The sequence below is a fragment of the Phoenix dactylifera genome, chromosome 3 (assembly GCF_051530095.1).
Source record: "Phoenix dactylifera cultivar Ajwa chromosome 3, Ajwa_hap1_PhDact_Kaust_v1.1, whole genome shotgun sequence".
In the NCBI taxonomy this organism is placed as follows: Eukaryota; Viridiplantae; Streptophyta; class Magnoliopsida; order Arecales; family Arecaceae; genus Phoenix; species Phoenix dactylifera.
The window spans coordinates 35,926,316-35,997,560 of NC_143192.1; the positions used below are offsets into that span (position 1 = coordinate 35,926,316).

At 41.5% G+C, this 71,245-nt stretch overlaps 2 protein-coding genes and 3 pseudogenes across 8 annotated transcripts; 2 read left to right on the forward strand and 3 right to left on the reverse strand.

The window, feature by feature from the left end:
- Window positions 1-4,328: 4,328 nt before the first annotated feature.
- On the reverse strand, window positions 4,329-5,611 carry LOC103719441 (ethylene-response factor C3 pseudogene; annotated as a pseudogene).
- Window positions 5,612-16,474: 10,863 nt separating this feature from the next.
- Window positions 16,475-17,730, reverse strand: LOC103719442 (ethylene-responsive transcription factor ERF095 pseudogene; annotated as a pseudogene).
- A 3,432-nt stretch (window positions 17,731-21,162) lies between these two features.
- Window positions 21,163-27,519, reverse strand: LOC103719445 (zinc finger (MYND type) family protein / programmed cell death 2 C-terminal domain-containing protein). Of its 4 annotated transcripts, none has more exons than XR_015976268.2 (12): window positions 27,049-27,336; window positions 26,859-26,942; window positions 26,640-26,770; window positions 26,418-26,515; window positions 24,751-24,839; window positions 24,553-24,667; window positions 24,325-24,482; window positions 24,176-24,246; window positions 24,032-24,077; window positions 23,684-23,798; window positions 23,018-23,226; window positions 21,283-21,555 (listed from the first exon to the last, which is right to left on the reverse strand). XR_015976268.2 is itself a non-coding variant. In XM_039123621.3 (11 exons), the coding sequence occupies exons 1-10, from the start codon at window positions 27,256-27,258 to the stop codon at window positions 23,062-23,064; spliced, it is 1,236 nt and encodes a 411-aa protein (XP_038979549.2). In that variant the 5' UTR covers window positions 27,259-27,519; the 3' UTR covers window positions 21,163-21,555; window positions 23,018-23,061. The 4 variants fall into 4 exon arrangements, 2 of the variants coding, with proteins under 2 accessions (XP_038979549.2, XP_038979550.2); XR_015976269.2 differs by having other exon boundaries at window positions 24,032-24,102; XM_039123621.3 differs by lacking the exon at window positions 24,032-24,077 and having other exon boundaries at window positions 21,163-21,555; window positions 27,049-27,519.
- A 19-nt stretch (window positions 27,520-27,538) lies between these two features.
- POLA3 (DNA primase POLA3) lies at window positions 27,539-36,396 on the forward strand. The gene is made up of 17 exons (XM_039123620.3): window positions 27,539-27,678; window positions 28,023-28,162; window positions 28,854-28,904; window positions 29,006-29,181; window positions 29,288-29,365; window positions 29,468-29,579; window positions 29,720-29,804; window positions 29,896-29,947; window positions 30,034-30,095; window positions 30,194-30,309; window positions 30,419-30,540; window positions 31,736-31,804; window positions 31,901-31,958; window positions 32,125-32,198; window positions 34,874-34,922; window positions 35,183-35,262; window positions 35,905-36,396. The coding sequence occupies exons 2-17, from the start codon at window positions 28,039-28,041 to the stop codon at window positions 35,965-35,967; spliced, it is 1,371 nt and encodes a 456-aa protein (XP_038979548.3). The 5' UTR covers window positions 27,539-27,678; window positions 28,023-28,038; the 3' UTR covers window positions 35,968-36,396.
- Window positions 36,397-55,594: 19,198 nt separating this feature from the next.
- On the forward strand, window positions 55,595-60,785 carry LOC103719452 (RING-H2 finger protein ATL16 pseudogene; annotated as a pseudogene). Of its 3 annotated transcripts, none has more exons than XR_015976271.2 (4): window positions 55,595-57,708; window positions 57,839-57,970; window positions 58,395-60,239; window positions 60,337-60,785. The product of XR_015976271.2 is annotated as an RING-H2 finger protein ATL16 pseudogene, transcript variant X1 (transcript). The 3 variants fall into 3 exon arrangements; XR_015976272.2 differs by having other exon boundaries at window positions 57,846-57,970; XR_015976273.2 differs by lacking the exon at window positions 57,839-57,970.
- Window positions 60,786-71,245: the final 10,460 nt, after the last annotated feature.

Consider the following 71,245-nt stretch of genomic DNA (forward strand, 5'->3'; position numbering starts at 1 on the left):
ATAGAAAAAGGGAGAAGAAAGGCCCCTAGAAATTATTGACTTGGACCTGGTCTTCCTGACCCAACCCCTCTTCCCTACAAGATTAGAGGCAATTGGGACCATAGCTCCCACAGCCCGGGCAAGTTCATCCCACCCAAGAATGACAACCCACGCAATAAATACCATAACTTCGGATAAATGAGATGATATCTAGATGAGTTCAAACTTAGGGAAAAAAGTTTTGGGTGATATCTGAAACATTTAGCACTTGATTTTAATGGCTGTGGATGAGAACTCCACTGTTGATTTTGGGATAGGCCCACAAGTGATCACGCAATGTTTGTATGTTTGCAAGCACATCCTGAGAAGAATAGATGGAGGGAGGGAAGCTAATGAATGCAAACAACGCCTGCAATTGTAGACCGAGCTATACGATGTGCTGTGAGAAGCTCCAAATGTAGCCCCACATGAAGCATTTGATGATTATCTAAATGACTGGGATAAGATTATGACATTGGTGACATAGGCTTTGAATAAGATTTTCTAAACTTTTGTGGTCTTTCTAGAGAAAATGCTAAATTGTTTCAAATTGATTTTGGCTAACATTGATTCAATAAAGGGAGGAAAACCCACCCCATATTAGTAAGAGAACAACTGTATTATGGCTAGGTTTTAGCGACGGAGACACACCCGAACCCGATATCAAAATTTATTTTTATATCAAAAAATTATCCTTCACTCTTATTGTAGTTAGCTAGCAAACTATCTCCTCAAAGAACATCATGATTGATATATCTTTGCTAGTGAATTTTTGCCAAGTAGTTGGCTAGCCAATTATATATCACTACACGTGAAGCGGTCAAGTTTAGCCACAATGCTAAGAAGAATTAAAGGAGTTCTCCATGAGTTAGATTTTCAGAAAGCTTTTGACACGTTGGTTCAGGAGTTTCTTCTTTAGGTCTTAAATAAAAGAGAATTCGGAAACTTGGGGATCTTACAGATCTCTTCTATTGTCCTCTACTAAACAGTATTGTTGAATGACGCTATTGGAAGATGGATTACTCATAAAAGAGGTCTAAGATAGGATGACCCAGTGTGTCACTCTCTTTATCTACCTCTAATATTGTCAACTGTTTCCTTCTAACCAATTCTAGAGGACTGTAACCACTATGAGGACCTGTGCAAACATAAAATTAATCCCACATTAATTATATGCTAGGTAGATATGTATAGGATATTTATACAAGGCCAATGAATCTTAGTAATATCTTCTGGCTGGCTTTTATGGGCGAGTCTTGGGTTGTTGCAACTGGTCTTGGACCTAATCAAAAAATAGATGAAATTAAATTCTGTAAATATTCTACCATCCTTCAGTTCAGAAAACCAAGCTCTCAAATATATCCTCTTGGATATCCAACTGGCTTTAGGGTTAATAGTTAATATCAGCAAAAGCTTTATGGTTTTGTTGGGAGAATAGTGTCAACATTCCCACCTCCTAGCGTCGATTTTGAATTGCCAAATAGCCTCTTTCCCAATCACTTTTGCAGGCCCTCCCACTCTCCTCTTTCCCTCAAAGTCCTAGCAACCAATCCTCGACCACTTTGATTCAAAATTGACCGGTTGGAGAAGTCTTCTGGTCCCTATAATTTCTTTCTATCTTCTTTTTCCCTAACTGCTTACTTGTGGAGACTGATAAAATGAGAAGAAAATTCTTCTGGAAAGGATCTCATGTTAAGTGGAATATAGTTTGTAAATTCAAGGCACAAAGAGGACTAGGAGTTCTGAACATCAAAAATTTTTATAGGGCCTTACTTTCTAAAGGGCTATAGACTACTGACTGATAAGGAAACACATTGAGCCTCGCAAATCAATGTAGCATAATGCTCAAGATCGGGTTCTGCAAAAAAAATAAAAAAATAAAAATAGAAATAAATTACCTTCAATGCCTCACCTATCTGAGAGAGATTCCTAAGCTTTTGGACGCCTTCTGCTTTCCATCTGGGAAACAAACACTACATTAGTAGGTTTGGAGACTTGTAGTTGAAATTAGGATGCTAACTTAAGTTGTATTGCAACTTAAGCTATAATAGTTTACTTAAAAGGGAGTTTGCTTCTCATGTTTGGATGAAAGTTTGATGAAAATAGAGATGACTGTGGCAGATGATCTATCGAATATCTTGCAAGTGGACATCAGGTTGAAGCACTAAACATGCATGGAGATAAGGATATTCTGGATGAAGAGGTCATTATCGAATTTTTTGGTTGCAAGGGCCTGCGAATAGAATTGAGATCCCATAGGAAGGAGTTGGTGTCAGGGCAAGCCTTGAGGAGGGTAGAAAAGATGAAGGAGAGAGATAGGGCTGGGGGGCTAGAGGCGGCGCATGGAGGCATAGAGATGGAGGGGGTGGTTGGTGGTAGCGGAGGGAGAGATGGAGTGGAGGAGAGAAGAAGGGATGAGAGAAATCCTTTTTCTCAGTTAAGATATCTACTCAAAAGGGCTTACGATCTATTGGTACCTTCACCAAGTGATGATGTGGTAATTAGCGGTTGTATAAATGAGAAACTGATATATAAGTATTATTATGAATTTGGCGATGTCCAATTGGTCATACCCCTCATCGGTGTAGAAAATTCAAAGTTCTGACTTACGAGTGGTGCCTCACTAAGTAGTTGGATTTGGATAAGTTAATTGGGTTAGTGTCGTTCCCTCCCTCTCATAAAAGGAGAAAAGGTACAAATTCCTTAAGGTAGGTATGTTTTTGATAGGTCATTATATGACAATTACTCATGCTGATATGGAGAAAGCTTGTAATAAGATCAATGCTCCAATATTTCCTGGAAACATGATAGATAGCGACGGCAACATCCTTAGCAACGTTATTTTCTATAGCCTAGAAATATGTCAATTGGTGATTAGTTTAGGATGCAGTCATCAACTTCTAGAACTCGTTTGGTTCGCGGAAAAAGAAAAGGAGAAAGTATAGTCAACAGAAAAAAAAAAAAAAAAAACCCTCTTGTTTGGTTGAAGTTTTCAAAGAAGAGAAAGTAACATGGAAGATATCATCGTGGAAAGTAACATTTTCGAGGAAATAAGATTCTCATGTTTTATAGGAAAAAACCCATAGAAGATATGGAAAAGCTATCCACCGATTGGAAATTGAAGTCTTTTTTTCTTTCCAAAAGTACTCTTAAGCCATCAAAATCTATGAATAAGGTATTTCCTTTGTTAAAGATATAATAGATATTTCATACAATTTTTTCAGAAAAATAGATACTCAACCAAACATAAGCCACTCTAGAATGTGCTACTTTTTTTATGATCAACCCAAATATGCCAAAACTATTTTTTTTAGGCATCATATTTTTATAAATTATCTTTCCGAAAAAAATATTCTAGTCTGGATTTTTTTTTTTTTTTGCATACCAAACGAGTCCCTGATAAATTTAATCCACCTATGGAATTCATACACATGCATTTCATGGAAGTTGGACAATTGATAGATGGATCCGTACAGCTAGCATTTGCCTTGTAAGCTGATGCTAGGAAATATTGGATGCAAGATAGGCCTTGCATGCCCCTCCCTGGCCCTGCAAATATGCACCCACAGATAATTCAATGCATGGCTATGTTAAATAATGGTCCTACTAGATTAAGATAACCAAACCATTTTAACTATTTTTTCTAGACTATTTTCTTCTTGAATTTTCATCTCGAGTTCCATCACACAATTTTGCTGGGTGTATAATTGGCCTATGTGTCTCAAAGTTGATTCAGATTAACTTTATAGGTGGGGATATCTGCAAATAATCTACTTGATCATCTTAATATATAATAACATCAATTTGGATTATGTTAGTGCATAATTCAATCTTGCGTCATTAGGGAAAAGTAAAGATACCCAAAAAAGGGCAGTAGTTGGGGATGTCAATCGACTGGGTCTGGACAAAGCATATATTCAAGATTTTAAGTTAGCTTGATTTGATGTTCCGAATTTGAAGCACCATAAAAGATCATGTCATGGTCTGCCCCTAAACATCCCTCTGTAACTAATCAATCTAGGATGATGCAAAAAGATTCAGGGGCAGGTATGTTCCGGATATAGAAGTCTTATCCATCGTGGCAAGGTCGAGGATGAGAACAACCTATGAAGCCGGCTGAATCCAACTTTTCCATGCAATTTCCATATATTGCTTACCAGAAAAAACTTTGGTCATTTGGAGTAGATTCTCCGGCCGAATCCAACTTTTTGTTGACGACTTCTACCACCAGCGTGCATTAATCTCCCCCAAAGAGGTGGGATGTAGCTAACCTCAAATTATAATGCGTACTATGATGGAGACCCACCAAGTAATCCAAAATATGTCAGCAGAAATTCTTTACATTAAAAACAGCCAATTGATTGCATCAAGAAGAAGTAAGATCCCAAAACTTCCTACTATTACATCCTTGGTTGTTCCTAGATTGCACAACTGAAGGAAGGAAACAAGAAGCGAAGTTTTCTCCTTCCCTTAACCCTTCAAAGAAAAAAGAAGGAAACAAGGAAGGAATTGGAAACAAAGAGAAGATACTGGGAAAGAACAAAGTCATGAGAACTGGAAGTGGTTCAGCTTCACCAAGGGCCGGCAACATCTGACTGCATCAAAAGCTCCTCCAAGTACTCTGCACCCAGGTCCTCCAACTCCACCACACTCTCTGTGCTCGCCTCCCGCCCCTTCACCTTCTTCCCCCTTGGTTTCCTCCTCATGGAGTGCTTCCTCTTCAGCGCCAACACCGGCGACACTCCGTCCTCCGCTCCATACTTCATCCCCCTCAGCGACTCCCGAACTCGCTCCACCGGAAAATTCAGCACCGCCATCGACCCCCGCATGGAGAACGCAGCCTGGTCGTAGGCCAGCGCTGCAGCTTCTGCGCTGTCGAAGGTTCCCAGCCACACCCTTATGCCGTGCCGCGTGGAGTCTCGGATCTCCGCAGCGAATTTCCCCCATGGCCGCTTCCTCACCCCTCGGTAGCTCCGCTCTTTGGCGCCGTGTCCTGCCTGGCTCCTGGAGTCCACCTCCTCTTCTTTGGGCTGGCTCGAAATCGAGTCGCTAGCATCCGACGACGACGAGGCCTTGGCAGAGGCCTTCGCGAGCATGTCGAGCAGGAGCATCTCCTCGGAGTCATTCACATCGAAGGGGAGGGGCTCTTGCTCGGGGCAGAAGAGCCCGAAACCCCACGGGAAGGTCTCCGGCGAGCCGGTGGAGGATTCCGGTGAGTGCTGATAGCTTTGGGAGTAAAAGGAGGGATCCATTGGGAGGAGAGGAAAAGAGAAGGGGTCTTTTCTTATTCTTCCACGACGAAGTTCGAAGCCACTTTGGAACGCTCTCTTGCCTAGTAGAAACGCTGGAGGCCCGCCCCGTTTTATACTCGAATGAGTGGAGGGATTTGGAGGAGGATGAAGACAAAGGAGTGCATGGAATTTGGGTGCGATAAGGTCTTGGCGTGGGGCTCAGGTGGGCTGGGTGTAGGGCCCCCGTGGTGGCCGAAAGAGCACGTGGGTCAATCAAGCCCGGCGGCCAGGTCAGACAGGCATCTGGAGAGTAGCCGTTTGCTCATGGTGACATTAATGGCGGCAAAAGCTTCTGTGGGCTGCCACATCGAGTACAGAGAGGGCAACCGGTGCCGCTGTGGCATTTGGTTGTGTGGGAGCTTCCAGAACCAAGCTCACTCACTCTCTCTGTATGTATATATATATATATATATATATATGTATGTATGTGTGTGTGTTATGTATGTTAAGAAGATGATATTTCAAGAAGATGATATGACCTCAGGGCTTCAAACATGTTGGGTTGGATGAGACCTTAGTTCAAGTGCACAGTAGATTTTCATCAAAAAAAACAAAAAAAAGTGGTCCAGAGTGGATGTCATGGTACAGCAAGGAGCAAGAAGGGGATTCCCCACTCTGTGGTTTTCTGGAAGGTAGGTATATATATAAATTAATGAAGGCACATACTAAGAGTAATAACTTCTTGCAAATGGAGATGTTTGGTTGCTAACGTTAAGCGTTGTTGTTTGAATTTTCGAAAGCTGGAGCCAGCTTAAACTGCTAGAAAATGAGTTGATATTGTTCCTTTGTTGCAGAACTTGAAGTTTGTTGTTTTCAGTTTCAGGAGGACACTTGACAAGTAAATGCAGATTTCTAGTTGTTCATTTTGCTTGCGAAGCATCTATGTGTTGTGAGGGAAGGAAAGATGTTCCCATGAATGGTACAATTAATAACCTGTATTTAATACCTGGAATCTTCCCAAGTCTTAAACCCAGAACCTCCTTCATCCTTCATTCTAAGCCTATTTAGTTCACCAGACAAGCACATATTATGAAAAAATTGTTTGCAGATTATGTTTTAGAATAACTTTTCCATATTTCGATGGAGACCGCACCATTGATAATGTGAAACCAAGCAACCTGCTTGTGTCCTATGTCAAAAGTAGAGAAGCTACATCCTGTTCACCTAAATTCGTAGCTTGGAGTGACAGAAACTGCTCTTGATGCCAGTTGACCAGTAATGCTTTGGGCCTAATTGGAAGGTGACACCTTCGATATCCAAATTAAAGGTAGATGTTTCCAGAGGAAAAATGACAAGATTCAAATTCCTGCAGAACACCAACACACGCACATAGTAGATATATATATATTTCAAGCTCATTTGGCTGCACATTAACTTGTTCCCTCATTAATTCCTGCAAGGAACCTGTGCGTTTCGTAGTTGAGAAGCTTAGATCTGCATGCAAATTCCAATATACGAGACTTTGTACTGGAGCAACATGCCAAGATGAGAGGCATCTTTTGATAGATTGGATTGCAGCAAAATCAAGATGCCATGACTTTTTAACAAAAGGATGAGCAAAACAAAATCACGAATATCTGAAATCCATCAACATTACGAACACTGGCAGAATTAGTCCACATGCAGATCCCCTTGAAACTAGAATAAAGGAAAGGTGGAATTGGAAGTCCTTCCACAACATGAGTCCTGTGACACTCTGAACCTTCTTTGGTGTTTGAGAAGCTGATTAAGGCGGGATCTCCACGGATTCCTTGGAATTTCTTCATGACTTTGAGAACGACTTGAGCTCATTTTAATCTCCATTTTTCCTTTTTTTCCCCTTCATGCTGACAATAAAGTTATCATTCAGTTAAAATAGTCTACGTACCTTTCTCACCTTAGGATTTAGAGGAGGGTATCAAGCAAAATAGCCCACGCGTATGACTAGTCTTCTAATTGCTATTGAGCTTACACTGAACAATGCCTGCGACCGTAGAGTGGTCCGGATAGTCATGTCAAGATGTCCTCCAATAGAAATATATTCTATAAAATTATTGAATGTAAAATTCATAATGGAAAATCCTAGCTTGGGATTTGACACGGATGATACTGGGGAATGGAAATTCTCTTTAGTTACTATATTTATTAGAGAAGTTGATTGATTTGAGATGAAAGTTGGACCCGGAACCGGCCTGTGATTTACTTCGCACACGCGTTGATCGAAAAGACTAGCACTAGAGATTAAAAAAAGGTTCACGCCCCCTGAACCTAGGCCTTTTGTCACAAGCTTCTGGCTACGTAACTTAAATATTTGACGATGATATTTGCAACTTTAGACGGTCATACGTTCGAGCTTGACGATTATGAAAGAACAAGAAAGAGCTCTCTGTCACGGTTCAAAAAACGTTTCTGCAAATGGTAAAATTATTCCCTACCACCTTTCAGGTAAAGCTCGACGCACCTCTTGTGAGGGACAATCTCCATCAATGCACGAGAGAGCTTAAGGGGTGCGGATTGGTTGAATTCTAGATTCAACAATTCTAATGAACTAGAAACTAGCTATAACTAATTTAGGCAGGCAGCACCGCCCTCAAATGTTGCCGGAGTCGGGTCAGGACCATTTCTGATTCTACTTAGATTATATCTTACTTCATCATTCATAACTCTGAATCCGGACCCAATCTAGCATTATCAGAATTAGAATCATTTAGCTAGGGCTTACATGTTTTGCCCTTCAAAAAGAGCCAAAGTAGACTTGGATCGGAAAGTCGACCTAAAGGTCGGGGCCATGTAGCCTAAAGTTGCCAATTTAAGTAGGCACAAACGTACGTTATAGCCAACAAAGGGCACATATATGAGGTGGTCCCTTAGATCCAAAATCTTTAGCATGTCAATATTTTGAGCAGGGGATTCTTTGAACACGTTGGTGAAGTTGTTAGGCAGCAAGCCTACCTTCCCTTTGATGTGCCCCAGATTCAGAGAACAAGGCCACCTTCTCATGCCCTTGGTTTAAGCTCCGTCTCACATCATGGGCCCCATAGGGTTTGTATACCATCGATCTAAGGTGTAGGTAGGTGAGGTGGCCCTTTGGACCATCCGGAAGCGTAGGAAACTTCCCCACTGAAACTGGTGTACCATATTATCCGAAGGAGCTTCCAAACGTAGGCTCGCACGTGCGGGAAGGGTCCCACCATCCAAGTTTCGTGGAGCTCGATGGTGAGTTTGCCTCATTAAAGTGTTCTTTTAAGGGATGCATATATCGATGGTGGGGGAGAGGACCATTTTTTCCTCTCATTTTCATAAGGACATTCATAAGAACAGAATGAGGAATTGGATTGGATGGTAAACTTTTTTTTTATCAACGAGAATTGTGCTGACTATGAGCGTAGAGTTGGCCAGTCCATAGATCAAATTATATGATTGCAGTGCATATATTGGATTAGACACAGCTTTTTATATAGGCTATGTTTGAAAGTAAAAAGAAGAAAATAGATATTTATATTATGTGTCGTGGATGTATGCACTAGCAAAATTCCAATAATTTTCGAGAATTACTTAGGAGTTTTCTAACCATGAAGGGTTTTTTTTTTTTTTTGTTGACCGTGTTAATGGTTGAACGAACGGGCCTTATAAAGATCATTCACTAGTTCTACAAAATGATTTCTAAAAAGATTAGTCAAGAATTTTTTACTAGATACTGGTAGATTTTTTTAAAAAAAATAAAAATGGTTTTAGTTTAGGTAAGGGATCTATCTAATTTGTTGAGTGTAAATAAAATTAAGAAATGGTTGTTTAGGGCCCTATTTCTTGATGAGTGCACAACTAGAGTTACCATGGAGATCTTGCTGAAGGGATAGCCGTATTGAGTGCTACCGCATTTAAGGTATCATTTTTCTTCCCAAAGAGCTTAAAGACGTCCAATAAAAAAAAAAGAGTAAAAGAAAGAGCTCACATTAAAAAATAGGAGCATAATGGAGAGTTGTCACCGCCCATGGATTGAAAAGATTATTAGATTTGTTTAATTCGGTCGTCGGCCCTTATTTAGATACTTCTAGTCTTCTATAGTCCTCTTAAGAGTATATATATATATATATATATAAGAACACTCATCAGCTTGCCAATAGGGCACGTGGTTTTTGCACGCACGCACCCATACACGCGCACGAATGTGCACACACACCTGTGCACACACACCCACATGTGCGCGTGTGCATTTTCTTATAAAGGAATAGATATATAAAGGAGAGGATCATATTTTTCTTTTTCTTATACTGTACTTTTATGAGATAACGAGAACAACCAAGAGACTTAAATTGGATGGTATATATATAGTTTTCGATGAGAAATATTTCAAATATGGGGATTGAAATGGCCATTATGTGTCGTGGATGTATGCACTAGCAAAATTCCAATAATTTTCGAGAATTACTTAGGGGTTTTCTAACTATGAAGGTTTTTTTTTTTTATTGACCGTGTTAATGGTTGAACGAACGGGCCTTATAAAGATCATTCACTAGTTCTACAAAATGATTTCTAAAAAGATTAGTCAAGAATTTTTTACTAGATATTGGTAGATTTTTTTTTAAAAAATAAAAATGGTTTTAGTTTAGGTAAGGGATCTATCTAATTTGTTGAGCGTAAATAAAATTAAGAAATGGTTGTTTAGGGCCCTATTTCTTGATGAGTGCACAACTAGAGTTACCATGGAGATCTTGCTGAAGGGATAGCCGTATTGAGTGCTACCGCATTTAAGGTATCATATTTCTTCCCAAAGAGCTTAAAGACGTCCAATAAAAAAAAAAGAGTAAAAGAAAGAGCTCACATTAAAATATAGGAGCATAATGGAGAGTTGTCACCGCCCATGGATTGAAAAGATTATTAGATTTGTTTAATTCGGTCGTCGGCCCTTATTTAGATACTTCTAGTCTTCTATAGTCCTCTTAAGTATATATATATATATATATATATATATATATATATATATATATATATATATATATATAAGAACACTCATCAGCTTGCCAATAGGGCACGTGGTTTTTGCACGCACGCACCCATACACGCGCACGAATGTGCACACACACCCACACGTGTGCGTGTGCATTTTCTTATAAAGGAATAGATATATAAAGGAGAGGATCATATTTTTCTTTTTCTTATACTGTACTTTTATGAGATAACGAGAACAACCAAGAGACTTAAATTGGATGGTATATATTTAGTTTTCGATGAGAAATATTTCAAATATGGGGATTGAAATGGCCATTAAGTTGACTAAAATATATGTTACATATAGTGTTCATTACTTAATATAACAACTATTTATATCACATATTTCAATGACAAAATCATAAGTATTCATATTTTTGAATCTCTTAGGAATAATATTTGCATTGTTTATCATGTAGGTGCGTACAATAACAATATTTCAATAATAGATTTGCTGATATGGAGGGATGGAGGATTTAACCACTGGAAATGAGTTATCTTAAAAATATTAAACATTTTAATAATAATATCAATCATTTTATCTAATAAAGAATCAATTTTTAATTGAAATAAAATGTATAAAAATTTATCAAAATTATGATTGATGTTCTTCATGCTTTTGAAAAAAGAAAATAAGCAAAGGCTTTACTGAAATTGTAGTAGTGAGGAAGCATGGCACTCACCTTTTTCCTTGAATTGATATAGAAAGTAATTTGATAAATAATAAAAGAAATTTTGTAATAAAATTACCAAGCAAGAGAGGAGATTCGAGATCCAACCTTTTCATACTCGAGAGCAGCAATCATCCATTAATAAAAAAATATTAAGAAATTTGGCAGTAATAATATATTAGTGAAGAGAATTAATGGAATAAAATTTCTACTTCTGAGTTTTGATAATAGCAAAGAAAGCCAGAGGCAATGAGTTAAAGCTTCAAAATCCTTCCAATTTTTTGTTCACTGCCTAATTCCTAACTACTTTAGTGGGGATGTTTTCCTTTCTTCCTTTCTTTTAGAATAGAAAGAGTCCTTTTGGGTTTAAAAAACTAAATCTACTTAATACGTGGGTTGTTAATGGAAGGGAATCAAGTGAGGTGAGGGACCAACTAACTTCTTCTAAAGCTATAAATAGAGTTTTATGCATTTAAGAGGTCCCCTTAACTTCATTGATACTCGAGTCGGACCAAGTCATAAGTGACCCTGATCCAGCCCAGTTTCTTGTTCAGGTTCTAATGTTGGATCCAAACCCAACCCAATAGAAGATCAGATCGGATCCACGACTAAAATTTCTGACCCAATAAGTCATTTGAGTCAACTCGGGTCCATGTATAACCCGACCTAAATCCAAAAAATTCAAGTTCGAATCATGATTGGGTTGGATCCTTGTACTTGTCATTCTATGTACTTGGCTTCTTTGCAATGAGTGAAAACTACATGAAACAGGTTATGCAGGACCATACATGTATAAGTACCTAAGCATCAAAGATTGATGCCATTGCAAACTAACTTAACAATGATAGGCATAACCTTGTTCGCTATAAGAAAAATTTTCTGTTCATGTATGCAATACATTTTTTTGAGTAGAAAAGAATTGCATCTATGCTAATTTTTTTTATTCAGCTATCTCCTGAATTTGTTAAAATGCATCTGCTACTATTTTTTTAAACATACTACTAGAAAAGCGTGCATAGACCAATATGAGAAATATAGTTTTGATAATGATACATGATAAAGTTCAACAAGTGCAAAGGACTCATCATGAATCCATCTTCTTAAACATGAAAAAATTATACTCTTTGCCTTCATTGGTCTAAACTTCCTTCTTAAGAAGTTAGTACTCCCATTTAATGCAACCAACCTAAGCCTTAATGTAAAATTCATGCCCTTCGATAATACACAAAAGACAGTCTCTTCTATTCCTTTCATTCTCAAACACAAAAAAAGATTAAAGGAATAGAGAGTTAGAGACCCTTAAGCACCCCCGCAGGCCTTAACGATGTACTAGGTTTGGGTCGAGTTGGGTCATAGGGTGGTAAACCTAAAATTGTCTCAAAAATTAAATGGGTAGGATCGAATCAAGTCAAAATTTAGTAAACTCAAACCTAATCGGAAAAATAGAATAGGTCCAATTTTAAAACTCAACCAGGCCCCACAAGCATTTTAAATTAGGTTGGATCGAGTCTAAGTGGGTCACGGGCCAACTGACCCATTTGCAGCCTTATTGATACCCATAAAAATGGCTTTTATGACCGAGAAATTTCTTAGTTTGAAAGTCATTTTTCATTTTTTTGAAAAAAAATAATCAATGGTCGAATGAAAAGGCATTCTAGTAACCATCAATAGTTAAGTGAATAGTGCTTTGTTAACGGTAAACCTCTTTGCCTACTAATTAAAGTTTTTAAGTTCAAGTCTTTGATGATGCATTTTCAAAAATTTGAACCTAAAATTATGGTGCAGGTGAATCTTCCTCATTTTCTCTCAAAAATAACCACATGCAATTTCCATAAAATAAGAGGATGATGTCTAATCACAAATAGTGGTAGGAATGGCTTTGGCTGAACCCATCATGGCTTCCAATGTGAAATATTAACTTAAAGGGTGTGAGAGGCTAATAATTGTAAGACATTATACATATGGCAATTTGGCTGCTTGGCAGCAATCCAGTTACAACAAGGTTTAGTTAGTTTGCTATAGTAATTGTGATCTATAGAAGGTGTCATGTAGGTCATTGCAGGCCTTCTACCATCTTGGTAGGTAAGAACAGAACAAAAATCCTTTAGTGCGTGCACCAGAGAAGATCATATAAAGCGGCTTTCTTTTGTGTCACGTATCCTATCACGTCTATCTTAAAGTGAAAATCAAAGAGTTAAATCAAGACAAGAATGCTCCTATTAAACGAGTACATCCAACTTGTGACTTAAAAAAAAGAAAATATGTGAAGTGCCATCCATAACGTTATCCATCCATATTATTTCCTTCTTCCTCGTCAAGCTATCATTCTCTCTCCATCCATTCGTGAGGTCATCCTCCTCCTTCCCGAGTCCTTTCTCCTCCTCCTAAATATGGAGACATTTTCTTCCTGTAGCCATGGACTATATTCACTGGTATACCATACATGTCTAGGTGATACACACCTTACAAATTAGTCATCTAATGATCCATTCATATCTCTAGATAAATTGATATATAGTTTTCAACATATTATGCCTACCAGTACACGGTATATGTCTAGGTGATGCACACTCGATGAATGTCCGATACATATTTTCAGCCTCCTTGATATATACCCAGCAATGATCTCATACGTACCTCTAGGCAAATTGATACATAGTTTTTCAAATATCGTGTTTACCAATACATAGCACATGTCTAGATTATATATACTCAATAGGTTTTTGATATATACTTTAAGTTTTTTTGATACATATCCAGCAACGAACCAACACATACCTTCAGGCAGATGATACACATCCAAGTAAACTAGTATATACTTTCCAAAATATTGTGTTCACCATTATATGGTATATGTCCAAGTGATATACACTCAAGGATTTTCTGAGATATACTTTAAGTTTATTTGATACATACCTAAAAACAACCCAATACACACCTCCAAACAAATTGATACACAGTTTTCAATATATGATGTTTATTAATATGCAATTTATAGTCATGTGATACACACTTGGTACTAATATCTTCACAAAGGAGAAGATTCGGAGAAGGAGAAAGAGAATTGGGAGCTCATAGACAAATGGAGACAGAAGGATGGTTGGATGAGGGAGAAAAGAGCGATACATGTGGATGGCGGCATGGACGATGCTTCCCGTGGTTACCTATGGTAAAGACCAAGAAAACGCTTCCCATGGTTGAAGGGCAAAACTTATATAGGAGGGGTTCAGCCATTTCTCTGCAAACCTACTTATTATACCTTCTCCTAGTGATTTTTTATTTTGCGACTTTGTTCAATGAATAGACGATCACGGTAAGAGCGATTAGTACAACAGTCTATCAATGCAAGTCGTACCTTGGAAGTCCCCTTCCGGAGGGGAACTAAAAAGTTGATGGATTCTACTTCCTGAAAAAGGATTAAAAGTTTATCTTTTTATAGTCTTTTATGTGCAACTTTTGATGGTTAGAGTACCATAACTGGCACCGGAGACTAAATAGTTAAAGACTTAAAGCATGGGACTGAACTAGAATTGTTTTCATGATATTTTGATGAAAAAAAAAACATTATAGAACAATATGGTTTTCACAATTTCTTTATCTAGACTCTAAGATCTTGTGTCCTTAATGCAACTTAGAGTCATGTAGGCACATTAAGCCTATATTATTTTTTTAAAAAAACTATGATAATTATGATATTTATTGATTTTTTTAACAATACGATATAATGTGTCACCACCGAGATTTGGATCATAGATTTGGATGCCTCATTGAATTTATCTATTACTATTAAATAGGAAAAACCTCGAGCTCAACATGTGTACATTGGGACTTTGAGGACTCTTATACTGGTATCCTATAAACACAAAAAAGGGTCTAATCTAATATAATCTTTATGCATGTGAAATTGAATTTTTAATAGGAGAAGGAAAAGAATTAGAGGCAATGCGGTCAACTTCACATTTTTGAAAAGGATTTATAAAAACATATTATTGAATGAAGAAAGAGATAAAGCCAGTGGAAGATCTTATATTTAAAATAAAAATGCTAAAAGGAAGACGACAAATTAGACGCAGTGGACACGTAGGATCAGCTAAATGTAGCAGTCAAATGATGTTTCCCTTGCCTCAGTTTTTGGGACGATGCATGAATCTATGGGCATTATAACTGCTTTGGACGTTGGCCCAGCGACGTTGAAGCTTGGTCACAACTGACAACTCGCAGGAGTGTATTAAACAGTATCTAAGGATTTGAAGATATGCGCAGGAAAAGTAATGGCTGACAGTGATCTCAAACATCATGGAGTGTCAATGGTCTTGCTTGGACCAAGCTAAGGGCTACCAAATCTTAGATGCATAGGTCCATAGGCAAGGAAATGAAGGCCACTTGTTTACCAACCAACAAAATATCGATACTAACCCTACCTTGCTTGAGAAATTAGCCAGCTATTCAGAAGCAAAAGCAAGTCAGTAAAAAATTTTCAATCATGAAAGCAATTAGTTTAGATTAGATTGGGCCACGGGGCATAGCTAGGTTTGCATTTGGATCGAATTTTGATCATGAATCTCCACTATGCTTTTGCCTAGGTTTAAGATGTGATGGAAACTTATAATAGACATACATTCGATGTTATAAGATTTGGATATGCGCTTGGATTGAATTGAGTTGTAGGAGCTTAATTATAATTTAACATAAAGTTCACCCAAGATTGGTCGTATTTGGCTTACATGTTGGTCCAACCAAACTCAAACTATTGATTAGCAACAAAATGAAATAATTGCTTAATTTGTTTGTGATATCACGAGATTTCATATATATTTCTAATATTTTGATTCAAAATTATTTTTGATAAAACTTAATTATTGTTATTGCCCCCTTTCACATATATAAAAAAAAATCTAGCCCAACAAAATCATATCAAATTCCCAAGATTTGTTATAAGAGGTGCTTCGATTTGTGCCATATAAACAAATCTTGCAAGAGTTTACCATTGTTGAAAGCATATTGGCTGTAGGCCCCAAATATGATACATAGGAGATGTTAAAGGAAAGATTTTTTTTTCCTTTCGCCATGTACCATTGGGATGCGAGCTATTTTTTAATGATAAAAGGGATGGTTCTCAAAAAAAAAAAAGAAGAAGAATCAACAGACAAGATACATAAGGAAGTATGCGGTTGTTGATCACGATGGCTACACGGAGACAAACATAGAACTTTCCTTGACAATTTTAGTTGAATTTTTTTTTATTTGATTAAACAATTGGCTCATACTTGCTTAATATAAATACATCTAATAAAATTAAAAAATAATACATCTCTAAACTATATAAAAATACTAAAATGAGATGTCTACAAGGTTCCACCAAAATGCTCAGCAACACAAATAGCCACCCGCCACCCAATCTACTGCTCAGTTCGTCTTCCCGTATATATAAGTAATAGTAAATGATATACAATATTTTGAGGAAGCCCCATTCACAGTATATTTGTCCCATGCTAATTAGTGGGCAGGAAAAGGAGGAATAGAAGGTTTGAATAGAAATACCATATTATGAGAAACATCAGCAGCTAGCCCATCTGTTGACTAGCCAATAGAACATAACAAGAACAAGGTGATCACACCAAAAGTTCAAAAGCAATATATGAAAAAGTTCCCCTGGCATCACATTTTCAACAAAGTGATCACATTCTCTCTCTCCTATTCATGTTGGTCATGCATACATGCACTCATCTTCTTCCTTTTGTTTAAAGTAGAACATATATAGTAGCTATTTACAAGGATGTGTTAAAAACCTACCTATTCAACAAATCACAACCAAGGTTTCTGACCCATCCTGATAAATAACTCCTATATTCTACTAAAAATTTACCTCACCATGGTCATGATGAATACGAGAAACCATAATTATCGAAAAAAACATTACTTTGGCTGAAAAAAAAACCTTGCCAAGTGCAAAAACAAATTAACCTCAAGCAACTGAAAGCAAAAGCTCTCAGAAAACTAAATCTTGATCTGCCAAATATACCACAAGGTAGACTCATTGAATCATCGGTCATTTCTTCTTCCCACCCTTCTCCTCAGACTCAAGGAGCTCCTCCAACAGCTTGTCATCCAAACACTCCAGCTCAATCACTTGCTTCCCTGGCTCGCTCACAGAACTCCCCCTCCCCCCCGGCGAAGACGAAGAACCAGTACCGGAAGAACGAATCTCCTCTGGGAAGTTGAGCACGGCGAGCGGCCCCCTCATCGCATAGGCCGCCTGATCGTAGGCCCGTGCCGCCTCCTCGGCGGTGTTGAACGTGCCAAGCCAGACTCGAACGCCATGCCGTGTCGAGTCCCGGATCTCGGCCGCGTACTTCCCCCATGGCCGACGTCGAACACCTCGGTACTTCACCTCCCCCTCCTCCTTCTCCTTCCTTTTAGGGGAGTCCTCTTCCATACGCCTAGTGCTCGGCCTTCTCAGGTTGGGAGCTGCCACACTTTTGCCAACGTCTTTATGGATATAACTTGCTTGGTGGAGGGGAGGATTAATTGGAGGTTTGTGAAGATTCTTGACATGTGGGATTGGAGGGGGAATTGGAGTTCGTTGCACTTGGATGAGTCAAACCGATGGCTCTTGGGGAAGTAACCATCACCCTTGAGGGTGGTGAATAAAGTTACATAAAGGACACCAAACATGTGGTCAATTCTCTTTTGATGTCTATAGAATTTCTTTCTTGTGGTTGATATAAGCTTGTGGGCGAGGTCATGGCTGATGACGTCGTCTCCTATAAAGCAATTTTGTGATGCTGAAGAGGATCGCCGTATCGGCTCCGGTGGCAATTAATGGCACGATGGAGAGGTATGACTTGGACCAGCTAAATTGAGGCATAGCGTAAGTGGAGGGGGGGTTCATGATCTCGAATTTGTGTAGTTGGTTGATTGGCTGAGGAGCAAATTAAGAGGAATTGGGTTGTAGTTTTTCTTAACCCAGTTTTGGTGGACAAATTTTTTTTGGCAGGAAATGTGATGTGGCACATTCAAGTTCTTCACATGTATTAATTGATAGTCCTTGATGTGATCATATTGTTTGACAAATGATTGACCAATCAATGAAAGTGATTTTGAGTTTGGTCTCTTTGCTTGAATTTTGACGTCGTGAAAGAGAGAGATGACCGAAAGCATTAATTGCTAGTCTTGCTTTGTTTCTAAACTAGCAACAAACAATTTCATTAGAAGAGCTAAAACCATTTCCTACATATTCATACATACATGCATACATACATACCTGTGTATATGTGCGTGCGTGCATATGTATTTGCGTATGTATTCTCGATAAAAATGGGCTCGAGGTTTATTGATATCATGACCAAGGTTATTTGGTATCCAACCACCAAATGCTCCACCAGTTTGTGCTAGTTCACATTATGAAAATTTTAAATATTTTATATGGATTTTTAGTAATGCGATGGAAACCAACAATGATTTGGTAACAAATAAAATGAACTATAGGGCAAAGCCAAAATAAGACAGACTTGTAAAAGTTGTTTAATTCCAAATCATGGCAAAAGGACCGACTTCACAAGTGGAGGCCAGGGATCAAATTCACCAATCAAGCTGTTAGCAACTTGTATTTCATTATAGTGATCATTATATAGTGAAAAAAAGGTTGTTATAGAACTTTTCTATTTTTCACTAGATAAATATAGCATCTATAATTCAAAATCTTGTATCAGTTCAAAAAATACATTAATCTTATAGACAGCGAAGAAAATATATGTTTTACTATATAAGCAATGACCTGAGCAAATAATACTATTATCTTTCATTATTATCAATTATATCCTATGATATCAGCAAGTAATAGCTATTATAATAGTCAATAAATGAGTGAAAACATTTTCTTTTGAGAAATATGGTGGTTATTTGAGTAAAACAAGATGGTTGATATTTTTATCATAATAAAAGACAGGTATTGAAGGGACCCATATTCAGGGATAACATTGTCTTTTTATTTTTTACATTGTTAGCTAGGAATAACAATGTCATTAAAACCATGAGTTGGGTGTGGGCCAACCATAAACTATCACTTTAATAGCCCTTGATAGATCTACCTTTCCCTGGGAGAAAACTGCCCCTAATCACAGACACAAACCACCAAAAAACTAAAACCATTAGTTTATTGCTGCACCCTGTCTTCCCTTTTGTCTCTCCAAAACAGTTTCTTTCATTCATTGTATGGTGCTGATAGAGGTACCTCTCCATGTAACCTATTCTAAGCCTGGTAGCTTGGCTTTCCATTATTTGGCTTTGGATTTTGAGCACGCTGATATAACTTACTCCTGTCTCCACTTCTTCAGAACTCATTAGAGATGGATTATGACCTGCCAAACGTAAGTACCAATGCTTCCAATCTCATAATGTCGAGTTCATAGACTTTCTTCTAGGTCATGGACAAGACCGAAACCACTAAATTATGAAGTGATCGCATGTGAGCCTCAGATTTATACTTCTTTAAAGTTTTGCTTCCGTGCTAAATTGGAGTAATCCATAGCAGCCAGTGGTGGTTAGAAGAATGGAGCTATCAAATTGGGCAGAAGTAATTCATGGGTGAGGAGAAGACGTATGAAGCACTTACTAGCCACTTACATGTTCTCATTAGTCTGGTTTCGTTCTTCAAGTCTCAGATACTGCTTTTATGTTTGTTTTTCCTTCGCCATCAGTTCATCATAATTTGGATGAAGAATTCATGTCACCATGGAATTTTTGGAATGCCAAATGTCTCGATCTTCCTGCATGGCAAAATCTCCTGCTCTTAATATTATTGGGTGTGAAAAAACAACTTAACGAGCCACCGTATGCAGGACAAATTAATGCTGTTCAAGAAACAGGGTTTGTAGTTTGTACATTGCCAAGATTCATCACAGTAGGCAAAAAATTTTAGTGCTGTGGGTAAACTAATGGCTGTTTTCTCTTTGCTCGTGTCATTGTAACAGTTGTTCAATAAGAATATGAGGCTCCTATTTAAATCTTTTGCCTGTGGGTAAACTAATGGGTGTTTTCTCTCTGTTTGTCTCATTATAACAGTAGTTCAATAAGAATATGAGGCTACTGTTTAAATCTTCCAATATGCACGGGAAAATATTGAAGTATTACAATGAAAAGAATTTAATTCTATAGAAAGTTTAAAAGCAGATTTTTTTTTCCCGTAAGTAAGGATTTAATAGTTGTTGTCACCTCTGTTTTGGGCGTGCAATTGGTTGATAGATCATAGATCTCGAAGCACAGAATTATCACATGCAGGGCATAGGAAGATAATACCATGCATATAACAGAGCATCTGCACTCGTAACTACAGCCTCATCAAGCCATTGCTTCCTCAAGTCCCATGAACTCTTTTTGGTTGCAACTTCTATTACTGCTTCTGATTCTCCTCCTCCTCCTCCTCTCTCTCTCTCTCTCTCTCTCTCTCTCTCTCTCTCTCACTCACTCACTCACTCACTCACTCACTCATACAGATTTTAACACATTCTTTTTCTCTCTCCATTCTCTCCATTTCTTCCCTCTTTTAGGAAAACTGCCTAACAAATATATTACCTAATTTATATAGAAAAATTGTCAACAAAATATTTGCATTGGAATCCCATCCGTCCGCCGAATGCCGGTCCGATGTATTAGATTGTGCATACGATGAAAAAAATGTGCAGGCCTTCTAAAAGAGGAAAAAAAGAGAGCTGAAGAACAATAAGAGAGTAAAATTTCAATAAATTTACAAAATGAGGGCTTGACCAGTAAGACCTCAATATGTCCATTTGGAATCCACCCCAGAAAAAAGGTTAAAAAGCATTTTATGTTCTTTTCATAATTTCAACTTTCATCATTTGAAATGAAAGACTTCTATGTGGCCCTAAGAAAGAAAGGAAGAAAGAACAAAAGAGAGAGAGAAAAATTACAGAACTTTTAGTTGTTTTAACCAAAGTAATAAACAACCTTTTAGATCCTATTCATCTTTACAAAAAGCTGAATCTCTTCCAGCAATATAAACGAAACCCAGACAACATCATACCGGCATGACGAGACTCAAACATGGAAACATGCCACCATCAGGCCATCATCCGATCACTAGAAGAATACAGTAAAAGAGGAGCTGTGATATAGATAGTTAATTTTAAAAAAAAATATTATTGGCTCATCTCATATAGGAGGGTCACACTTTGCAAAATTCAAAGACTTGACTGTAAAGCAGAAAATAACTCTCCATCAATTTCTTCTATCAAGTTAATCTGTTAGTGAATGCAAAATCGCAACTGATGCCAATTGTCAGCGGTCAAAAGACTCAACAATGGGGGAGAGAGAAGTAACAAAGAGAAACTTGGAGAAGCCATTAAGCATACAAAAGACATCACAACATGACAATAGAAATGTAATTTAGAAAAAATTATTTGCTAGTGCATTCCTAACACTGAAGCACTCATGAGGAATTGCCGTGAAAAGGGCATAGCAGAGTAAATAAAACTCTCTCTCTGTGGTTCACACTTGCTCCAAAGAAGCTCATCATAGGCATGCTATATGGTTTTCCAATCCAGTTTCTGGGGTTTTCTCCCATGCCAAAGAGATTTAGAAACTGAGACCTGACTTCAAAGAAAACAAAGTATCATGTCAGTGTCAAAACTGTCAGGTAAATTCAACATGTAAAATTGAAAAGCATAGCAATTCAATCCCTCCAAATTATGTGACTGATTCATTGGAATAATGTTTCAGAAAATTAAGAAAATAAATATCACCAGTTAGGCAAAGTACAAAGTCAACAGGGTAGAAACTTTCAAACAGAGATTTTATAACATAAGAGCTTTAGTTTCGCCTATCAAAACGTGAGTTAGGTGGCTACTTAGTTAACAGCAGTCAAGGTCATGAGCTATGCACGTTTTATTTAAGCACCAATGTAGAATAAAAGGGGAGGAAGATAAATTATTAATCTGTGTGCCTCCGCATGTGCATGACACACGTACACACACTGGAGAGAGACAGAGAGAGAGATCTGAAATGCCATGGTCTTAATGAAAAGGAGAGAAGTGGTGAAGATAGGAAAGGTGGAAGAGCCAGATTATAGCATGGTGCTCTTAATTTCATGTGCGTGACTACATGAGCTTCCAGAATTGGGGTTTCCAGAAATCCCGGCGAAAAAAAGGAAGAAAATGGTCCTAAAAATATTTGTAAACCACCTTATTAGCTGAATTAACCAAATTCCTTGATTTCCCTCCCACTATCAACTTCCCTTCACAGTAATGATGAGGGTGTGAGCTTATGGTTCACCCTAGGTCTTCATCTTCTCTGAAAGTGCCAATGATACAGTGTGATGATCGACCTACACCATTCAGAAAGTTATTGTCCATATTTGCAACCTTAACAATCTAGCACCTGTTCTGACTCCACATATAATGGAATGGAGTACTACAGAAAGGAATCCAGAACTAACAACATTCTATCAGTCGTTTTGATGAGGACCACTAGCTTGACTGCAACCTCATCTTATGTCTTTCAAACTAGACTCCCATGTCCCAAGTTATTGTCTATCTAGAATAAATAAACATTTGACATGTTTCCTTCTTCTCATCTTTCTCTTTTCCTTCAAATCTTCAATATAAAACTAAGTTTTACCTGAGTATGTTTATGGTTATTACAAAAAGGATTCTTAGAGTAACCCAATCAGCAGGCTGCTAAAGGAGGTTAGTATACCAAACCCTCTCTTAAGTAGAGAAGTGAAAGATCTTGTCATGATCTCAGGCAGATCTCAGGTGGAGAGGAAAGCATGAAGGTCATATCACGAGCACAACTAAACCAGATCCTCTTCACATGGCACTATCTAATTAGACTTTGATCTGAAAATCAATTATTGCACTTGCCCATGCAAACTATCATGTATTTAATTTTGATTACACAAATCCACTATAACCACCTGTGATGATTACCTCTACAGGCATCTGCAAGTACATATTGAATAGTAGAAAGAACAAATTTTTTTTTAAAAAAAGCAATTAGATAGTGTATTTCAATAGTAACTTCGGTTATAAAAGCAGATAATATTTTTCAAACCTGGATCTGCATTAGGTGACTTGCTCATCAATGTTGTACCACTACTAAGGTATTGCTGCAGTAGGATACAACTGAACCCATGCAAACTCCTCCTTGTAGCTCACACTCGCTTCACAGGAAGCTACGCACGTGTAGACGGCAATGGTTCCCCAATCAAGAGAATCAAGATCATTTCTCACACCAAAGTAATACAATAACTGAGGCATGATCTGCAAAATAACAAATACAGATTATTTTATCAAACATGGAACTCAATGAAGCTCTGTAGGAAAATTAAGCAAGAGAAATGGGAATAAGAAAAGATGACTAAGAATAATTATCTCTCAGATCATAAACAGTTATAATAGAATATTTTAAAGAAAGTGAAGAACAGTGATGGTATCCCCTGGCTAGAACCTGGCACATGCTAGTGCACATCGAATCAATAAATAGAAATAAGAATATATTAACTAATGGAAGTAAAGAAAAATCCTTATCCATAACAGTAAGCATCATCATCAACATCATAGTATGCACTTTTGATTGTAAACGAGTTGAGACTTGTCAACATGCATAAGTACATCCCTTTGTGGATGTGCATATCTAACAAGAAGATAATAATCTAAAGAAATTAATGACCAAAAAGGTAATCTAAAGAAATTACCACTAGGAGTTATTGAGTCAGACCTGGAATTCATAACATAAAGGGCCTTTACAGTAGTTGCATCTAGGAAGATCTGCTTCAGATGGACGGCCAACTGACAAAGGCCACAGTGGTTTCGCCTTCAAATCTCGGCAGTATCTATTGGAATATTAAAAAAGCAAAAACAAAGAAAAAGCCAACCAATCAACTTTCTGCAAGAACAAATGATGTATAAAAGTATATTACAATTAATATCATTTGGTTTATATACATATGAGAAATAGAAGGAGAACAAACATAACTGAAGCATATTGATCATGAACAAAACTCTCATCATTTTGGCAATTAAATCTAGAGCAGTTAATCGGTCGCTTAAGGATTAAGAAGATCACCTAACAGACAAAGGCAAAAACAATGTGGTGGACATTAAGAGGAATACTTCAGAGCATATGCACCAGAGCAACTGGATCAGCAATGTTCAACATAAAGGATACAATCAAAAGTGGTGTTTTATTCTGAAAAATAAAGGTACTGACCTCAACACTTGCTCAGGGGCTTTAGCAATTCGCTCTTCAAAAGATGCCCAACTTTTCTTATTGTCATCAGCCTGCATCAACCCAGTAATGAAAGCTGCATATGATTTAATGACAAAAATTCTAATCTGACATCAATAATGGATACAAACCTCAAACTTATCTGACAACAACTGAAATGTTTCATCAATTTTGTCATGCTTAGACACCAAAGCAGTTGCACAACTATTGTCTTCAGACATTTCTGTATCACATGCAAGCTCATCCTCGATCACGATCTCATACTCAGGCCATAGAGTGCTGCATGCAGCTGAAAGCAAACAATATATGTTAGTTATAAGATTAACAACTTAATACATAAATGATCATGCAGCGCTTACCTTTGCCTATGGCTGGTAATTTCCCTCTATTGTTGTCAGGTGTAGATGCAGAAGCTTCTGAAGAACTAATTATCTGACGGCAGTCATTTTTATGACCTGATCGCCAATGCATACCCTGATAATAAATGATAATAGATTGCAATTGTGGTTTAAAAAAAAACTTAAAATAAGACAAACTGAAATATTCACTTTAAGTACCTGATGTTTCTCAGAACAGTAGCGTGCTCTCCTGCAACTACTACAAATTTTATCTCCCTTCCACGTGCCACACCAAGAGCAGAGCACGGCTAAACAATTTAGCATAGAGGCGATAAGAATATACTCTCCCTTTTTAAAATAAAAGAATAATGAAAAAGCAAAACTACAAATCATGGCCTTCTTCACAAACTACACTTTCACATCGTAATCTCTATATCAATATCATATCTCAAATATAAACTTGAGGCATCAAGGAACACACCAAAGTCAGAAAAAAAAAATATTGATAGGTGTACACATGAATATAAAACAAAAATAAAAACATGAGTACCAAAGAAGCAAGGTACGCCATCTCGATACTAGACCTCATACCGGTGCCACCCAGTTACTGTGTTGGTACGCCCAGTATGGAGGCCGGTTCGGTGTACCGAGTGTCGGAATGCCCTCCCATACCGCATACTAGTACCAAACCGGTACAATATGGTACGCTCCATACCGTCCGGCTCGGTATGGTATGGCATACCTTGTCAAGAAGTAAAATATCAACCTAAAAACTTGCACAAATATAACAACTTCACAAGAAGAATCAACAACGTTGAACGATAAAGAGATAAAAAATGAATTAGGACATGAAGGTACAAGCAAAGAGAAATGGAGAATAGCATGATAATATGCATGAAAAAATGTATAATTCATTTTACTTTCTTCTAAAGACATTTTTTTGAACTTATTCAGCTATTTCGATTTTAAATTATTTAGTGTCCCCGTCATGCCGCTAATAGAATTGATCAGAGAGGCCCAAAATCAGTATGAAACTATTCTTTCCAATCAAGAGCAATGATTAAAAATAGGTATGGAGCTAGAAGATAAAAATGTGTATTTAATCAATTTATAGCCTTTTGTTTTTTGTTTCTTCTGCTCACTGATGGCTACAACATGGCAGGATGCAAGGAAATGTGAACCCTAGGACAAATGACATCATTTACTAGTTCTAAGCAAACTTAAGGCACATCTGATAACTTAGTAATATTATATGCCCATCTGGTCACGAAAATGACATCATTTACTAGTTCTCAACTTCTGGACTGAACAAATGAGGTAGTCTTTTTATTATTTGATAACTAGTTCAGACTAAGAACTGTTTAAAATTGAGTTCCCTGAGTTGGCAAGTCTTTGTTCATTACTGTGGTTAAGAAAATGCACCACGCTTAACCTAATTTCTGCAAATATTTTTTAAAAGAGAGTATTATCAACATCCAGTTCTTTTCTCATTAAAATGGAGTCATATTGTAAAACATCACTCTAAGTTGAGAAGCTTCATGGAAGAACTAAGCAAAATTGTAAGCTGGTTCTAGCATTGGTATGAACCCTTTAAGACTTGGTAAAAAAGTCTAGACCAGGAAAACTAGAAACAAGGGAAAGGCTTATCATGGAACTAGAAGGCCATTGTCTTATAACAGGTCTATCATTAATAAATATTAAATACAAACTTTGCTAACAGGCAATTGAATAATTAGAAAAGTAGAAGTGTCTCACAAGTTGAACTATATATACGGTTGTTCAAACAATAATTTGGAATCAAACATGTTGGAGAAACTCAATCTCTCTATCTTGAACCTAATCCTATCAGAGAATCAAAGGTCTTGCAATGGGAAATCAAAATTTACCTCCAATACTGAGTGGCTTGTCAGTTCCATCACGCCTCGGAGGCTTACTGGAGTAAAATGGATTAGACCGAGGTAATTGGCAACGGAAAACCTTCACACTTCAAATATACATTGCCAAGATTCAAAATGCAAGATAACTAATGGAACAATTATAGCCACAATAAAAACAAAGATAATATAACTGAAATAGAACTTGAAAAAAAATTCCAACATAGTCGCAACCTTCTACGAGGATTCTTATCACGTTTCCACTGCTCATGCTGGTCTCGGAGAAGGCATGACATGGACGGGCACATGAACACAAATAACGTGCGATGGAACGTGGATTCTTTTTCCGAGATTGGAGCATAAACCTATAAATTTCACAACCTACCGCTGAATTCTTGAAAGGGCCTTCGGTGAAAGAAATTAAAGAGGAAAAGAGTAGCAAACACTAATTACCTGAAGAAGGAACTGAAGAGGCTCTCCACAGAAGCCACAGGTTCGAGCTTTCTCTCGCGGCAAGTCCACCGGATCCAACCACGACTTAAAAATATAAAAATTAGGTAGAATTTCTCAACCAAATAAAGAAAAAAGAATAATCCGAAGGAAATCGAGAAGAGAGGAGGGGCATTTAGGGTTTAGCAAGTACCGGGACGCCTCCAGCTTTGCTTGGAAACAGATGGCGAAGCAGAAAGCAAGGATTTTTGGGCTTCTCCACGAAACCTAGGGTCACTCCCTCCTCTTCCTCCTCATCATCTTCATCTTCTCCTTCTTCCACTTCGATTTCTTCCACCAATTCCTCGTCTTCATCGGGAGAAGTTATCCGAAGGGATTTCAGATCGTTTACCTGAGAATTCATTGCTCTTGGATGCCTTCTTGATCTCGAGAGTGAGAAGGGAAAGAAATATCTCAGGAAACAGGGAAAGAAATATCTGAGGAAACAAGGAAAAACCCTGAGTTTTTCTGAAACCCTAATCCGGCGGTTCGGGTCGGACTCCAGGTCGGCCGGGCTAACTCTGGACCGGTTCGGTCCGCTTTTCTTTCAGGACTATTGGCATCGCAAATTATTCGCTATCGGTCTGCGTGCGGGGTTTTGGCGGCACAGCGAGCATCTTTTCCCGCCATTTTCTCACCTTGGAGCCGTTCCTTATATTTTGACGATTCGCTTTCTACCTGGAACCCTTCTCTCTAGATTTCTGTTCGCCTCCCGTTAATCGACTTAATTCTCCTACGCTTCCGGGTTCTATTCAGCTACACTTGTGTCAGGCGGAAGAAAACGGTAACGCTAATACTAGTTGATTCAGTCTCTCTCTCTCTCTCTCTCTCTCTCTCTCTCTCTCTCTCTCTCTCTCTCTCTCTCACTCACTTCTCTCCTCTGGTCCTTATTTCGATGTATAGTTTGAATCCAGTTCTTAGTTATGGTCGATGGTGGGTTCATTTAGTTTCTTTTGCAATCGGGTATTTTCTGTCTGAAATGATTAAGCTGAATTGAATTAGTTTGGTGTGCAATAGGTTATGAATTGGATAATCGTCTGATCTAGGGCACGTTCTGAAGTCTCTTGTCTGTGTTTATTGATGGAATGATGTGATAGTTTTTGCTGCGTACTCTTGTGATCAATTTAGGTTCTAATCTGGGATTATGACTAAAGAAGAAGCTTTAGTTGAAAGAGATGGCATGCAAATTGATGGAGGCGATCCAGAGAGCCGACAAGTTAGGGCAGGCCCTGCAGGGTTTAATGCTGATTATCTCAAAATTTACTATGGTAATAGGTTGATTTTTTTTTTGCTTATTTCCTACTGCATAATGTTTATTGCTGCTTCTGAAATTCAGAACTTGCTGAAATTCTAACAATCAAATTATTACTCCAGCTCCGCTTGATTAATGCCATCCAAGGGATTTCATGGAATGATGTTATATTTTTTGGCAATGTAGTACCAATTTAGGGACATGAACTGAGGTTCTTTTCTCATAGAATCACCGAGAATGGCAAGGTTTACCTCTTGGTTACTTTATTTAAAATTCAATTTGCTAATCTCTGATGGAAAATCAATAATTGATTGATTCAGCTTAAATGCATCTCCAGCGACACACTTGTTTGTCACATCAATATTTCCTTTGAATTCTGTTTTTCTTCCTGATCCTCAGGGCTGGAGTTGCTTGTGTTTGGTAAAAGAGAAATAAAAGAAGAAAGATCTTCTTAGCAATTATCTATTCTCCTATAGGGTTCACAATTTAGATGTAGGCCCTTTTCTTCCCAAGCGGTCTCTTTTTAGTTAATTGTTTGTTTTCTGGGTATCGAAGCTGCATGGACATGCTGACATGGGTCTATCTATATTTCCATCAAAACCATAAATGCCCTTGCATAGCTGTTACTAAATACTTTTTCCTCAACACATTGTCTTATGATGCTTAAATTTTTCTGAATGCTAATTGTGAGGTTGCTGTTACGGCAGGAAAGCTATTTCCATGTGCTGATATATATAAGTGGCTGTCCTATGGAAATGGTAAATGACATTTGATTCATGAACATGTTACATTCATTTCTTATTAACTTGTTTTTTTTTAAAATTATTATTGTTTACATATGTTCGGCTCGTTTCTGCAGATGGAAAGCATCCAGCATGCGACCACTCATATTTTGGTCGAAGAGAGTTTTCGTTCACTCTAGAAAATGACATATATGTGCGCTTTCAATCATTCAATAATGCAAATGAAATGGAGAATGCTATCAAAGAGAAGTGCCCCTTCAAAATAGATTTTGGGCCTGTCTATAGTGTAGATGTACAATAACAAGCCCTTTTAAGTTGTGCAAGTGGTTCTAAACTTGCTTTCAATATGTTTCCCTTTAATTATTCTCCTTTTGCCCTATTTATTGTGTTTTTTCCAGCCTGCAAAAAGGCATGCATATGCACAGGCAGGGAATAATGTTTTTACACCTGTAGAAAGGGAGCTTATTTTTGACATTGTAAGATCATAAGTATTTGGTTATTATGGAGCATTATCAATATTTTCTAACATCATAAAATAGCTGTATCGCTCAGCTGATTTGCTGCCATATGCTTGACAGGATATGTCGGATTACGATGATGTGCGATACTGCTGCTCTGGGGCTGATGTCTGCTTGGACTGCTGGCCCTTAATGACCATTGCTATCAAGGTTTTGGATAGTGCACTTAGAGGTTGGTTATTGCAAGTTTTATGTCACATATTGTTCTGAAAGTTAATATCAAAACATCAAAGCTTAATCGAATATATTGTTCCAAAGCCATGCCTTCATACATGCAAATATATATGACTTCTATAAAACATGAAACTGCAGATGATTTTGGTTTCAACCACATATTATGGGTATATAGTGGACGTCGAGGTGTCCATTGTTGGGTATGTGATGCAAGGGCAAGAAGGTAAAGTCGAAAACAATTTTGCATTGTATTCTTGTTAACTAAAACCGCCATCTGTAATGAAATTATAATTCAATTTATCGTCCCTCTCCAGGCTCAGCAATGAACAGAGGGCATCAATTGCTGACTATTTCCGAGTTTACAAGGTTACACTACTTTTCAGAATTGGTTTATATTAGAAATTTTTTAGCAAATAATGCAATGTAAGTTATTGTTGTTGCTTCTGATTTAGGGTGGTGAAAATAATTTGAAGAAAGTAACTTTAACAGGACCAGTTCTTCATCCTTTTCTTGCGTATGTCTTGATTCAATTCTTTTGCATACTCATATATCTTTTCTTTTGACATTTATTTCCAGTATTTTTTTCTCAGTCGAAGTTTATTTTTTCTGCAGAAGAACCTACACAGATGTTCTAAGGGGCTTTTTTGAAGAGAAATTGCTTTGCAGCCAAAAACTACTAGAATCTGAAGAGAGATGTCAGAAGATTCTTGAACTTATACCTGACGAATGTGAGCAGATACTTATTGTTTGAGATGGCATTTTCTACCTAATCATGATGGTCTTACTTCCTTTCCTGGGAAATCGTTTTCCCCTGCTCTGAGAATATTGTCTTTTCAGCTATTGCTGCTGAGATTCTTGACAGGTGGCAAGGAAATCGAAGGTCCTCCATTTCTAAAGAAGATGTTAATAAAGCTCGATGGGAGCAATTAAAACACATTTTGCAGTCAGGAAAGCAAAAGGTCTGATTCTTTTTTATCTATTTTGCTTATTCCTAATTTATACATAGTGCAGGCTTTATCTTATTTATTTGTTTTATAACTTTTGATGGAATTTGGAGAAACTGGTTGATAAAGAGCATGAAAGACGGGATGCATCATATGAACTATGTTCAAAGATGTGTTTTCATAACGACAAGTGTACAAACTACTTACTGGGAGACTATGGGGCTTCCTTCAATAGGCTTTTTCCATTTATGCCCTTATCTTTAACGTTTGTTATAAATAATTAATATCCTATAATAGACTCTTGTTAATTTTAGGTAATACAATGTTTACTAATGAGAATTAGTGCAAAATAAGTTTAGGAGGAATAAGATACAAATACTATCAAGCCTGTGCTTCCATGCTTAGGAAAGGCTGACTTTTAGTTTCATTTTGTGTTGCACCATTTTTTTTCAGTTTCCTTTTCTTCTCTTCCTTTCTTTCTTCCTTTCCTCTTCTTTTCTTTTCTTTTCCTCTTTATTTTCCTTCTGTGCTTGTGAAAGATTGCTAGGCTTTGCGTAAACTCCTTGACAAGAAAAACAAAAATACAGGGAATGCAGTTAATGAGTATATGGAAAGTCTAGAAGTCAATTATGTAGCTTCAATTGAGGCAAAAGAGGTTCTTAATGAAGTGTTTTTGCTTTATTGGATCTGTCTTGTTGCAAGAGTTATGAGGATCTTTCCAACAGCACTAAAGCAATGAATCTAAGTAAAGATGTGACTCTGATGTATCTATCTGTTTGTTTTGAATACACCTGAGAGAAAATTCTATATGATGTTTTGGAACCTGCTTTATCATATGGATCAGGTAGCTGCATTGTGAAGAGAGTTCTTAAATTTTAGAGAACATTATAAAGATGAGGATGCTTAGGTACTCTGCAATAAGCTTACAAGGCATAAAGTTAGGGCTGCATACATTGTTGTATGGCTAAAAGTGGCATGTAAATAAAATGGAGGAATTGTTGGAGATTGTTTGGATCTATAATACTTGTTGAAGGTTGAATATGTGGCAAGAAATATAAAAGAAGACTTTTCAAAAGAAATGAGATATAATTCTGATGCACCATCAGGTTTCATAACAATGGATTCCTATAACATCATAGGGATAAGGTTTCTTATGTATGTTTTATCAAAATAACTCATTCTCAAATCATCCATTTTTACCATATTCCAGGCACAAGGGCTTCGTAGGTGTGTAGAAGAGATTATTTTCTCTTATACCTACCCTAGACTTGACATGGAGGTACATAAAATGCTCTTTTCTTGCATATATGTGGTTTCTTGGTACATTCTCAACTCTTATTTTCTTTTCTTATATGACATTTCATTCGAATGTCAGGTCTCGAAACACATGAATCATTTGCTGAAGGCGCCCTTTTGCGTCCACCCAAAAACAGGTTAACATGAATATTATGGAATTAAGAATGGCAATTTTGTGATCTCATATATCTTGAGTGTTTTTTTTGGTTATTTTAGTTTTTCTATATCATTACATGGCGTTCATTTAGGACTCTTCCTGATGCTATATGGTATGTTTGACAATTTATGATCTCAATGTTCTAGGCCGTGTCTGTGTTCCCATTGATCCTGACAATTGTGATGACTTTGATCCTACAACCGTCCCAACCCTTTCTGAGGTAATTTTTAGGAAGCTTTGTAAACTGGACACATTATTGTATGGATATGATCTTGATTTTCTTGAATTTGGTATTCTAATAATAGTTTTTGTTTGCGGAAGAAGCATTCTATTGTTTTTGTGGGGTAATATACACTGGCCTTTCATTCTAGTTCAAAGTTTTGATGTGTTTTCCTTGTTTCAGTTGTCTTTAGTACCTGATGTCAACAAACCAGTTTTTGTATGTCTAGCTCTCTGTATCTCTTGAGCAGACTGGCATAATCTTTGTTGATCAAGTTTTTTAGATGCAACTTGTAGTTTCTTCTGCTACATTTTCAAATTAAGTATTGCTGGTGGATGTCGCCTAAAAATCTTGACAAATGACTGTATCTATCCAGGCATATATTGGTTTTTACCTATATAGAAACATTTCTAAAGTATCTATATGTTTTGAAAAGAAATGTCTCTTCTCCAGATAATTTTTTTTCCTTCTTAAGGTTTAACTGACATAAATTGATGAGAACTGCACACAAATTCGCTGTCCATATTTACATAAATATAGAGAATTATTTAGCAATGAATTTTATGGTATGATTTTATCGGATTACTTAAAATTGCTTATATCTAGTAGAAATATCAAGTAGCTGCTCTTTAGTCTTGCTCCTTATCCTTTCAATTCCAGATTTTGTCATGATTTATTATTTACAATTAAAACAAGAGAAGTAAGATCTTATGCAAAGAGCGAGGGAGGGGGAGAGAGAGAGAGAGAGGCAATCAGATTCAGCTCTTTCAGTTGGCCAAACCATCATAGTATCCTGTTGTACAAAAGAGCTGGTGCTTATTTTACTTTATTTGGTGATGGTGAATTTCTAAATATACAGAAGATTCATGTTTCTTTCTTTCTTTCTTTCTTTCTTTTTTGAAAAAACAAGAGGAAGGGGAAGATAAGATCCATATAATTTATTAAAGAATGAAGAATATGGTACGGACTAAAAACTCCTTCAAAGAAGCAGAACCAACATCAACCGATGCCGAACAGGTTCTCCACTCTTTTACAACTCCATATTCTTTGAGCTGCAACAAACTCTCCATTCATTAAGAAGATTACGTAATTGATCAGACAAAAACTCTGTAGGATTCCATTTCTTCAGAAAGATTTGAGTGTTGCTTTCCTGTCAAAATGCCCAAAAATAGGCAAGCACAAGCTGATCCGAACCTGCTCTCATGTTTGGTGGTGCTCCACTTTCCTCCATTCTGTCCATAAAGATATCAGAGAGGGAGGTCGACCTTTCATACCCAGCTTCTCCTTGACCCTCTTCCAAATTCTCCTAGCAAAGCTGCAGTTCAAGAAAAGACAGCCTACAAATTCTTGTGGGTGGTTACACAGGACACACCCCCTGGAACATTCCACCCATTCTTTGCCATATTATTCTTAGTATGAATTTTTCTCTTTGATTGCCAACCAAGAGAATATTTTAAATTTTTCAGGAGCAGCTGCTTTCCAAGGAGTTAAATAGTAGGACACTTAATACTACCTTGGTTCAAGAATTTATATAGCGAATTAACAGAGAGATCCTTTGAAGCTTCAAGTTTCCAATAGGGTCTATCGCAGCCCCCATCCTATGAGATGACTAAGGATTTCCATCAGACCATTGCTGCTACTGCTTTACGATGAAAGGTCTTCTGAAGGGGGCATTTCCATTTACCATCTCTTCTACTCGAGCAATCTGCCAGTGCTAGATTTTTGGTTGACACCTTATATAGATCCAGAAATTAAGAGCACAAGGGAATATTATCAACAGAAAGCTCTTCCCGGAATCTGATTGCTTTACCATCTCATTCGGAGACCAAATTTCTTTCTCCTATAGTAGCATTTCTTGATAAGTTTCCTCCACAGATAACTGTTGCAAACAAAATATCTCCATGCCCATTTGCTCAATATGCGCTGATTCAACTTCTCTAAATTCTTTGCTGATAAACCCCTATCTTGTTTTGATTTATGGGCAGCATTCGGAGCTGATAGACAAGAGAAACCAGATGCAGAGTTGGACCCTTTCCATAAGAAGGCTCTGTGAATATATCTTCTTTAGCACCAATTAGGAATCAGAAACAATTAGATACAGTAAATGGGGAGATTCGGGAGCATTGCATTCAGCTGTTGTAGCATGCACATTTGTTTGTTGCTGTAGCAAGTTCTGACTAATCAAGGAGCTATTTGTTATCTTGATGGAAAGATATGTAGTGCTACTTGGTCACAGTTATTGTACATTTGCAAGGGATGCTCGTAATTTTGAAGCACAAGATTGTGACAAGTTCAGACGCTAAGTTTATATCAAAACAGAGGTTAAGTTATAGGCTCTCAAGATTGTTTTTTCTGTCTGAGACAATCTTGCACAAGAGGATCTCCAAAATAATTATGACTCATTGATTTTTTGACATGTTAATAAAGGGGAAAGGAAAGTCAGTTAGGAGCTGCAGGTGCCTTAGGATAGATTTAAGTTGTTTTTTAAGATTGTAATTTTTTCGGCAGCGCCCTGTAGAAACTCTCTCTTGAATATGGTCAGCATTACATTTCACCTTGTTGCATAAACTAAATTGCATGTTATTAGTCTGACATCTTTTTTTTTTTTTAATGCGGTTCACACTTAATCTTTTTATGTAATTTGCTCATAAGAAGTATCACTTATTATGTTGCAGCTTTTTGAAGAACTTAACATGAGTGGAATGCGAGCAGAGTCTGAGAACGGTATGTAAGCAGAAAACTTGTATATTTCGTTTGTTCTGCATACTTTATTATGTTCACAGAATGATAAAGATTGAGCTTCTGTAAACTTTTAATCGGGAATTGTAAGAATTTCAGATTGCATTCTACGAGCTATTTTCTACATTACAGATCATGTAGTGTAGATTGACAGTACTCTCTTTTAGAATACTATGTAGGGATTGGTGTTTGTCTTTATTATGATTGTATTTTGAAGCATGCTTTTTGTCTGTTGTGCATAACAGAATGGGAAAGAACTTCTCTTGGCAAGTCAATTAGATTTTTCAGATCATCCTTTCTGCACCCACTGTTAAAATCTTGCAAGGTATGATCTGCTAGTTTTGTTCTTTTGCTCACTTTTGACATTTAAATCTTTAGATTTTGGCAATAAGTCTAAATCATAAGGTTGTTAACAAAGATGATTGTGGAGTTAGATACTCAGTGATAACTATGATTCAGTTTTATAAAAAATTTAACAAAAATTTGTATTCAATAGGCACCAAATTAACTACTTGGCAACGTGGCATCTGCTAATTAATCATCAGCAGGCTACCTTTTTCTTCCACTTTTTTTCTTGCTTACTTTTTTCAATGACCAATTAATGAAAGAAATTGCACCCAATTAATTTGGGATAATCAAAAGATCATGGACCACAGCTAAGCTATTAAATGGAAAACCAGTAAAGGTTATTTCAGAAGAAAGTTACAAATGACTCCATAAGCTTCCTACACATGTTGTAAAATGTTGCAAGTTGGAGCATATGGTTCTGTATTTTGCTCTCTCAAACTAATTTTATTTTTTTTGCTCCTCTTAGTAAATTTTACATCTACCAAACAGTACTCCAAACAGAGGCAAATATGGAGATGGAAAATCTTGATAGAAATTGCTCTGTTTCTACCGCTGCTTCTGCTGTAAGTTGCTGTCTATGTTACGAAGACACCTACTGAAGCTGTCATTGTTAGTGCAGGAGGAGATGGAAAGCTCATACAGTGCAAAGCTCCAACAATCGAGAAATTCCCTGAGCTGGTAGAACGCGTATGAGCTTCATAAATCATATAACGAATGCACAAAAGAAGTGGAATGGTGGAAAAGTATTTCCTTGCATCATCAGGAGACCGGTGGCGGGGCAAAAAAAAAAAGGAAGGATTCTGAACAAATTAGCTTGTACTTTCTACTTAGTAAATCAAATCATGAATTTGGTGTTTGTTATTTTCCAGCTGCCTTAGTTTCATGCTCCCCTAGTTCCTTCGGCCATCTGCATCTGTTTATTTTAGCTGCTACTGGAACATTGAACACTGAGCATACTAAGCCTTGTGGTACACTGTTATCACTTTGCCCTCCCATAGGATTGGTGAGGTCATAGCTGATGACCTTTGTTTCCTTGTAACGTTGTTACGTTAAAGACAAGCAGTGTATCAACTCTGGTGGCAATGCACAATGGAGAGGGATGATACGGACCTGTTAAATGATTTCCAACCAACCTTGTTTAATTTGCGCAGGCCTTGATCTCGGCTCAATCTATCTTACATCACTAATGGAACCGATCCTCCTTATTCTTCGACTTTCTAGTGTGTAGGTATGATTTTGTATTTCAACAGTATTAGTAAAAGTTTGATGTAAATACATGTCAAGTTAAATATCATTTCAAGGAATAATAAATATGTTTATTGTGTATCAAATAATTTCTAATTTTAGGACAGTAGGAATTCTAAATACATTTTAAAATTTTTTTTTTTTTGGTACACTAGCGGCTCACACCAGACAGGTGTGGATACATCTAACAATATCAAAAAATAAAATACTGCGTAAAGGTGTAGGCACAGCCTTCTGGTCTATCTAGTAGAAACCTCCAAAGTAATGAGCTGCGAAGAAAGCAATTTAGTCTGCAGCATTGTTCGCCTTTCGATATACGTACGTGGTCTGGTAAGAGTCAGTCTTCTCCAGTGTCCTGCGATGGTAAGAGTCAGTCTTCTCCAGTGCCCTGCGAATATTGTAGAGCAACAGCCGATCCTTAACCGAGCATCTTCGTCTCCGGATCCATCCAGTCACCATGGTCGAATCCTCCTCGAGGAGGAGGCGACCCGCATGCAGTATCCGCCTCGCAAATGAGAGACTCTTTCAGGCCGCTCTAAGCTCAGCGGTCACTACTGGCGAGTCAAAAATTTATCGCCCTTCTGCCGCCACCAGACTGGCATCATGATCAATGTAATTTTGAATAGGGTCTATATGATGAATTATTGGAAATATTGAGTCACTAGGAGAATTTATGCCTTAATATAATGAATTATAGATGACTATAATGAACATATCATTTTTAGTGTTTCATATTGTAACTCTAGAATTGTTTTGTATTTGTTTCGGAAAAAGAAAAAATTTTAGGAGAAAACTTCCAAGGAAAAAGAAAGAAATCCAAGACCTATAAGCATCAACAAATATAAAAGAGAGAGTAGCGAAGAAAAGTTGGGAACCAATCACGTGGCCCTCAAAGAGCCCCAGAGGAAGCCCAATTTGCCCTCAAATTAGCAATATGCTATGGCCCAAATAGGACTGTCCCAGCCCAATTCACAGCCACAGAATTCCCTATTTGAAGGTTGACCAAATCCGTGAGGAGTACTTTGTTGGGGCCCACCCGACACCGAATCGCCGCCGTAGCATGCGGCCGACGACGCGCTTCTTTCCTCTGCGACAAACGGCCGACGAATCCGAGACACGTTTATACGGACGGTCAAAGCCACGTGACGGCACGTGCAGCCGTGGCGATCGAAATGACCGTTTTGCTCTTCTTCCTCTGGATGATTTAATCGCGTACTCATGTCTTTTTAGGAGATTCTATGGGTAGACCCGTAATTTCGGACTATCGGTCGGCCGAAGCCAGTCAGCTGGTCAGAGACGGCAAGCGGGCCGCAGGATTCACGTGCCTGGACGTGCAACGGGCAAGACAAATGCCTTAACGAAAAAAAAAAAAAAAAAAAGGGACCAATGGGGTAAAATAACTAGGGAATCCTTATGGTTTTGGACGCTCCCACCTCATATTCCAACAAAAGTTACACAGAGGAAATACTGTGAGTCGGCTTCAAGGATTGGACAAATTTCCTCTGACCAGTGATAACATTTAACCCTATCCACCATGGCCCATAATGGTCCTTAAAAGGTTGGTGTTGGTTTGACAATTTCTTGGCCAGATAAATGCTGCCCTTGCAGTGAACAGAAGTTGGCATTTTGTTAGTAAATTTTTTTTTGTTAGCATAATATTGTTAGAGTGGTTTTAATGATTACATAACAATTTATATTAGTTAGTAATATTTTTTATTGTTAGTGTAATTCTATATAAGTGTATATTATTTTTTTTGTATGCAGTTCGTATACGAGTATATATGACTTCTGAAATATATTGAATATGATTGAATAGAAAAATAAAACTATATTTTTTTATTTTTTTTCTTTTTTTATAAATATTTTAATAATAAATGTTGCCTCCTGCAGTGAATAGAAGTTGGCATTTTTCCATTAATGAAGGTCCTGCAAAGATACAACGGTCTCGCTGGCAGACATAAATTAAAACATACCACAAGAAAAGCTCCAGGGAAAACGACTTCTAAAAGTTGTTTATTCCAAAGAATCTTGCCTGCTACCTTAGTCCTCTATCTAACACTATAAACAAAGTCTTATATTCAAGATTTGAGATCAAGGACGGGCGGAACCAAATAAGAAAAGCCCCACCTAAGAAGTACCCAGAGCGCATGATTTTTTTATATAGTTTGCATGGGAGCATTTACTGGGACCCTGAATTAGATAACTTTTTCCAAGATAAGCCTGAGTGACATAACTGGAACGTGATATCTAATGCAGATTTTATAAAGAAATATAATTGATCATAAGTAATGGATTGGTGGAGTTAGGGATCCATGCGAAAGAAATGATGTAATGCTTGTGTCATGATCCATAAAATGAGCTCCAATGCCTCCCAGCCATGCCCGGATTTCAGGGGCGACCTTGCTTGCTGCATTCAATTCCCACCATGCCCGGATTTCGTCACCCTCTGCTGGACCCTTGACCCGTGGATGAACCATTCCAAATGCAGTTTTTTTGGTAAGCAGTTCCAAGTGATTGCCTGTTGACACAAGATGCGAGCTTTATATTTAATATAATGAGGTTGCTAGGTTGACCTGATGCACGTAGAGATCTTTTACAACCCAGGACCTCATCCAAAATGGCTAGCTGGAAGATATTATTTGGATTGTTTGATCCTGTATAAGTATTCAAGATCTACCCAGCGAATAACCGATGTGGGACTAAACACACGTCTGCACGGATCCTCACATACTCTTCTCGTTTAAGCCTTGACATCCTCGTCAGACTAAGGGTTCAAATCTATTCAAATCTAACTACAAATACCATGATCGGCCCGTGATCAGCTCCAATGGATCCGTGCTGCAGTGTCCCCTTGTCCATATAGGTTATGGGTCAGGTCCGCTCGGTTACCATTTGTAACAATTCAGGATCTCACCCAAAATGACTAGCTAGAAAGTATTATTTAGATTCCTTGATCATATATAAGTATCCAAAATCTATTCAGCGAATAATCGATGTGGGATTAAATACACGTTCGTACGGATCCTCACAAGATCATTGTTAAACTTGTTTACCTCTTTGATCATATGAGTTCTTTGCTTCGTTACCATCCACTAATATATTGGATTTCGATAATGCACCATGTACAATAAGAAATCATGGACTTACCTAAAAATGTGCTGCTTCATTTGTTTTTATGGCATTTATTAAAGGGTGTAAACGGTTCTCGCTGATATACTTGCAAATGATGGTAATAAATTGGCTGCTTGAATTTTTACTGATTTATTTTTAGAGGAAATAAAAGTTTTTTTAGCAAAAAAATGAACTAAGTTGGATATGTTTTAACTTTGTACAATAAATATTAGAATAATGAAATTAGAAACAGTGATGGTAATTAAGCAACCAAATAGATCTAGGTTTGTATTAATATAGTTTTTTTTCTCGAACAAATGGGAACCAAATATTTCTAGGTTGGTATTAAAATTGTTTTTTTCTTAAATAAATTGGAACAAAATATTTAAGTTTTCATTAAAATATTTTTTTGGTAACCATTATTGAATAACAGCAACAAATTATTCAGCAAAAATATCACTTGCAGCGCAAATTAAAGAACCAACTGTTGTTGTTACCATAAGATTTTACACTAGAATGCCATGATAGCTAGGCTAAGAATATCTGCTCCAAAAGCCAACTCTTGATTTAGTAATATATCCATATATAGGACATCCTAAGCTATGTAAGGCTGCCGGGGATTATCTTTGAATTTCCAACTAGATTTGCAAGCATCCTGGGGTCATCTTCTATGCTGCTGGACTCCCACGGCGTTGGTCAAGAGATAGAGCTCCTGGCTATTCTTTTATTTGTTCCACCTTCATTGCTAAATCCTCAATCCTACTTCACCTAATAGATTAAATCTTTCCTCGTCTACGTGCTTTCCAGCATTACTTATTTCTAATCTTGAGCCCCAATAGATGCAGGAGGAGAGATCAAAGGGAAGGGAAGCTAGTGAGAGAATCTTAGACGAAATACAGGGATAGGAGGATCAGTAGCCACTTATTGGAAGTATGAAACCACATTGCTTAGCGCCAAAACTGAGAGTGCATGCAATTTGCAAAGGAACATTGCCTAAGTTGTCTAAATTTCAACCATGGCATGTTTAGTTGTTTAGCCCAGAGCTACACACCGGTCAGTCTTAGGAGGCACAAAAAAAAAAATTAAAATGCGAGTAGTGCCAATCTTTATTTAAATTGACTAAAATTCCATGCGACATAACCGGTCAACTGACACGTTTCCTCTTGCCATATTATACGAAGTCATTTAATTTGATTTAGTTGAAGAGCATATTAAAGCTTGTGAGAAGTCATTTAATTTGCTCACATTCAAGAATATTAGGGCCTATTATGATGGCCGAGCACTTGTTGGATAAGGCCCGAGAGAGAGGTATTGCGATGGAAAACCCTTGAGCTAGCATGCATACAATCCCTAAACCTCCATATTGCACATACAAATTTTTGTTTTTAATTTCCAGTACTAGAATTCTCAATATCCCTCAATGACTGAATTTTAGTTTCTTCTGTTGCTGGAAATTGGACCCGGGGGCTGCCGCGAACCGAGAGGGAAGGAGCTCCGCTGCCGTGACGGTGGGTGGCGGTGCGTCGACTGGTGGCGTCCTCCTGGAGAATCCTGCAAGAAAGCCGGTGGCCGGGCTTTCCGGCGCCGGCCCTCCGAAGCTTAAGTCATAGGGGGCTAATATGTGGGGGGTAGAGGAGAAGAATATTTCGCTTTTTTTGTGTCGCTGTCTCTTTGTGTGTCTGCCTGAGTGTCTTTCTTCCCTTTCCCCCCAGGTTCTCTTTTATAGGAAGATATTATGTTACCTGGGAGGTGACAGGGGAATTTGTCTTCTTTTGTGATAATTGGGCACGATCGCGCTCATTAATGGCGTTGTGGAGAATAAGGCCGGATCAGGCCGGAGTCAGGGAGTTGTCACGGTTGATCGGACCCGTTGGGGTGGTTGAACCGCTGGCCGTGGTGGGCCTGGGGTTCGTAGATGGCAAGTGCATTGATGCTGAGTAAACCGGTGGTCAGGGAGAGCCATACGCTTTGATGGTTCAGTGATCCGGAGATCACCTTGAGCCGTGTTCATTTAATGACCGAGTGCATCGGAGGCCTGAGGGGGTCTCATGCATTAATGATAGGGCGTGCCGAATGCCTGCGGAGATCACGTGCCTTGATGACTTAGGGATGATGGCAGATTGCAGTGGAGTCATGTATTTAGTTGTCGGATCCTTTAGAGGATTAGGTGGAGATTGGACATTTGGCTAAGGCACGGGCCCGACACGGGTGCCGAGCCGAGCCGGTTGCTTAGCGGAGTGTCCTGTGGCGGGGTTGCTTCTCTTGGTCGGCGCTCCTTGGTTGAGCACCTCTCTGGCGCTTTCTAGTCGAGCGCCCTTCTGGTCGGCGCTCTTCGGTCGAGCGTCTCTCTGGTCGGCGCTCTTCGGTCGAGCGTCTCTCTGGTCGGCGCTCTTTGGTCGAGCACCTTCAGACTGGCACGACTTGGGTTTTCCTCCCAACACTACCCCCCGACTCCCGAGTTCCAGCTGGCCACCAGCTTGAGCGCGGGAAGTAGTTTTAGTCGGGCCATTATGAGCTAAAGAAAATTTTGAATTATCGCGCGTTACGAATTATCGGGCGCTTCGAGGTGCCTCTAATGGGCGGCGTTTCTTCTTTCCCGAAAATGCCTCATTATTGGGACGCCTTCTCCGAAGCGTCCTCGCGTCGTGGGCTCATGATGGGGCCGCATGATCCGACGGGGCGCTTCTGTGTTCGAAGCGTCAGCCCGAATTAAATGTGGCGTTCCGTCTTTTGGGTCGACACGCGTCGTGATCCGAACGGGGAGCAGCATTTTTTCTCGCTGATCTGGGCCGTTGGAGGGATTTATATAAATCCTCACCTGGCCTCCTGCTACTTTCTTACTGTCTCCTCTCTTCAGCTTTTCTCAGTCCGAAGTTTCTTATCTCCGGCGTCCTTCACAGGTCCCTCTCTTTTTTTTTCTATCCTTCCAGAATCCTTTTTCTTCTTCTTAATGGGTTCCGGTCTGAATGAAGTCGAGTCCACCATGGGTGTACTGGAGGTCAAAATGACCGAGGAATGGTTTTTTCCTCTACAAGGGTTCCGTTTGGAGCCCGCCAGGCGGGGGGATCGGGTAACCAATCCTCCGGTAGGCCGGATTGGAGTGTACTTGGAGGCACTCTGGGCCGGCCTACGATTTCCTCTTCACGGGTTCGTGAACGAGTTGCTGACGGAATACCAGTTGGTTCCGGCGCAGCTCGCTCCGAATGCCTGGAGGACAGTGATCGGTTTCCTGTCGCTGTGTTTAGCGTACGGGATTCAGACTTCTGTCAACGTTTTCCGGCGACTTTTTGTGTTGAAGTCGAATCTGGGAGACGGAGAGTGGCTCTACATTGCCCTTCGGGCGGGCCGGCCACTCTTCCAGGAGGCTCCTTCGTCCATTCATGACTGGAAGAAGAAGTTGTTCTTTCTAGGTTCTGAACGGACATGGGGGTTTGACCCTAGGTGGGGGCCGACCCAACTCAGGTCCGTCAACAAAGTCCTCAAGCTTTCTCCGCGCAAACAGGGGATCATCGACACCATCCGCAGCCTCGGGGACGGTATTTTACTGAGCGGCCTCATAAGTGAGGACGCTCTAGTGAACGTTGGCCTGAGCTCGGCGCGTCCTCAGGGTAAGGGTAACAGTAGGGTGTCTTTTTCATTTTGTTACAGTTCTGAATTCTAATCCTGCTCGTCCTTGCAGATATCGCAAAGATGGTGACCAAGAGCGAGGTTTTATACGCCCGGTTCCAAAAGAGGGCGGCTGAGCTCTCGGGAGAGCCGACCGAGCCGAGAAAGAAGGCGAAGGTCTCGGCGACCGCAGCGGCCGAGGCGGGCGCTCCTCGCCCCGCGCACTCCGAAGCTGGTCGGGGGGAGGGCGCGGGTTATAGGGGCGCGGGTTATAGTGGAGCTACGGTGGCGCTCCCGTGTCCGGCGCCAATTTCACAGATTCCTGGTCGGCAGGAAGCCCCCATCGCCGACCAGGAGGGAAGTTCAGCGAGTTTGGCGCTCGCGCACCCTGCTCCAGTTTTGCGGCAGTCAGATCGGCCGCCTGTCCGACCCCAGGCCTCCAGTTCCGAGCCGGGGAGCAACCAAGGGGCTGTGGGGCCGGCTCCGCCTGGGCCAGCCGAGGTCGGCCTTCCGGGCTCGTCGGGTTCACGGGAGCGGGTGCCTTACGCTCCCGTCTGGTCGGTCTTTGAGGACGATTCGGCCCTTGATAATCCCCAAGTAGCGCGCGAAGTACTCCGGGTCGCGCTGCTTCCGGCCAACCAGGCCAAAATTCGGTCCATGAACTACGGCGCCTTCATGGACTCCACTCTTTGCTCTGCCGTCCGGGTAAGTTAGTCTTCCTATTTGTATAGTTATGCAAGTTTTATTTTTAATTTCTCACGTTTCTCACGTCTCTTTTTTACAGCATCTGCACGAGACGGAGACGCTGATGCACATCGTGCAAGACTACCGGGAGCGAGCTCGGAGGCATCAGCGGGGGGCACGAGGAGGCCGAGGCAAGGTGCCTGGCGTCCGAGGCCGAGCGCTAGGCGCTCCAAGCAAGGATGGGAGCGGCCGAGGACGAGGTTCGAGCTCTGACCGCCGAGCTCGAAGAGGAGAAGGGCGCGCACACGCTGGCGAGATCTGAAGTGCGCGCCGTGGAGGCTCGTTTGGCCGAGGCCGAGCTGGCGCTGGCCACCCGCGAGCAAGAGGTGGGAAACGCCCGCCTCAAAACCTTAGAGCTCGAGCGGAAAATAAAAAACCTCGAGCGGAAAGCCGCGTACCACGAGGCTCGGGAGCAAGAGGCTCGGGAGCAGGCCCAAGACGCGGTTAGGCTCTTCCGCGAGTCGGAGGAGTTCCGTGACCTTCTGGAAGAGGAAGGCGTGAACGGGCTGATCCAAGGCTTCAAGGACTTCCGCAACCAACTGCGGCGGCTCCTTCCGGACTTTGACCTGAACCTGCTTAAACCGGGAGCAGGGGTCGAAAGGTCGGAGGCGGAGGCAGAAGCTCCGGGGGCCGACCAGGAAAGTCCGGCTGAGGCATCCGATGCTGCCCCCGAGGTCATCGAGATGGCTTCCGAGGCTGCCGAGGAAGAGGCCTTGATCGCAGAGCCGGCCATTCCTGAAGTCGTCGAGCCCGAGCCCTAGTATAGTTTTTTAAGTCGGGATGGCCTCTATACTTGTTAAGGCCGAGTCCGAGCTTTGTACCTAGCCTACGGGCTTTTTTGAAATGAATATACATATTTGTTATAACTTGCAGCTTGACTTGTACTTTGATTTGACTTTCGGTTGACTTAGATCTCTTTCGTTTGGATCCGCTTTTAGGCTCCAAGGAATTGGGCTCTACGGCCCCAACTTCGTCCGCCACATAGTTGGACTTGCGTTTAAGCTCGGCACAGCCGAGCTTAGGTCCTAAGACCAGTAATATAGCGATGCTATGTCTAGGACGTGCTTGGGCTCGGGGGGGTCTTTTCGAGCTTAGCTCGGAATTCGACCGAGCCCTAGGACTAGGGTCACTAGACTTAAAATTCTTTAGCGAACTTTGAGCCCGGACCTCGGGTTGCCGAGGCGGATGATCGGATTTTTTTTGACAAACGGGTTGAACGCCTGTCAGCTCGAGATGGGAATTCATCGAGCTGACGGTATAAACTAAGCTTGCTATTGGACGATGCACGTAGGAGGGGCGAGGCCGAGCGATGATTGGCCCGACTAGGTACCTCGACGCCAGTCGGAGGTTCATTTAGGTAATTAATTAACCAAGAATGAAAATAAATGAGATAATGTAGAGACATTAATTGAATGGGTACTTGGTACCGTGAGCGTTCTTATGCTGAGGCTATGAACTTCGCCTGGCGACTGAAGACGCTCTTCTGCTCGGAGTCCGTTCTTTGGGGATGCCGGTAAGATAGAAGAATCCGAGAATGAAAATAAATGAGATAATGTAAAGACATTAATTGAATGGGTACCTGGTACCGTGAGCGTTCTTATGCCGAGGCTATGAACTTCGCCTGGCGACTGAAGACGCTCTTCTGCTCGGGGTCCGTTCTTTGGGGACGCCGATAAGATAGAAGAATCCAATTTGTTCTCAATCACGGACTTTTCGTTGATCACGAACAAGAGATTGAGTCGAGCTCTGTGATCGATGGAGAACGAGCCGAGCTCGTTGGTTGATGGAGTCCACATCCCGAAGTATCGGGGCATCCCGACCGTGGTCGTGGTAGGAGAACGAGCCGAGCTCGTTGGCCGATGAAGACCGCATCCCGAAGTATCGGGGCATTCCGACCGTGGTCGGGGTAGAAGAACGAGCCGAGCTCGTTGGCCGATGGAGACCGCAACCCGAAGTATCGGGGCATCCCGACCGTGGTCGGGATAGGAGAACGAGCCGAGCTCGTTGGCCGATGGAGACCGCATCCCGAAGTATCGGGGCATCCCGATCGTGGTCGGGTAGGAGAACGAGCCGAGCTCGTTGGCCGATGGAGAACGAGCCGAGCTCGTTGGCCGATGGAGACCGCATCCCGAAGTATCGGGGCATCCCGACTGTGGCCGGGGTAGGAGAACGAGCCGAGCTCGTTGACCGATGGAGACCGCATTCCGAAGTATCGGGGCATCCCGACCGTGTCCGGGGTAGGAGAACGAGCCGAGCTCGTTGGTCGATGGAGAACGAGCCGAGCTCGTTGGTCGATGGAGAACGAGCCGAGCTCGTTGGTCGATGGAGGCCGCATCACGGACTCACGAACTTCAGGGAGTCCACGTAGGTACTCCGTCATCCCGAAATATCAGGGCATCCCGATCGTGGTCAGGGTAGGAGAAGGAGCCGAGCTCGTTGGCCGATGGAGAACGAGCCGAGCTCGTTGGTCGATGGAGAATGCATCCCGAAATATCGGGGCATCCCGACCGTGGTCGGGGTAGAAGGACGAGCACGCGGAGATTTTCAAAATTCCAGCTTCGTGGAATGGGAGTCCCGTCGAGAGACTCCAGCTTGTAAGTTCCGGGCCGCCGGATGCGTGTGACTCGGTAAGGTCCTTCCCAATTTGGAGCCAGTTTTCCTTGCTCAGTCGGTCGGGAGGCCTCAGCTCTTCTGAGAACAAGGTCTCCTTCTTTGAAGGATTTGACTTTGACCCTAGCGTTGTAGTACTGAGCTGTCTTTTGCCGGTACCTCGCCATGCGAACTCGGACGGCCTCCCTTGTTTTCTTGATCAGGTCGAGGTTGTTCCTGAGCTGTGAGGAGTTGGAGCTGGCATCATGATGCTCTACCCTCGGAGATGGGAGTCCGATCTCCAACGGGATGACGGCTTTCATTCCGTATGTTAGATTGAAGGGAGTCTCGCCGGTGGGGACTCGAAATATAGTCCGGTAAGCCCACAGGACATTATATAGGTCCTCGACCTATTGTCCTTTGGATTTGTCGAGCCTGGCTTTGAGCCCCTGCAAAATAATACGGTTTGTTACCTCGGTTTCTCCATTCGTCTGAGGGTGCGCGACCGAGGTGAAGCGGTGGTCGATGCCAAGCTCGGAGCAGAATTCTCTAAAATGGAGGTTGTCGAACTGGCGGCCATTGTCGGATATGAGGATGCGGGGGAGCCCGAATCTGCAAATTATTGACTTCCAGACAAAATCCCGCATCTTCTGCTCGGTGATCCGGACAAGTGGCTCGGCTTCCACCCATTTTGTAAAATAGTCGATGGAGACGACCAGAAATTTTCTTTGTCCGGTAGCCAGAGGGAATGGCCCTAGAATGTCAATTTTTTACTTGGCAAAAGGCCAAGGAGAGCTGATAGAAGTTAAGGGAGCCGAGGGTCGGCGTTAGATATTGGCGTTTCTCTGGCATCGGTCGCATCTTCGGACGAAGTCCACAGCATCCTTCTGGAGTGTCGGCCAATAGTATCCTTGGCGCAAAATTTTATGGGCCAATGCTCGTCCTCCCAGATGATTTCCGCAAATCCCTTCATGGACTTCGCGCATTGCATAATTAGCCTCTGTTGGGCGGAGACATCTGAGGAGGGGAGAGGTGAAAGATCTCCGATAGAGCTTCCCCTCATGCAATATGTACCGGGTGGCGAAGCGCTTTATTCGACGAGCCTCTCGTTCATCACTGGGGAGGACTTCGTCTTGCAGATAGCTGATGAGCTCGTCCATCCAGCTTGGTTCGAACTCAATACAAAGGGCTTGCTCGGGCTCCTCCGTATTGGGTTTTTGGAGATACTCCAGTGCCGTCGCTTTGGGGAGCTCGCTCATGCGGGAGGACGTCAGCTTTGACAGCTGGTCAGCCCTAAGATTCTCCGACCTGGCAACATGCTGGATGTGGAAAGAATTCAAGGTCGAGGCGAGATCCCGTACCTTCTTAAGATATTTCTGCATTGTGGGGTCTCTGGCTTCGAAGTCACCCAGGATTTGGTTGACGACGAGCTGAGAATCACTGAAGGCCTCCAGGTCCTTCACTCCTAGCTCTCTGGCTAGCTCTAGCCCGGCGACAAGTGCTTCGTATTCCGCCATGTTGTTGGAAGCAGGAAACTCGAGGCGTAGGGCTTGCTCAGCGACCACCCCCTCCGGGCTGGTGACGATGAGACATGCTCCGCTACCCCCCGAGTTTGAAGAGCCATCGACATGCAAAGTCCATGCCAAACTCGGGGTCTGCTCCGTTGGTGTAGGCTCAGGTTCAGGCTTGACTTCGTCCGGTATGGTGCACTCGACTATGAAGTCGGCGAGTGCTTGCGCTTTGATCGCCGGTCTGGGTCGATACTCGAGGTCAAATTCTCCGAGCTCGATGGCACATTTAGTAATCCGGCCTGCACGGTCTGATCTTTGCAGGATCTGCTTTACTGGCTGGTCGGTCAGCACGACCATTGTGTGGGCTTGAAAATAAGGCCGGAGCCTCCGAGCTGAAATGACCAAGGCATAAGCAGTCTTTTCCAGCTTGGAGTATCGGGTCTCAGCATCCCTCAAGACCCGGCTGGTGTAATATACTGGTTTTTGGAGCTTGCCCTCCTCTCGGACCAGGACCGAGCTTACTGCTACAGGGAAAACAGCTAAATACAGGTAGAGGAGTTCACCCTGTTGAGACTTTGTGAGCAGGGGAGGGGAGGCCAGAAGGTGCTTGAGCTCTTCAAAAGACTGCTGGCACTCGTCCGACCATAGGAAGTTTTTCGGCTTCTTAAGAGCCGCAAAGAATGGAAGGCAGCGCTCGGCTGAGCGGGAGATGAATCTCCCGAGGGCTGCAACTCGGCCCGTAAGCCGTTGTACCTCCTTGACTGTCCTCGGAGGCGTCATCTCCTGGAGTGCCCGGATCTTTTCAGGATTGGCCTCGATTTCCCGTTGTGTAATAATAAAACCAAGAAATTTGCCCGAGGTGACTCCGAATGCACATTTGGCTGGGTTGAGCTTCATTTGGTACCTTCGGAGTGCGGAGAACGCTTCATCAAGGTCGGCCACATGGTCTTGCGCCACCTTGCTTTTCACCAGCATGTCGTCAACATAGACCTCCATGTTTCGGCCTATTTGGTCTTTAAAGATCCGGCTGACCAGCCTCTGATAAGTTGCTCCGGCATTTTTTAAGCCGAATGGCATTACCTTATAGCAGTAGGTACCCCCGTCGGTGATGAAGGCGTCTTTTCTTCATCTTCTGGCGCCATGCGGATCTGGTTGTATCCGGAAAAGGCGTCCATGAACGCCAACAGCTCGTGCCCCGAGGTGGAGTCCACAAGCTGGTCGATGCTGGGGAGTGGGAAGCTATCCTTTGGGCAGGCTTTATTCAAGTCAGTGTAGTCCACGCACATGCGCCATTTTCCGCTGGTTTTTTTGACGAGGACCACGTTGGCGAGCCACTCCGGGTAGGATATCTCCCGGATGAAGCCAGCCTCAAGGAGTTTGTCAACCTCCTCGGCTGCTGCTCGTTGTCGTTCAGGGGCGGCGCCTCAGTTCTTTTGTCGCACGGGCTTGCAGGTTGGCTTTACTTGGAGCCGGTGGACTATGATCTCTGGATCTATCCCCGACATATCCGCGGGCGACCATGCGAAGACGTCCATGTTGTCTCGCAAGAAGTTGACGAGGCGATCCCTTTCGCACTCATTGAGGCCAGAGCCGACCTGCACGGTTAGCTCGGGAAAGTTTTCGCGCAAAAAAACTTGGATTAGTAGCTCACCAGGCTCTACTCGCTCCTTCTGAGGGCTGACTCGTGCCTCCAGAGCTTTAGCTGAAGGCTGGTCGGTTGCTGGGATAGGTACCTCAGCTGGTCGCTTCGCCTCATGGGTCGCCATGTAGCATCGTCTTGCTACCGTATGGTCCCCACGAACTTCGCCAACTCCTTGGCTGGTGGGGAATCGCACGAGCAGGTGGCGAGTCGAAACCATTGCTCGGAGGGCGTTGAGACCTGGTCTTCCGAGGATGGCATTGTAGGCCGAGGGCAGGCGTACCACAAGGAAGCTCATCCTCACGGTACTTTCACGGGGGGCGAGCCCGACCGTGACCAGGAGGTCGACCTCGCCCTCTACTGGGACTGAGTCCCCAGTAAATCCGACCAATGGAGCATTCATCCTCCGTAGTTGCTCCTCTGTCATCCCCATTTTACAGTAGGCATCAAAATACAAAACATTCGCCGAGCTTCCATTATCGATTAAGATGCGTTTTACATCAAATCTATTTATAATCATGGAGATGACAACGGCATTATCGGGGGAGTTTCGACTCCCTCCAGATCATCATCTGAGAAGGAGATAGCTTCCGAGGCGCGTAGGCGCTTCGAGGAGGTTCCTTCTCCTGAAGCTTCTCCAACTGAGGCCCCGCCTCGGATGGTGTTGATGGTGCCGGCAATGGGCCTGTTGGCATTTGAACCTTCAGGCTGTGCGGCTTCCTCGGCTCTTTTCTTTTCTTCACGCCGGCCTCGCACGAATCGATCGAGCATCCCTCGGCGGATGAGCGTTTCGATCTCGTTCCGGAGCTGATAGCAGTCCTCAGTATCATGGTCGTGATCCCGATGGAAACGGCAGTACTTCCGAGGATCGCGCTGAGCTCCGGAATCTCGTTTCGGAGGTGGGAGCCGGATGTAATCCTGACCCTCAATCTCCATGAGGATTTTGGCCCGAGGAGCGGTGAGGGGAGTATAGTTTTCATACCTCCCTTCAGGTGCACAGGCCCGTGGTGGAAACCTCGGACGGAGTGATGACCTCTGTTGAGGCGGTCCCCGTAGTCGGGGTGGACTCTTCAGGCGGGGCGGATTTTTGGCTCGGCGCGGGGACGGGCTTCTGGGCTGGCCATGCTCCTCGCGGCGTCTTTTCTGTTTCTTGGGGGTCTGCTCGGCCCCGCTCCGCCTAGCAGCCACGGCTTCCTCAGCCTTGGCGTACTTTCGTGCTCGAACAAGCATTTCGGTGAGGTCCGCAGGAAAATTCTTCTCGATAGAGAAGAGGAACCTGTAAGACCGGGCTCCAGTCTTCAGTGCCGACATGGCGATTGACTAGTCGAGCTCCCGGACTTTCCATGTTGCGGCGGTGAACCGATCCAAGTACTCCCGGAGGGACTCTTCCTCCTTTTGTTTGATATCAAGGAGGGAGTCCGACGTCCGCCGCTGGGGCTGGCTAGCGGCAAAATTACTGGCAAACTGTCTGCCGAGCTGCTCAAAGGAGGAAACAGTACTCGGCTTCAGCCCGGTAAACCAAAGCCGGGCCGGTCCTCGGAGCGTTGCTGGAAAAGCTTTGCACATCATGGCCTCCGAGGCTCCTTGTAGGGCCATTAAGACCCGATAACTTTTCAGGTGGTCGAGGGGGTCGGCCCTGCCGTTGTAAGGCTCCACCTGGGGCATCTTGAACCGCGGCGGGACTGGTTCGTCATCAATCTGCTGGGAGAAGGGGGACTTCGTGGTGAACTCAAAGTCACCATCACGTTCCGGTTTTCTTCCGTGGAGTGCCTAGATCTGGCGCTCCAGCTTCTCGACCTTCTTGTCGAGTTCATCATTCTGGGGGATCGCTACAGCGGTCCGTTCTGGTGCGAGTTGCCCTGGAACTGACTCGGCCTCTGAGGGTTGTGGCCAGCCACCAGGGCCTCTAACTGGGTGTTCTCTCCAGAAGGAGGCCTAGACTTGAGAGTCCTATCCTCGAAGGAGAAGTCCGCTTGTAGGAGGCTCCGGTTGAACTGGAGCCGGAGGGAGCGGTTCCGTCGGGATGCCCCTGGGTTGCAAGCCTTGGATAGCGGTAGCCAAGGCCTGCACCTGTTGCACTAGGGCATCAAACTGCTCCGGCCGAACTTGAGGAGTTGACTCGGCCGGAGGCGGTGAGTTCTGGACAGAGTGTCCAGGACTAGGTGGAGGACGTCGAGAGGCATTGGAAGCTCCTTTACTTCTTAGTTTCATGGCAGCAACTCGGGCCCTTCCTCTAGTGCCAACTGTTGCTGGAAATTGGACCCAGGGGCTGCCGCGAACCGAGAGGGAAGGAGCTCCGCTGCCGGAATGGTGGGTGGCGGCGCGTTGACTGGTGGCGTCCACCTGGAGAATCCTGCAAGAAAGCCGGTGGCCGGGCTTTCCGGCGCCGGCCCTCCGAAGCTTAAGTCAGAGGGGGCTAATATGTGGGGGGTCGAGGAGAAGAATGTTTCGCTTTTTTTGTGTCGCTGTCTCTTTGTGTGTCTGCCTGAGTGTCTTTCTTCCCTTTCCCCCCAGGTTCTCTTTTATATGAAGATATTATGTTACCTGGAAGGTGACAGGGGAATTTGTCTTCTTTTGTGATAATTGGGCACGATCGCGCTCATTAATGGCGTTGTGGAGAATAAGGCCGGATCAGGCCGGAGTCAGGGAGTTGTCACGGTTGATCGGACCTGTTGGGGTGGTTGAACCGCCGGCCGTGGTGGGTCTGGGGTTCGTAGATGGCAAGTGCATTGATTGCTGAGTGAACCGGTGGTCAGGGAGAGCCATACGCTTTGATGGTTCAGTGATCCGGAGATCACCTTGAGCCGTGTTCATTTAATGACCGAGTGCATCGGAGGCCTGAGGGGGTCTCATGCATTAATGATAGGGCATGCCGAATGCCTGCGGAGATCACGTGCCTTGATGACTTAGGGATGGTGGCAGATTGCAGTGGAGTCATGTATTTAGTTGTCGGATCCTTTAGAGGATTAGGTGGAGATTGGACATTTGGCTAAGGCACGGGCCCGACACGGGTGCCGAGCCGAGCCGGTTGCTTAGCGGAGTGTCCTGTGGCGGGGTTGCTTCTCTTGGTCGGCGCTCCTTGGTTGAGCACCTCTCTGGCGCTTTCTAGTCGAGCGCCCCTCTGGTCGGCGCTCTTCGGTCGAGCGTCTCTCTGGTCGGCGCTCTTCGGTCGAGCGCCTTCAGACTGGCACGACTTGGGTTTTCCCCCCAACATCTTCCATCACTGCTCCCCTTCTCATTCAAAGTATGAAACATTATTGCTCATCCAGAAATGTTAGATTCGGCTGTCCAAACAAGTCGCCTTCTCAAGTAGAAAATCTGGCTTATTTCATCAAGGAAGCTGAGAATTTGAATGCCAGAAGTGCAAAACATGTTGGAAAATTTCCGCTACTTCTCCCACCAACCCACAAAAAGTTAAAAAAGGAAAGGACATCTTTCATTATCTAGTGGTCCTACATATTAGTTGGAAACCAAGGAAGCCTTGGGTTTATGGCCGGAGACGAAATGAATTCGAACGAGAATCGAAATATTTTTAACAGTTGGATAATTTTAAAAAATAATTAAATAGAAAGATATTTTTATAAAATCAACTAAGCAAGGGAGTATTTTTGAAAAATTAATTTTTTTATGTAAACCTGGTAAAATAGATTTGAATAATAGGAAAAAAAGTTGGTATTGAATTTTAGAAAATTGAAGCGTTTGTATTTTTCTGTGGAACAAAAATAAAATGAAATTTTTGTTGACCAAAAATGGTTAGATTAAAGTCTGTTTCCATTAAAAACTTTTTTTTTGATGGAGGAGGCAAAGCCACCCGGCCTTTATTAGGGAAAAAAAGTTTATATAAACTATTTATAAAAGATTTGCAAGAAAGAAAATACAAAAGAGCAATAAAAATCTTTTACAAAAGATAGTTGTCTGTAAGTAGACATGTTAAACTATTCAACAAGCGAATCAATCTCCTAAGTAATTTGTAGGATCCCTGTATCTTCAGTATGCAACTATATAAGCTCTGTATTCTGATGAAAGTCGGCTTTCTTCTAAAAAATAGATCAACGTCTCTGAACGTGTGGCGCCAATGTTGCGAGGTTATTCTAAAGTTTTAGATGAGGATTAAGCAGCTTCTCTGATCATAGATGCTTTCAGCCGAAAAATGTTGATAAGATTTTTTACAAAACACAATAGATAGAACTTGATTTTTTTAAGAAAATTTGAGCATTTCGCACCTTTCATATTTTCTAACAGATAGCAGCAATCAATTGATCTGCAGCTTTCCTCATTGGTTGTTGAAATTTTCTGTTTCTCCATTTGGTCCATAAATCACTAGTGCTGGTAGGCCATCCTTTTAGATTTAACTGCACTTTAATTGTTGCCCATAAACTATAGGCAAATAGGCACCTAATTAATAGATGGGAGATCGTTTCGTGTCTTTTTCCACACAACATATATCCATCACTAACCTGCCATTCTTTCTTAGCAAGAATTTCTTTTGTATGCAGCCGATTCTTGAGGGCAAACCATATAAAAATTCTCTCTTTTTTTGGTAAAGCTGCCTTTCATAGACTCTTATAAAAAGGACAGCGAAGGCCACCATTATTAAGAAATTTGTACAAATAATTCATTATAAAACAACCTTCTTGTGAGAGTTTCCACAGGGGGGCATCACCAATTCGAGACGGTCATACATGAGAGAGAGAGAGAGCTTCTTTGAGAGTATATAATGTTAGCACGTCTCCTAATTCTAAGAGACTTGATGTGACCCACTTGATCAAGCTTATCCCACATCAAGATAAAGCTCGTTTAAATGGTAATTAAATTCAATCAAGAAAGAGGTTATATGGAGTTTATCTTATTTGGTAGTTTCTGTGATGGATGGAAACAATTAAAGATAAACCTTATGGATAAGGATTCGGGTCCCTAACCTAGCACTATAAATAAGCTTGTGGATCCATCACCTAAGGCACTCAAATCCTGCATAGGTTGGAAGCTCTGGATCTCCTCTCTCTCTCACACACAAATCTCTTCCTCTTCCTCTTCCCTCTCATGCTGGTGCTTAATCTCAAGGGTGCTTAATCAACGATGGCCGGAGGTTAGTAAAAATTTATTTGATTATTATTATTTCGTTGCATGATATGCTTCCATATAATTGATCCATTTGTTGTATTATAAAGGGTCCTCTTACTTTAACTTTCCAAAAAAGTGTTTTCCATGACCACTGCGAGGCAATCGTGCAGCCTTGCAAAAACTTCCAAGCCCATTTTTCAAGAAATGTTAGGTTCATTTGCTTAATATTTTTGATCCCCAACCCTCCTTGTTCCTTAGACCTGCACACCAAATTCTAATTCACTAAGCAATGGAAGCCACTAACTTTGTCCACTTCTTTCTAAAGGAATGCACGACGCATTTGATCAATCCTGTTAAGAACCCATTTTGGCAATTTGCGACATTTGATCCAATTTTCTGCTTTACCATTCATAAAAGAGCCACTACGGCTGAAGATAATAAGCGATAAATTCAATGGGTGAATGTCTTCGGAAAATCTCTTGCTTGAAGAGCTTCTACCGAAAAATCTCAGTTCAAACTATCAAACATCTTTTCAAAATCAAGCTTGCAAAGAACTTCTTTGAGGCCTGATCTTTTCCAAAGAATTTTTCCATTCCAAACTAAACACGGTTTTGGGGCACTCCAAGACTTTAGGCCACCTCCAAAGAAACACGGTCTAAGACGCCTCAAACGCTCCGCGTATTTTCGGTCAAGAGTGGCTTTCCCATTCGACTGGAAAAGGACCTTAGCAAAAAAAAAAGACTAGAAAAGGTCAGGTGTATCCCTTGTAGGTCTTCCACATGCTCTTTGACGATTTCTTTCTTGGCCTAGTTCTCCTACATATATATAGTCCAATACTGTACGAAAGGCATGGCCACCAAATCAATACAATTGGCTTTTTTACTTGAAACTCCACCATGAAACTGCTCCTGGGATTGTTGTTGGCATTTTATGCTCTCATTTCAACCGGCAGCGCAGTTCGGGTCATGAGCGACCGTGTATACAATGAGAGCAAGAGGGGGCGGTCACCCCATTCTCCTCCCGTGCCAGTCGGCAATCCCGTACACAAGTGGGTAACCGTGACTCCACCTCCGCCTGGTTTGTTCGAGCGTTCGGCCGAGGTAGCTTCTTCGAGCCCTCCACCTCCTCCATCTTCGTTTTCGCCGATTTCTTCGGTATCGCCTCCGGCCAAAGCTCACGTCAACTTGCAGCCACCACTTCCTCCATCAAGCATGCCGTATCAGCAACCTCCCGGTCCCTGAAATTTTTTATCGATGAATCTAAGTGCATGTTGTATAAATAGCTTGCTTCAGGTCCTATATATCTACGATTAATTCTGGGATATATCTTATCCTTTTCAATACATTTACACCGGCTGCCCGTCGAGTACTAGAAAATCGAAGCTCAGCTGAAGAATTCCCCTCAATTCTCAAAGAATATGATGATTATGATTATACTTGTATGCTACACGTATGATATACGTACCTTTTGAGAATAAATCTGTCAGACTTGTTTCTTCAACTCTTACATAATCCACCATTTTTTGGGAGTCAATTTAGCAAAAGGCATGAGATGCTGATAATAAGCAGACAAGTTTCTTCTTCTTCTTCTTCTTCTTCTTTTTGATTGCATAATAAGCAGACAAGGTTGCTTCATAGGAAACTTAGATGATGGATCAATTATCTACATTAGAATTTCTATCATCCGCCATACGATATATGCACTGTACCAGATCAAAAACAAGTTTTGACTGTGCATGATGAAAGCATGGCAATGTATGCTCCATAGCACTTTTTTTTAATAAGACAAATCAGGCATGTTGAAATAGTTAAAGGTATCCTGATCCCAACTCTTATCTCCTCATGAATCACAGCAAGTTGAAGTCAGAAGGCAAAGGATTTTTTTTTTCTCTATTTTCCTTTTGGGCAAGAAGATCTATACTATAGTGTTTGCACTCATAAAGAGGAAGATGGGCTGTTGATTAGGGACTTCTGACTTGCACTTTTTCTCCTCTTTAAATACAGATGGACCCCCAAACATGAACTGCTCTAGCTTCCTTTCTCTTGCTCTGGCTTCCACGCATCTTACCCTTGTTTGACTTGGAATATTTAAAGAAGAACTGACCCCGGTCTGCCTTCCCATGGTTTGCTCGGTCTAGCCCTTTTTATTTTGGGGTTAGAGTTGGTCCGTTCTTCCTTTACTTCTGTAGGGTCGTCGGAGAAAACCTGCCATCATAATATAATATGATCCAGTGTATCAACCACTTGCTTAGTTTTGCAAATTTATACAGGCTTTGTACATAATGGCTCTTATAATATGTAATGGGTTTTCATGGACTTGGACTTATCCTCGTGACCACACCTCTTTTACTTAGCAAACAAAAATCTGATTTTATTTCTTGGACGGTGTATCTTAAAAAAAATGGATCTGGATAGTTATAGTGTTGATGAGGTTTGTTTCCCTTAATTTCTATTGAAAAATAGTTGTTTGTAATTTCAAAATACAACTAATTAAATAAATGTAACCCGTTACGTGGTTAGATTACAAACTATATCTATTATGATTTATTGCCACTATGATTCACTATGCATTCTTGAATGGTCTATAGCTTGCTGACAGGAATATGAATACTAATATCAAAAAAAAAAGTTTATACAGTTTACTTTTTGCACACAAAAAAAAAAAGAAGCTTAATAACAGTAAGCTATAATTGCTACAAGCCTACACTTGGGCAACTTATCTTTTTTTTTATTCTTCTTCTTCTTTTTTTTTTTTTTTGGCTAAAATGGGTGTTTCTCGCTGCTCCAATGTGAATACATTCAGAAAACAAGATATCTCGAAAAGTTCTAGATACATGTGTATCAAAAGTTCAGAAAAGTCCGCCGAAATGATCAACTACAAAGGAGGCTGTTGAGTCTGCAGCTCCATTCACCTTCAGGTAAATATGCCCCGTCCCAATGAAAGTACAACGTTTCGCTAAGTGCTAGATGTCTTGAATCAAAGAATGCAATTTTTTCCTTTTTAGTGTTGTGTCTCCCATACACTAATCTACATGTTTTTTTTTTAAGGTTCCAGTAGACCGTCTATATCCAAATGAATCCCATACCTGAATTGATTCGGTACCGAGCTACGTCCCATCTTTAGTTTCGTGAATGAAGAGCATAAACGTGGAGATAGAGAGTTGCCTCAGGCACTCCAAGGTATTTTGTTTTTTGATTCTATTAGGTGTATCCGTACTCATCAGGTATCATCCACCTGCTTTAGTACAAAAAAAAAAAAAAAAAGAAAAATGCATAAACGCCAAATTGAGACCCTACTCCAGTTAGCTTGTGTTTAGATCTCATACAATTTCTCCCAACTATATTTGAGCCAAACAAGAGAAGTCCAAAATTGATCCAAGTTCTTGAACTTATACCACCTCATCCAAATCGCCTAGAAAAGAAATCAGAGCCAAACCCAAATTCATCAAATAATAGATGGGGATGAATCTGAAACGCAAATCAAAAATTTGTCCAAAAGAAATCGCAAAATCGATTCGTGTCCAATCTTAATCAAGTTGAGACCAGACCCAACTGCATCCCTTGTTGATGATGATGATGATTTTTTTTTTTTTTTTTTTGCCAGAGCGAATGACTCATACACATGGACACACCAAAAAACTGCATCCCTTGTTTTCCCCAACTATATTTTCCAAGCGGACTCAACCTCCTTTGCCATATCTTCATTCCCCAAGGCTTCTGCTCTCATCCTAGTTGGCTCCTAGCTGGCTTTTCTTGTCACCCAAGTCTCTCTCTCTCTCTAAAATAAAGTGATGACCTCTTTTGTCCTTTTTGCAACATTACCAATCTCATGCCATTGAATCCCCCTCTCGGACCTCACCTTATCCCTCTTCATTTGTCCAGCTCAATACTTCTTTCCTTTCAATTTCCCCTCCCCCCTGCATTCCTAATCTCCTCTGATCTCTTTCTCACTTCATCTCTGCCTTTATGTCAGCACTCCAAAAGACCTTCCTCAGATCTCCAAGACCACAAATCTTGTCTTAAGATCCCATCACCACCATTTCAATCCATCTTATCTTGGTCTTCTTTTCCTCCATTAGAACCAATTCTCTTTCCCCATCCCCACCTCCAATGGATCCAACTCTTAGGCCTCCCCTCACAACCCCACCCCCACCCTCCACCTCCTCCTCATACACCAGCTTCCCCATCTTGGCCATCACCATCCTTGGCATCCTCACCACCGCCATCCTCCTCGTCAGCTACTACATCTTCGCCATCAAGTGCCGCCTCAACTTGCGCCGCGCCGACCTCATCCGCCGCCTCTACTTCGCCCGGTCCCGACGCCGCCGCCACCACATGCCTCCGATCATCAGCACCACCACCGCCACGGAGTTTCGCGGCCTCGACCCAGCCACCATCCGCTCCATCCCCATCATCAAATTCACAAAGGCCGGCGGCGACACCGAAGCCGACCGGCGGCGGACCTCCTTCAACGAGTGCGCCGTGTGCTTGAATGAGTTCCAGGAGGAGGAGAAGCTCAGGCTCCTCCCCAGCTGCTCCCATGCCTTCCACATTGACTGCATCGATATCTGGCTCCAGTTCAATGCCAACTGCCCACTGTGTAGGTCAGACATCACCGGCCCGTTACCAATTCCAGCCGAACAATTCATGCTCCAACCTCCTGATCAACAGCTGAATGGAAGCGTAGTTATAGAAGTGAGAGGAGACGAGAGTGGTGCTCAGACTCCAAGAATGGAAGCTCCTAATCCTTCGCCGAGGTCCGGGCATGGGAAAAAGGGGAGGAAGCTCCACAAAGTGGGGAGCATGGGCGATGAGTGCATTAATGTGAGGGAGAAGGATGAGCAGTTCTGTGTTCAGCCCATAAGGAGGTCATTCTCCATGGATTCCTCCAATGATAGGCAGCTCTATCTTTCAGTCCAGGAGTTACTGAGACACAATCCGCATTGTTTTCAAGAGGCAGGAGGGAGTGGAGAAGAAGCGAGCAGCAGCGGTGGTGGTTGCGCCGGGAGCAGCAGAGTCCGGCGGTCGTTCTTCTCATTCGGATACCGGAGCTCAAGAAGTGCCATTATTCCATTCCATACCGATCAATGATCTTTTTTCTTTTATTAATATGCAAGAGACATCAGCTGCTGCTGCTGATGCTTCTCTTTGTTCTTGTTCTTGTTCTTGTTCTTGGTTGGACGGTGGATGTTAAAACTGGTGGAAGAGTATGGAAAAGCTTTTGTGGTACAAAGATAGGGGTTGATTAGGGAGTGTAAATGAGGTTGGGCGGCTTCATCGTGAGAAGTGCTGCTGTTTTGTTTCTCTGATAAGAGGCACCATCGCTGTAATCATGGAAGGTGTTCGAGTTCTAAGCTGTCCTTTCAGCACTTTTCTTTTGACTGTTTGTGTGTGTGCGCCAGTTGCCATGTCGATATTATTTTGGACTCTCGCGAGTCGCAAGGAAAAGGTGCTTTGTTCATGATGACTTCTGCTGAGTTTTGATTTGAAAATTTAGCTCTCGCTTTTTACTGTATCTTTATTTGACTATTATGACACAATGACAGCAAATGGCGGTGCGAAGTAACGTGGAGCCCTGTTGGGATGGCAGGATGGTGTGTCGGCTCGTAACTCCAGCTTGTGGCAATTTTGCTCCAGAGATGAGAGAATGAAGCAGAGGCAGTAGGGTTAGAATTTGTCATCTCTCATTTTTTAGAATAAGATAATTTCATTTTGCAGGTGATTTATGTTTTTCTGAAAAAGCAAGGATTGGATTCGCTGTCAATCTAAGCAAGATGTTTCTTTGATCAAAGGCCATTAAAACCTAGAAGTCTTTGAATTATGGAATTAATGATAACATATTGATCGGTCTTACATTTCTCTGCCAATTATTCATAGGTGATATAAGCTTGTTGGCATGGTAGTTTTATAGTCTCTATGTAAGAAATTTGTTAATAAATATAAACAAGAGATTTAAGAATTATAAGAAATTTTCATTTGTCATAACAAATCTCCTTTTTTTTTTTTTTAAGGAACATAAGAGAGCTGCCTTAATCCCGGATCCTGCTGGTCCACCTTCACTACTCCTGCGATTTTAAACGAGATTTTTGCTGTCCCAGTAGCCATGAAAGAACATAATCCTTCAATATTCTACTGAAAAAGATTAAGTCCATATCTAATCCAGCAATTTTCGAACATTTCTTTCCCACCCTTCCATAAAGAACTTTAAAATTATTGCGATTCTCGGTCCGGCGCTCTACGTGGTTATGCACATGTTTCGACTCGTCGGTCATTATAGATCTAAATTGACGCACTAGTTTCATTCGTCATACTTTTTTTAAGAAACATAAGAGAGCTGCTTTAATTTTGGATCCTGCTGGTTCCACCTTCACTACTCCTGCGATTTTGAACGAGATTCTTACTGTTCCAGTGGCCATGAAAGAACACAATCCTTCAGTATTCTACTGAAAAAGATTAAGTACATATCTAATTCGGCAATTTTCGAACCTTTCTTTTTCACCCTTCCATAGAGGACTTTAAAATTCTTGCGATTCTCGGCCCGGTGCTCTACGTGGTTATGTCATTATAGATCTAGTGGTATGGCAAGGTGAATGGGGGAAGCAAGTACTTTGCTTTGTAGACTCGACTAATCGCTTCTGGGGAAGCTTAACAAAGGCCGACCTCTAAGATTTGAACCTTAGATATCTCTAAAGCAGAGCACTCATAAGAACTCTCATGGTAATCAAAGGTCGGTCGCATCACTAAAACGAGTTTAATTTGGATATGAATCCAGATGACCAGCAATAATTGCTCTACTATGAGCCTAAGCTCACTTGCGCCCCACAATCTCTTTCCTCCTCCCTTTTTTTCTCTTCTTCTTAAAAATAAAATAGGCAAAAATAACTTACACCGGCCATGGATTTGCTGTAGGTCCCACCTGGATTTTTCTCCTCCTGGAACAACCGGCCAGAAATCAGGGTTTCCCTACCCCCGAAAGATTTTGTGCAAGGGTCTTCGAAAAGGACGGACGAGCCAAGCCGCGGTCTTTTAGCCTACGAAGACACCAACCCCACTTCTGTTCGGGCTTCCACCAAATTGCGTAAAAACATGGGTATCCGCGTTCACATGTGCAGAGAGCAATTGTGTATGTGTTGTTCACCGGCATCTGAACAATAGTGAAGGATGAAGTTGTACGAATGAAGCATATATTTAGAGAAGTCAATATAGTTGCGGACTGAATGGCCATATATATGGCCAATCATGCTTGCGATACCATGTGGACCGAGAATAGAAAGCTATTGAGAGCTATGTGATATTTTGTTTTCTGACTTTATTAACTATATCTGCATGCACGTATTATATGAGTTATCCGTTGTGATCAAAATAAACAAATAAATAAAATAAAATAAAAGTTTTTGGACCGTCCACAGCCCAATGTGGCTCTGTTGGGCGTCCTGAGACTTGGAGGTTCAATGCATTGAGGACATCCCAAAGATACGAAACAGCACAAGCACAAGATTTTCCATTGCTTTTGCTGCCCATCCCCCGAGGACCAGCTTTGCCCTCGGTCCATTTCTGGAGAGCTGCGGCTGGCCCCAAGCATGGCAGGGATGGCTGTAGAATGGAAGACAAATCCTGAAACGAAATTTACTCTGATATCGATAGCTCAACGGTTGTGGGGAGAAATGGACATATCCACCTAAACGAGATGCTCCTTTTCCTGCATGGGGACTTCCGCATTTAATGAGAGCACTGCATATGAAGTGATAGGAAAGCAACTGTACCATACTGTTTAATTTGGTTGTCAATTGAACGAGAGTAATGCTTCAAAACAACGGACCGGACGGACATGTATACATCTTTTGAGACCGACCCTTTGCCGACGAGATGAACCGATCAACAAAAATTCGGCGTTTAGCCATAGATTGAGCACTCAAAATTTTTTGTCGTCCAAAAGGCGTGCGGAGATGGCAACAACTCAAGCTGTATCGCTGACTGTTTCCTAATGAATGCAGTATTTGAGCAAATCCTGCTATCGAGAAATGCGGAAATGATTTATGGATGAAATACTTGATTTATTGCCTTATCAGCCAGCACATAGCTTCCAAACTACTCGACGATAGTTTTTAACCCCGTCTATATATTATGTTTCTTTGGTTCCCTAAAAGTCGTTTCTAACTTAGACATCAGAGGTTCTCCATTGAACATATTCTGATTGATGGATTTTTTCATTTTTGTTGTTTCATATTGGAGATTACATTGGAGCGCTGGCCAAAGTCACTTTATTCTTCCACCATCTAATGGCCAAAGTCACTTCATTCTTCCACCATCTAACTCAATCAAAGCATCATTGTGAAAGCGTGCAGTGACCCCTTCCCATCTCTTCGATCCGAACAGTAGACTAGCCAGAAACTTCAATGACCACTAGCAACTCGACATTTGGGTCGGACGAGTTTCCAGCGTCAACAAGACCCAACTCACATGAACAGCAGGACCCTTTTCTTTGTGAAACCACTTTCTTTGTTCAAGAGGTCCGTTGTTAGAGGCTACTACTCTAGATGTTATTAGCATTGCTTGGGAAGTGATTGATCATGTTTCAAGGAAAAGGAATTAAAGGATGGATAGAAAATTCATTGACATTTGATGAACAACGGGTAAACAGAGAATCTTCCATCCGGAAATAAATGGGAAAACCTTGTAGCGACGAGGATTGGGAATAGCTTGAAGTCTAACTTAAGCTGAATATAATATGAGTTTCTTCCTCTAGGAAGGAAACTAGTTGATTCTTCGCTTAGGATAAGAAGAAAAAGAAACGCGAAGGCATGGGCTAGTGAACGAAAGTCTGGTAGCCAACATTAAATAGGAGAAAAGGCGAAGCCAAGAGTCAAGCCAACTTAAAGGCAGCCGCCCTTATTGTCTATGATCTTTGTGACAAGGAAACCACATCGAGAGGGGTACCTGATTCTGAGGCTTCATCCAAGTCCCTTCTAATCATTGCTTAACCAACTTAAATGATCAGCTAGGCTAACCACTGCAGCGCTAGTAGAAGGGTGACGGTGGTTGATGAAATTTTCATTTTTGCTGTTTCATATCAGAACCGGCATCAGAGCGCTGCCTGAAGTGACTTCGTTCTTCCACCATCTAACTCCACCAGAGCATCATCGTGGAAGCATGCAGCGATCCCATCTTATCTATCTCTCCAATTCGAATAGCAGACTAGCCGGAAACTCTAACGACCATCACTAACTCAGCGTTTGGGTCGGACATTTCTCAGGGTCAACAAGACCCAACTCACATGAACACCAGGGTCCGTATTGGATGTCGCCATTACGTGTGAAACCATTTTCTTTGTTCAAGAGGTCCCTTGTTAGAGGCTACTACTCTAGATGTTATTGGCATTGCTACTCTCAATCATGTTTCAAGGAAAAGGAATTAAAGGATAGATAGAAAATTCATTGACATTTGATGAACAACGGGTAAACAGAGAATCTTCCATCCGGAAATAAATGGGAAAACCTTGTAGTGACGAGGATTGGGAATAGCTTGAAGTCTAACTTAAGCTGAATATAATATGAGTTTCTTCCTCTAGGAAGGAAACTAGTTGATTCTTCGCTTAGGATAAGAAGAAAAAGAAACGCGAAGGTATGGGCTAGCGAACGAAAGCCTGGTAGCCAACATTATAGAGGAGAAAAAGGGAAGCCAAGTGTCAAGCCAACTTAAAGGCAGCCGCCCTTATTGTCTAATAGCTTTATGATAAGGAAACCACATCGAAAGGGATACCTGATTCTGAGGCTTCATCTAAGTCCCTTTCTAATCATTGCTTAACCAACTCAAATGATCAGCTAGGCTAACCACTGCAGTGCTGGTAGAAGGGTGACGGTGGTTGGTGAACGATTTAGAAGAAGATAGAATAATATAATACAGTTTCTTTTTTTATTTTTCAACGTATTAGTTGAGAGTTGCACATAGAAAGAGTCAGTTTTTAATATAATATTCCAGGATTTAGGTTATAAAAGAAGGAGATTACTGGTTGAGTGACCATTAAATTATCAAGTCCTTAGTAAAATTCACATGGTTGGTGGAGGGCCTTCATTTAGGAATGTGGAGACAATGGATCTTGGAAACAAGGTATTAGATTCGATGAGAACTCAGTATGGACCATGGGCACCAAATTATTTTCTTTACTATCACCCAAAGTGATCAAGTCTATATTTAATTGATTAACAATGATGAGAAAACTTTAATATGGGTAGAGAAACCAAGTCTTCTAACTAAAATATAGGACCCATTGTAAAATCAACGTTTCGCACAACTTCTTTGTCAATGGAAATCACATAACTTGTGTCTCTAATGAAAACTCTTATCAAAGTCTTCAACAGCAATCAATGGAAAACAAAGCTTCATCAAGTTTATTATAATGGGAAATTTTAAGAAGCAACATGGAGACCAGTACGAAATTAACCCCCTTAAAGACACACTACAAATGACCAATAAAAACTTACCTACCTTTATCTGTCACAATGCCATGTGTAATTTGTATTATAGAAAGATTAGATCTACATTGTTTTCACAAGGATACATAGAATAATTGAGCATTACTGCCGTGGGCTTTCTTGGAAACACAGGCAATAGCCAGAACCTGCAGGCAAGTGACCGTGCACGCATATGGGAGTTCTGAGTTGAAGCACAGAACTCCAGGCATTAGAAACTCTCATTGCATCCACTCCCACGCCTTGGACGACAGAGGCGGCAACTCATTAGTAAGCATCGCCTGCACATTGCTGAGACCATGAAAAGCATCTCCCTTTGGGATTCCCGTTCATGAACCAATCTCTTGAACCTTTCTTCTTCTTAATAAGTCAAATTGTTAAGAAGCTTATGTAAGGGCCCGGTCAATGCCAGATCCATTGACCAACCCAAAAACTCGCACAAGCCCAAAAGATCTGCACGAACTTTGGCACAAAATGAAAAAGAAAAAAACAAAGTCTCATGTGACTGGCACGTGAGGTGGAAGAGGACTCCCGATAGGAGTTCACCTCCTTCCTCAAGTACCGCAGAAGAAGGACTTCTAAGGCTTGTCGAATTTCGATAAAACCCTAGAAATCTCTCTATAAAACTTTTCCCTTCCCCCTCTCAGCACACCACCATCAAGATCGCTTTCAATCACAATCAATTTTGAGCAAAAATGTTATGGTTTACGTTGAATTCCTCATCGATCTGGCCTTGATATGTCGTCGGAGTTGAGGTAAGATGCCCAATCTCTCTCCTTGTTATTCTGATTCCAAGGCTGCCATTGGCGGCCTAACTTAGTGCCGGCTAGTTGTCGGATTTAGCTGCGAGAAGGATCCCCTATTTTGGATTCTTTTCCATAGTTTCTCGTCCACCATTGTTGTCTAGAGATGCAGCCCAAGAGGGGAGGTGAATTGAATATTTAAAAATTTAATCAAATAAACTTTACAATTCAAACTTAAGATGCAGCGGTATGGTTTCTTGCTTAAGTTCTTTGAATACAATGCTTGTTCCCTAATTTCTTGTAGTCAGCGAGCGAACAAGGTACTACCAATAGCCTCCTGATGGAGGGCGGCTTTCGGCCCCAAGTCGCCACACCAAATCCTTGCCTCGTGCTTCTTGCGCGCACCTCGTTAAGTTGTTGATTTGGGCCGATGCGGGTAACGCCAATTGATATTCGCCTCCTTCGAATAGTCACGGATAGAAGTCAAGGGGCGGGCCTACTGGCTGCAGCTTGGTCCGGCACTTGGCTTATTGGAAATGATGGACGCTCTCCTTCAGATGGTCGTGGAAATCAAGACAAGGGGTGGGTTTACTAGTTGCAGCTTGATCCGTCCTTTGGCTTGAAAGAGACAACACAACAAGTATGGACACAAGTATAAGGTAGAGGAATGCTTGATGGTTGCTTCTATTCCCAAAAGAAAGAACATACAAAGATAATCTAGTGAAAACTATGATTGGTCTCCACTAGCCCAAGTCCAAGAACAAGTTCAAGGACCGAATACAATAGGGCAAAGCCCTCCCAAGCCTAAGGCCGAAACAAAGCAAAAACACTTCTAAGACATAAGATAGATGATAGCTCAAAAGACCCTCATTCCCTCCTATTTATAGTGTTCTTCAAGTGGCACAAGAGTGGCTAAGGCATAGAGGGCTTCATGGCACATGTAGGGCCAAAGGCTTGGCCATGCGTTGGCCAAGCCTTAGGCATATGCTGGCAGCAGGTCTGGCCCTTGGCTGGCCTGGTTGTGGCCTTTGCAAGGGGCAGGAAGGTGGCTGGCAGGGCCTAGGCGCGGCTAGGGCAGCTGGCTAGTTGGCAGGGGCCAGACAGGGTGCTGGTTGGGCGTCTGGCATGGCAGGGTGTCTGGGTGCGCGGCAGGGGTGCTGGGGTATGGCAGGGGCCTGGCGCACGCGCACTGTGTGTGGACGGCAGCGGGAGCGCACGGCCGCGGCAGGTCGCTATCGGGTGCGGGCGTGCGCGGCCGTATGCGCGCGCAGTCGCACGGTCGAGCGCGCATGGTCCTGTGGTTAGCGAGGTTCAGGCGGCCGAACCTCGCCCGATAGCGGGCACGCGCGAGCGGGCGCGGCCGGCCTGGGCGCGCGCAGCCGCAGCCTGGGCACGCCCGAGGGCGTGCAATGGACGCACACGGGCGTGGCTTGGGTCACGCACGAGCATGCCATGGCTAGGGGCTGCTGGGCCTTGTCTTGGCTAACCTCGGGGATGCTTGGCCAAGGCTTGGCCACTCCTCCAAGCCAAGAGGTTGGTCAGAGCCTTGTGCTTGGCGATGCTCTCCTTTGGCCTTGTCTAGGCCTTGAATCCCCCTTGCTCGCGGGCCCCAACGGCAGTGTTCATGGAGGGTCCTCATCATGTGGTCATGTGCAAGACTTTGGCCATGGTTTGGCCCTCCCTTGGCACCGTCAAGGCCTGAAGTCTTCCACGGTTGGCTTCTTGGTGGTGTGGCGAGCTAGGGTCCACAACACCTCCCTTGGTGCGGCGCCTTAGATAGCTACAGTAAGATTAGTTGAGACTAATCCCGAGTACTACCAGTAGCTTTCCCGTTGGGATTATCTCTAAGTAATCAAGCAAAGACCCAAATCACTAAGCAAGATGGGATGTGATTGCATATAAGAAAGGCTAAAGCAATTGCAATAAGATAAAGCAAAGAAGCAACAATTGCAACAAGAAAAAGTAAGGCAATCACAAACACAAAGGATTTTATAGTGGTTCGGTGCCAACCTTGTACCTACGTCCACTTCCCAAGACCTCTTAGAAATTTCATTATAATCACCCCGATTACAGTCCGGTTGTTTTACAAGCTCACAACCAACTTGTTTTCACGAGATCACAACGAACTCGGTCGGTTTTCACAGGCTCACTGACTAGAACCAAACCTGTTGTTTTACAAGTTTACAACCAACTTGTTGTTTTTCCGGATCACAACGAACCCAGTTAATTTTCTCCAGCTCACCAACCACAACCTTACACAGTTTAATTAAGGTTTGGACAAGATCTTCTCCCAAGTTTCAGAACCCTCTGAAACTTAAACAAATAAGATGGAAAGAATTTAAACACACTATTACTCAGCCAATAAAAGAGTAAATACAAACAGTGATAGGAGCAATAGAAAAGTCGTTGGTGTAGAAGGATGTCTTAAATGCTTCAACTTTCAGAGATGAGGATTGATGTAGAATGACTGAGCTTGATGCTTCCAATGGTTTGCTCACTTTAATACTCTGAATTTTGGGCTCTCAAATTGATGTCTTGAAGTTTGGTCGTTGAGTTCATCTTACTAGCTGTTAGATACAAAAATATAGCCGTTACTAACATTTTCCCTCCATACTATTCTTCTAAAAATAGCGCCATTAGAGATGCCAGTCAATTTCGAGTCGATTCGTGTAAACTTAGGGTCGACTTGGTTGGTCCTGGAGTCGACTCGAACTTCTAAGGTGTCGACTTGAGGTTGTGTCCTTCAAAATTGATCTTCTGTCGTTCATTAGTGGAGTCGGCTCAGAATTTTCTAGAGTCGACTCGGCAAACTATTCATCTGAGCTTGCTTTTTGCTCTTCCCTTTAAGTGAGTCGGCTCGAAGATTTCTGGAGTCGACTCGGCCACTGTTCCTTCGAAAATCGCTCTTCTGTTGTTTTCTCAGGGAGTCGACTCGTCTCTTGGAGTCGACTCAGCCACTGTTCATCCGAAAAACGGATTTCTATCTTTTCCTCAGGAAGTCGACTCGTTGTCTCCTGGAGTCGACTCAGCCACTGTTCATCCGAAAAATGGATTTCTATTTTTTTCCCAGGGAGTCGACTCGACCATTGTTTCTGACTTTTGTCCTTTAGCTCATTTCGAAAGGGGTCATCTCTTGATCCTTTGGAGTCGACTCGTCAAACCCAATGGGTCGACTCATCTGCATCGAGGGTCGACTCAACAAATACAAGGGTCAACTCATTGAGAAATCCAGAAGTTGACTTTCTGTCCAATGCTAAGACTGAGCTAGGGTCGACTCTTGAAACACAAGGTCGACTCATTGAGATCAGGGGTCGACTCTTGAAATAGAAGGGTCGACTCATTGAGATCGGGGGTCGACTCTTTAAACACAAGGGTCGACTCATGAAGAAATGTCTCAGGCAGCAAAAGCTCTCTGTGAAATTTGAACTACACTGGGGTCAACTCAAGTCTTGTGGGGGTCGACTCATTCACTGTGCCAATAGACAACTATCGTGCCAGAGTCGACTTGAACCCTTCTTGAGTCAACTCTGTTCCTTGGCCATGATCCCTGCAAAATACTTAGATCTTTTCTTTCTTGCAAAACACAATCATTAGTAAATATAATTCTTGCAAACCTAGGGTCAACAATCTCCTTCTTTTTGATGATGACAAAACTATGAGTATATGCAAGATAAAAGGATTGTGCTTAGGGATATCAACATATCTAAGTTATAAGTTTACTTCATTCTCTCCATAAAGCATATACTCACCATTCTCCCATTTGGTATCTTCTCCCCCTTTTGTCACATCAAGAAGGTGGCTAAAAAGAAATTTTGAATGGATTTCAGAAATGGAAACTAGCCTAATTATATGAGTATTTATCAGCGCTTATGATTATGTGCCATTAGCTTATGTATCATGATTTATTATTATTATTATTATTATTATTATTATGTATCAAGATTTATGTATCATCATGATTTCTTATATATCATAGCAAGATACTCGTATACCGAAAATGTATCAGAGCAAATAATATAACTGAATTTTTATGAATTGAGAACTTAACAATTAAGAAATTCTTACAAATCAAGGTTTTAAGTCCAGAATTTCTTATGCATGAAGATTTCTTATCTATTACAGCAGGATACATGTAACATGAGTTAATGTTTCAGTAAATCTTATGTGTCATGCATGTATCAGTGTAGTATCAGAGCTAATATTTCAATGTGCCAGTGCAAATGATTTTCATGATTTAGAGCATATGAGCAATAAGATCAAATCACTTTAGCAACTAGAAATGAGTTTCAGAATAAATGAACTTTGTGATACCAAGAGTACAAAAAGATATTATGATAAGATCAAATATCTTATCATGCACTCATCGCTGCCGCCTGGAGGACGTCGTCGTGGGCTCTTCTTTCTCTCTTTTGAGAGAGAACCCCAAGTCTCTCTCTTCCTCTTGCTTTCTCTCTCTTGCCTTTTTCCTATCTTGCTCTCTTTATTCTCTCTACTCTTCTTTCTCTCTCTCCATGTTTTAGTGGACCAATGGCGGGTCCAGGTACTTTGGAAATTCAAGTAGACCCTTGGAAGGGTCCCAGACTAATGTCATGTGACCACAGGTCCCAAGCTAGCACGGTGCAACCATCTATCCTATTCTTCTATAATTTTTCATCATCGACCCTAGACGTTTACAATTGTTCTGATGATGAGGTCTGGCTCTCTAAGTGAGCCATCATTTGAAAAAGCAAGTATTAAGCAGAACACTTTGCCCTCGAGTTCGTAAATCAATGAGTGGATCGGTGTTCGTTTACTTGAGTTTGAGACTGATAAAGATAAAAATTCCTATATACAATCACCTATATGAATAATATATATTTTGTAACACGTGTTGATAATTATAGGTTTTGCATTATTTACTGTGTGATTGCTAATTAATCTTTGATATGAATATACATGTAAATATATGTTTCTTTATTGAGTAGACATATCAAATATCGATGATTTTGGATGCTTGGATAATGTTTTTAGTTGTTTGGAATATATTGTTGGTTATTTTGAAATTTGATAAAAATTATAATATGAAATTATATTTTCTCTAGTATAGATAAAATTAAATAATGTGATTAATGAATAAAATGATTTGGATTAGATATATTACAGATTGCCAGTTACAGACCGAATCATGACACATTTGTTTGCCACCGCATGCCAAAATATAGATATTTTGGTTTGTCATGGACCAAAACACAGATATCTTGATT

Bases quoted from the DNA above. Each gene is read 5' to 3' on its own strand.
- POLA3 (XM_039123620.3), top strand. From the start codon at position 28,039: ATGACTAAAGAAGAAGCTTTAGTTGAAAGAGATGGCATGCAAATTGAT. The intron at 28,163-28,853 runs GTAATAGGTTGA...CTGTTACGGCAG, and splicing joins TTATCTCAAAATTTACTATG to GAAAGCTATTTCCATGTGCT. The intron at 29,805-29,895 runs GTAAAGTCGAAA...GTCCCTCTCCAG, and splicing joins TGTGATGCAAGGGCAAGAAG to GCTCAGCAATGAACAGAGGG.
- LOC103719445 (XM_039123621.3), bottom strand. From the start codon at position 27,258: ATGAATTCTCAGGTAAACGATCTGAAATCCCTTCGGATAACTTCTCCC. The intron at 26,943-27,048 runs GTACTTGCTAAA...TATATTTTTAAG, and splicing joins GCAAAGCTGGAGGCGTCCCG to TCGTGGTTGGATCCGGTGGA. The intron at 24,668-24,750 runs GTACTTAAAGTG...ATTTATTATCAG, and splicing joins ACTGTTCTGAGAAACATCAG to GGTATGCATTGGCGATCAGG.